This window comes from Crocodylus siamensis, chromosome 1 (genome assembly GCF_052110815.1).
Source record: "Crocodylus siamensis isolate JL-2025a chromosome 1, ASM5211081v1, whole genome shotgun sequence".
In the NCBI taxonomy this organism is placed as follows: domain Eukaryota; kingdom Metazoa; phylum Chordata; order Crocodylia; family Crocodylidae; genus Crocodylus; species Crocodylus siamensis.
The window spans coordinates 49,448,326-49,519,784 of record NC_143395.1 but is presented as its reverse complement, the minus strand read 5'-3'; the positions used below and the strand labels follow the sequence as shown (position 1 = coordinate 49,519,784).

Genomic DNA, 71,459 nt, shown 5'->3' with positions numbered 1-71,459 from the left:
AGAACTGTACTCCAAAATTTAAGCTTTTGATTAAAACAAAGAATGTGCCTCAGCCTTTAGGATTCAAAGAAAATCTTGAAATTGTAAACTGAGTATAAACAAGTTGTCTTTGAGTCTTCAAAGAGTCTGAAACAATAGCTCTAACTTAGGTACAGCAACCCATTCATTATAATAGGGCAACAAGCTTGAAAATTAAATATGATAATTTAAATATCAGTATTGTTACTAATTCCACTGCTGATCACTTCTGATGAAACATCCAGTTACTTTGCCAGTGTTAACTCTATTCCATGCAGCTGATTTGTGCCTTTTCCCTGATAGGTTATACTATACAAAATGTTGAAATGGAAAAGTGAACATACAAGAACTGCATGAAATACACTGTATTTACTATAAAAGTAAAATACAAGTGCTATCGTCTTATAATATATATTTTCACACGCCAAAATTTAAAATCTGCACTTATCTGAACAAAACTTGCACAGAATTTATACCAGAGTTATATAACCCAGGAATTTTGTTATAGAATTTATGTTCAGCAGGACATAGTACAAGGACATGTGAGTACATGACTTTTTGGAGGGTACAGGGGGCGGGAGGCAGGGTAGCGGAAGTTACGTAGTAAAAGGTTTTGATAAAATATGGTCAGATTTTTAGGGATGCACTGATAGACATTTTGGGGACCAATGTTTCCTTAAAAACCAGCTATCAGTATGTTGGCTGATACTGATCTGATTTCCGATACAGCGTGGAGAGCTGCATGCAGCTGGTAAGTCTCTTGCGTTAGAAGGGGAAGAGGGAGGGAAGGGGCCTGAGGGGGACAGATCATCGTCCCCTGTGGTGAAGGAGGGATTGGGGCAGGGGCTGGGGTAGGCTCAGCCCAGCTGGACTGGGGTGGGATGCGGAACAGAGCCACAGGTCACTGGTGGGGGGTACGGGAAGGGGAGGGGCAGCTCCCACAACTGTGAGCATCCTGGGAGGGCACCTGGGGGGTGGGGGCCATGTGACCCCCAGATCTGTGAGGAGCGGGGCTGGGGAGCTGCAGCTGCACCAGGCTCAGGGTGGTGGCTACAAAGGGGGCTGCAACCACCCCAAATTTTGCCAGAGCACCCTGCCAGCACTACCACTACACATCTGGCACAGCCCTGGCTCTTCCCAGCTCAACCCCTGCCTCCCACACACATGCTGTGAAGAGCTGGGGCTGCACCAGACATGCGGCTGCAGCGCTGGGAGGGGGCTATAGCAAAATCTGGGGTGGTCGCAGCCCCTCTGCAGCCTCCGCCAAGAAGAGCCCAGTGCAGCCCCGACTCCAGCCCACAGCTGCAGCCCTCCTGCTGCACCCCACACAGATCCAGGGGACACACGCCCTACCTCACCCTCCCAGGATACAAGCAGCAGCATGAGCTGCCCCTATCCTCCCCATCCAATGAGCCGTGGCTCCATCCTGTGCCTCACACCACCACAGCTGGGCAGCACCTGCCCCAGTCTCTCCCTCACTGCAGGGGGTGTTGATCTGCCACCCCCCATAGCCCTTCCCTCCCCTCCCCTTCCACCACAACGAACTTACCAGCTGCACACAGCTCTTCATGCTGCCGGGCTCTGCTCTTCACTGTACTGTGTGCTGTACTGTGCGCACGCACAGGTATTTATCGGCTAAATTATTGGCTGATGTTTTACAAGGCCAATTTCTGATACAGTCAATTTTCTTTATATCAATACCGATCTGATATCGGACCGGTGTATCGGTGCACCTCTACAGATTTTATGTCTGTTACTATTATTCATGTCCATTTTTTCAGAAGTCTTCAAAACATATATAAAATGACATACATTTTACACACATACACCTGTACAAACACACGTTTTATATATAAAAAAAACACAGGTATAATCAAGACTATGTACACTTTTGACTCATCTTAGCAGAAGTACCTGAATTCCCAAGCAGAAGAAATGAGCTACAAGATCAATTACAGCCTTTGCTTCATCACTATTCATATAATCCAATTTTGCCACAGTCCATAAGCAGAAAGACAGAAGTGAATATTTGATTTTTTTTTTTTTTTTTTTAACATTAAAATAGACAGGATTACTATTTAGGGGGTGGTTTTTGGAATCATGGTATTGCAGGAGTGTAGAAAGAATGATAAAGAAAAGGGAGGCAAGGGACAGTATTACCTGAAACTGTCTTTAGTCATTATAAAAAAGAAATAAGAGTCAGCCACTTAGCTTTCTTTTATAGTTCAAATTTATAATTGTTTTAATCATTATTTTCTGGATTTGTTGTTAGCTGCTGCTACAAAACGAAAGCTGAGTGGAGATTTTAGTTCATTCTATGTCCTACAGAAATAATTCAAGTGCTAATTGTGACAAAATAATTCAAGTGCTATATACAATTCTGTTGAGACATATAATTCAAGTGCTAATTGTAATTCTCATGGTCGTGATTTACTCAGAGTAAGTTGATAAATGTTTAAGTAACTTTTAAAGATGTTGATATAAAATGAAATTATAACTATGGCCACCAAAGACCACGAAGCACTATCACTTTTTCTGATATCATCTCAGCACTAGAACTAAGACTATCACTGTGTCCCAGAAACTAGAACAATGGATTGTAACTAGTATCCCTATTACTAACTCTGTGTTACTTCAGTTTTAAAAGTAGCTGATTACATAAATAATATACCTAACTAGTAAACTAGTAAAAGTAAAGCATATCACTATCTGATTGGGGGAAAATGTACACAAAGAAAAGCCTAAGAAGGATTCAGACTGTACCTCCCTCTATCACAAGCATGAAGTCCCCTTTTGTAAATATTGTTACCTTCAAGAGAAATGAAGGGAGTTTTAATGCCTGAGACCTAATCCATAAAACAGAGAAGGGGTAAACCCCCAACTCATTTTATTCTACATTAACAAAAAGGGATGGCACTAAGTATTACTGTATTTTTAACTGGAATCTTAAAAAATTGTAAGATTTACCTGTTGAACAAGGCATCTGGAAATTGGGATCATTGCTATCCAAAACAGGCAAACAGAACTGGGCACTTGCAGATCCTAGCATAGGATCCTTATCGCTGAGCATGTTCTTCAGCGAATCCTCTAAGACATTTTGACTTGTACTAAAATCCTCACAGACTTCATTCTCCAGGTTGGATCCTAGAAATAGGGCATCATCTAAGTGTTCAGTAGGAATTAAATGGTTAAATGTATCAACTATATCCATGAAGACTCCTGTGTATCTTTCAGCCCTATAGAAAGACAAGAAAAATACGATAAGAAAATAAACTACAAACTGTAAATCACCCAAGAAACCAACGAGTTGTTCTGGTTCTTGAGGTTTTTTAAAGAATGCTTAAGATTTGCCAGAATTCTAACAATAAATATCTACTTACAACTTAGAACAAATTCCTGTAAACCTAACAGCTGAGTTTTCAAAAATTATTTTCTCTATCAGCTTGTATACATAAGCTTATTATTATAGGCTAATCTTTCACCAGCAAAACGGATATACATATATTATATGAACAAATAATAAACTGAAACATTTCCAAAAACGCTGTTTGCATCTCAATCAGATAAGGGGTAAACCAAGGATAATCAAATATGGGTCAAACATCTTGAGAGCAGTCTTCGCTTCAGCTTGAAAAATAAAGTGGCTGACTACTGTCAATTACCACTAACGTTAATACGCTAACATAAATGAAGTCAAAAGAGCTAGCAAGACTGGGCACAAAAATGGAAATAATACTTGGCAAGATCTGAAAATCTACATGGAATAGTGTGATACAAGGCTTACCTAATAACATACTTCACCTAGCATTGTGCTTAGTAAATTTATTGTATTTCTATAAACAAATGCATGTGCTGTGTCCAAAATGATGGCCACAAGTCAGTCAATGAAAAGTCTATCACTGACTTAAAATTTTACCATTTTTAGTTGAAGTTGCTCTGCTCTATAATATAACTTTACTAGTAAACTTTACTAGCACATGAATTCTGTGGCAAGGCCTGCCCTACTCTCTGTTGCAAACCTTGGTTAAAAAAACTGAAAATTATCTTGTGGATTCAAAAATGGAGGGGCAAGTACTGCCTTTATTTGAATATAAGACAAGGTTCCCGTCCCCACCCCCACCCCAACATGGCAGGAAAAAGCCCCTCATCTTGCATAGCATAAATATATGTCTATTGTTAAGCTGCTGCCAAAAGAAGTATATCCTCAGCAACGGAAAGCTGGCTGCAAGACAACAGGCATCTGGAGACTAGGAGCTACTACTGCTTATAGTACACCTTCCAAAACACAAAAAAAGCCAACAGGGCAGAGCCTAACTGGAGCAGCAGGAGGCTGTTGGGCAGCAGGTCTAAGTTGCTGTGGCAACCAGTTATTAGGCCATAAGGAGGAAACCCTGAGGGTAATTAGGGACCCACGTGACCAGAAAGGGGGCTGGGCTAGAAGAATATAAACCCAGGGCTTGAGCAAGCTAGGCAGTCTAGCCCTGTAAATTGCTGCATGAAGAGCTCCAGGCCAGGAGGAGTGCAGAGCTGCTCTAAGGCATGCCAGCTGAATACTGGTGTCTTGCAGAGAAACACAGCTGTTTGGTAAGGGGAAGCCTTGTGGCAAACTTGGAGCTTTTGATATAATTTGCTATATCTAGAGCAGGTTAAGTTGCTACAGCTGGTGCGCTCCTTCCCTTTGTTACATTTTACAACTGGTGGTTTGGAACTGGCTGAAAGGAGAGTGAGCAGAGGTCACGGCAAGGTGCTTGAGAGGCACCTGGGGGTTTAACCTAAAGTGGGGTGCCTGAGGGGCACACTGGTGGTTTAATCTACAGTTATATTGTCATGAGCATGCCAATGTTTAGAGCCCTGTTAGGGGTCTGGGTCTGGCGTATGCCATATGCCTAAGCCCAGCGGGGGAGTTCTAAAGCCCAGAGAGGAAGAAAGACAGACTGAAGCCTAGCTTGGGAAAGCAGCTAGGCAAGAATCAGGAGGCTTAGTGCCCAGGAAGGGTGGAGTGAGGGCCACGGGATCCTGTGCATGGAAAGGACAAGATGCAATGCCAGGGCAGCCCAGGAGCCAAAGCAGGCTTAACAAGTGTATTTCCCAGGACAGGGCAAAGGACAAAGCCAGATTAAGGCTTCTGGGTTCCAGCCCTGAACTGCAAGTCAAGTACAGCAGGCCTATGTTAAAGGGAACCAGTAAGAGAACAGGAGCTGAGGCTGGGAGGGCAGAGACCATGACTAAGGTATAGAGTCCTGAGGCAATCTACTATTGGGTTGGGGCCAAATGCCCACCAAAGCCATTACTCGATACACCATGCCCATACCTTGCAGATGTTAAGGCAGAGGTTCCCAACCACCAAGCTGCAGCCCGATACCAGGACACAAAGGGTTGGCTGCAGGCTTGTGGCTTCTGCTGCTGGCAGTCATGTGCACAGTTGAAACTGGGCAGGGAGGCAGCCAGCTCGGTGAGCTCTGTCCTGCTCGCACTGCTATGGCCACACCTGGCAAGGTGCTGCCTGCACACCAAGTGCTGGGGCCAGTGCTGGGCCAGGCAGGAGTCCCCAGCCTTGCCCACAGCTGGGAGCTGGGTGGATGCAGGCAGGGAAATGCCCAGGGTGGAGGGCAGGGAAGTGACTCTGCTGCTTGCACCTAGGGAAGTCAGCAGAACCCCTTCCTCCCAGGCAGCCTCAGCTGGGAACCCCCAGGCCACCACCCATGAGCCCCCTCCCCTGCAGGGTACCCTGGTGCCCATGGCTTCGGTGCCCCAACCCAATCTGATCCTAGCAACACCCCCCTGATGTAAAATTGCCATTTAAATGTGGGAATTGTATTTAAATATACAAATTAAATGGCTTCTATACCCAGTCCATCAAAATTCTTTGACGGAGTTTACCAGTCCACAGTATTAAAGTTGAGAACTTTTGGTGTAAGGGCAGTAGAGCCACATAATTAGCTGTTAAAGCTGAGAGCAGAAACAGCTGAGCTCAGGAACCTGAAATCAGGTTTGGGAAGCCCTGAGGCAGCCTCTCTGTCTTTCTACCCCTCCCACCCCCACCCCAGCAACATCAAGGGGTGGCAGGTGAGTGAAGGGGAGATTACCCAAGAGAGCTAGGTTGGCAAAGGCTAAGGGGGCTCCAGGGTCATCAAGGCTACTCCTGGAGTGGAACTCAGTTACAGCCTGGAAAACTATCACATTTATAACTTTTCCATAAGCATAAACTAAGTATAGGGGATCATCTTATAAATCAGGGTCATCTTGTATTTGAGTAAATATGGAATTTAACTAAATGAACAACAGGAAGTGTTAGTTTTATGGACTTTATGGCCTCCAGACATATGGGGCACACCAGCAAAAGCAAATAACTAGACTGTAAAAGCTGGTAGGGATAGGGAGATGGTCTTTCCCTCTCACTCCATCACACTACAGGCAGGATCAAATATTACCTTTTTCCTTGCACAGAAAGGAGGAAGAGAACTGAAATTGTGGGAGTATAAGCTTCAGTTCCTTCCGAGACCCCCAATCTAGAAGTCCCTGACAGCAACCAGTTCCCTCAATCCAACACCCACTTGACCTTAGAACAGCAGGCAAGTACTGGATGGTTCTGTTATAATGTTCAACAGTGCAATACAAAAAACCCTAGTTGCATTTAAGGGACAACCACCCTACAAATTCAGATTTTTTTTTTTTTTTTTTAACATGCTCATGACATTTTTTGTGTCTATCCCACATACAGCAAACTCAAATGAATGCATGTCCTTAATACAAACGTTTGTTTATGTTAAGTTCACACCTGTCATAATTTCTACCCTGTTCTGTGCATCTTGGGAAAACTTGGGCATCTGATATTCCATGGTGTTTTAGCAGAAAAGGTATGCATATAAAGCACTCAGCACACCATGCTGACCAGATTGCTACAAGGGAAGCCAAACCAGGTGCAACCAGAAAACTAGGATATTTGCCATAGAGCCAAAAATGTATGCAATTACTTAAATTTCTCAGCATGAGAACTGCACCATTGTAATCTGTTAATAATGCACCATGTCTATAAACAAGCATGCTGACTAGATCTTATAACGCCTCTACTCCTGTTCCTCACTACAGGCTCCAAGATGGGTGTAAGAAATTAACTTGAGATGTACCATCCTAAAACATTTTTCAAAATGTGAGCTTTTCAAATGAATATCTTGTTGTTAGAAATGGAATATTGTTAGAAATGCACAGACTCTCCCCCAGCGCCTGATAAGGAAGAAACACTGCCAAGGACTCTTCTCCTTGCCCAGCCTTGCCACAGCTCTTCTTATACTAAATCACAGACTCTCCCCCAGCTTCTCCTAGCCTTTCTCATGCAGATTACAGAAGCTGGAATTCAACTGACTGTGTCCTTGAAAGGGGGGGGGTTTAAACTCTTGGTGACTTATAGTATTCTCTGAGCATGCTTGATTAGCTGATGCATATTTACTTCTCCGCCCTGCATACTTTAGTTAATTATAATGTACATGCGATGGATGTAGTGATGTAACCACATATATGTTTGTATGAAACGGAAATGAGCTGTAAGAGTTCCTGTTTCTGCACACGTGCCCAGGAGGAAAAAGATAAATACAGCCTGCAAAAATTCCTTGGTGGATTCAGAGTAATCTGAGTCTTTGACTCTGCTCTGACCCTATTTGCAAATACATCAGATGGCACAAAAGGTGTATGTGTGTCTGTGATTTCAGTGGCCTCCAAGAAGTGGACCGCAATTTTTTGCAACATTGTAATGTTGTATTTTTACCAGTATTGCAATGGTACAGAGCAACAAATGCACGATACAACTGTGGTAAACCCTACCCTAAGCAAATAAGTACAGTGACACTGGCCAACCTCAAACATTATTCACATGCAATTAATTGTATGTGCATCTATATGCTCTTCCACAACTGCTAAGATCACTTAAGTGTCATGAGTGTTTACTTGACTATACTAAAATTGGTTTTAAAAAAAAAAAGTATTTGTACAGTCCGTATACAAGTCCGTATATTGCTAACACTGGTAAAGAGGAGGCTGCAGGGTAGAAGCAGCTGACTACCCCCCCCCCCCCCACTGTAGCACTGGAAGGCTGACAACTTCAAGACTTTATACCTGGAAAATTTTATATCAAATATATAACTTTTCCTGATATAGAACAGGGACTGTAAACAGCCCAGTTTGTAAACAGTGCACTGGAAGCAAGAGGGGGGAAGACATGAGCCAGGCACCAGATCTTACTCTGGGAAGGTAAGTGAGCCCCAGGGCTGCCTGTGTGTTTGGCTTGCTGAGTTTGTTTGTGCATGTGCTCTAAGCAGCTGGAAGTACTACTAGCAGAGTATTTGCTGCCTGCCTCTGACAAAAGCCCTAACAGAGGGGCAGAGCAAGCCCCAGCAGGATACAAGAAGAGACTCCAAGTGACCAAGGAGCCATCAAATGGGGGGGGGGGGGGGGCAGGCTGCAAGTCAGTTTGCCACCCCACTCCTCTGCATGGCAGCCTTTAACATAAGCTCTTTCTTTTAATTAAGAATAGCTCACCTACATATTTTTAGTGTAAATAGCTAAAACTCAACAATCAAAAACAATACTTAAGCCCCTTGCTTAACTAAACTCCCAAGTGAGGGGAACTTCACTAAGGAGTTTCCCTGGAAACTATCTTCTGCCTTTCTTCACTGTAAGCTTGGTGAGTGGAAGCAGGGTAAGGGGACACTTCTGGGACCAAAGAGCAATAAACAAGCCAATTTACAGGGGAGTTTGCTACAGAAGGTCTGCTTAGAAAGGGGCAGGAAGAGAGGTGGTGGATTGGCTTCCAGAGAAATGGCTGGAGGATGTTGTAATGCCAGAGCCACTGCCAGCTCTTCCTTTGCAGTGAGACTTCCACACAGGTCCTGGTTTGGCACTGTAGAGACAGGAACCCTTCAAGCTTCAATCAGTGACAGCCAGGCGGGGGACTGACTGCCTGCAATGTGAGCACTGCCTCCTGATGGCTTCCCTTGCAGAGCATGCAAGAGAGTTGCAGGAGAAGGTAGCAGGGCTCCAGAGCATCCTCTGCCACAAGGACTGCATCAATTTGATGCCAGAGCAGACCTCTAGGACTGCAGAAAAGGGACTGCAAGAGGCAGCTCTAGAAAAAGAGGATGTGGCTCCCAGGAAGGTGGAATTTGAAAGCTTGTGACCTCTGGCAACAAGCGAGTCTTCATCTCCACCTGTAGTGGTTTGCCTGAAAAATAGATAAGGAGCCCTAGCAGCAGAGGAGGAGCATGTTCCATTGGTGGAAGAGGGCAGGCCAGGCCAGCATCCCTAAGGTTGAGAGGATCAAGACCACTGCCACAAAGAGGAAGCAATGGGTGGTGGTAGTTGGAAACTCCCATGTGCAAAGGACAGAGGCATCCATCTGCTGGCCTGACCTGTTGTCTCAGGAAATCTATTGCTTGCCTGGATCTGAGACTCTGCTCTCCCTCTGACTATCACCCTATGCTGCTTATCCAGGTGGGTACCAGTGATGCTGCCAGGAATAACCCCTGAGCAGGTCAAAAGAAGCTACAGGACGCTGGGCATGAGGTTGAAGGAAACAGGACCTCAGGTGATGGTCTCTTTGATCCCTGCGATGAATGGGGAAAGGTCTAGATGGGAGCAGATGCATCCTGCAGATCAATGCATGGCTGCACTGATGGGGTTGCCAGCTGGGCTTCGGCTGCTTTGACCATGAGACATTCTGAAAAGGACTGCTAGGAAAAGACAGGCTCACTTACCTAGTGAAAACCACTTTAAACTAGGTTCACTAGGGGATTAAGAACAAAGCCCTGAGGTAAGGGAGAAGTAAGTGACCTGGAGGAAGCAGGAGAAGGCAGCAGAGGAGGCCTTCTCACTTCTTCCTGAGAAAGTAAGGCAATCGGCTAATTATCTCAGGTGTTTGTACATGAATATGTGGAGCTTGGGAAACTAGCAGAAGGAATTGGAAGTCCTTGCACAGTCACAGAACTATGACATGATTACAATCACAGACTTGGTGGGATAATTTACATGACTGAAGCATTGTCATGGATGGGTATAAACTGTTCAAGAAGGACAGGCAGGGGAGAAAAGGAGGCAGCTTGTGACCAGAGCATTATAAGGTTGTGGTGGATGTCTGCTATAGACCACCAGACCAGGAGGAGAGATGGATGAGACTTTCTTCAAATAGCTAGCAGAAGTTTCCCAAATGCAAGCCCTAGTTCTTATGGGGCACTTCAATCACCCTCACATTTGCTGGGAGAGGAATACAGTAATGCAGAAGCAATCCAGGAAGCTTTGGGAGAATGTTGGGGACCACTTCCTGGTGCAAATATTGGAGAGGCCTACTAGGGGACAGGCTCTCTTTGACCTGCTGCTCACAAATGGGGGTAAAAACTGGTGGGGAATGCAGTAGTGGGTAGCAACTTGGAAAGCGGCAACCATGAGGCTATCAAGTTTTAAGATCCTGAGGAAAGGAAGGAGCAGCAGAGCAAGGACCCTGGACTTCAGAAAACCAGAGTTGGTCTCACTTGGGGAACTTGTAGGCAGGATCACTTGGGAGGCCAGTAAAGAAGTCCAGGAAAGCCGACAGGCTTTCTTTTTTTTTTTTTTTTTTTTTTTTAAGTTCATTCCTGCATCCTCAGTATGTATATCTCAATGTACAGGCAGACTAGCAAGTATACCAGAAGACCAGTGTGGCTTGGCAAGGAACTCTTCAGCGAGCTAAAACACAAAGGAAACTTACAAGAAGTGGAAATTAAGACAAACAACTAGGGAGGGAGTGTAAAAATATTGCTCAGCCATGCACAGATGAAATCGGGAAGGTCAAAGGGTAACTGGAATTGCAGCTAGCAAGATAGGTGAAGGGCAACAACAAGGGTTTCTACAAGTACGTCAACAAGAAGATCAGGGAAAGCACAGGACCCTTACTAAATGGGGAAACAATCTAGTGACAGATGACACAGAGGAAGCTGAAGTACTCAATGCCTTTTACATCTCAGCCTTCACAAGCAGGGTCAGCTCCCACACTAGTGTACCTGGCACCCAGTAGTCTAAGAGGAGGAGTTGCGGGGGGGAGGAGGTATGTAGTCAACGGTGGTAAGAGAACAGGTCTGGGACTATTTAGAAAAGCTGGGTGTGTACAAGTCCATTGGGCTGGATGTGATGCACCAGAGGATGCTGAGGGAGTTGGCTGAAGTGATTGCAGGGCTGCTGGGCATCATCTTTGAAAACTTACAGTAACTGGGAGAAGACTCAGATGATTGGAAGCGGGGAAATACAGGGCACCTATAGACATGCAGCAAGGCTGTTCTGATGTGATTGATAGTTTGTTGGAGCATGGTAGTTACCACACTTTTAATTAAAGTGCCTCCACTACCATTTTTAAGAGATTGGGTGACTCTGGCATTGATGCCTACACAGTCAGATGGATTGCAAATTAGATGAAGGGTCGCACTCAGTGCGGTGGTGGATGGGTCATATTCAACCTGGGGACAAGTGGGCAGCGGAGCCCCCAGGGCTTGGTCCTTGGGCCCGTGCTGTTCAACCTCTTTATAAGTGATTTGGATGACGGGATAAAAAGCCCCCTGTTTTAAATTTGCTGATGATACCAAAATTTGGGGTGAGGTGAGCACACTAGTAGGGAAGGAAAGACTGCAGCAAGACTTGGATAGGTTACAGGGGTGGGCTAACAAACGGGATGCACTTCAACACTGACAAGTGCAGGGTGCTGCATTTGGGCAGTAATAACCAGCAGCACACTTATAAGATGGGGAAACTCCCTTCTTGAGAGCATGGAAGTGGAGAGATCTTGGAGTCATTATTGACTCCAAGATGAACATGGGCTGACACTGTGAGGTCACGGTTGGGAGGGTTAACCGAACCTTGTCGTACATCCACAGGTGCATTTCTAGCAGGGCCAAGGAGGTGATCCTCCCCCTCTATGCAACACTGGTCAGGCCACAGCTGGAGTACAATGTCCAGTTCTGTGCGCCCCACCTCAGGAGGGATGTGGACAACATGGAGAGGGTCCAGAGGAGGGCCACCCGAATGATCCAGGGACTGCAGGGCAGACCCTACAATGCGAGACTGTGAGACCTGAACCTGTTCAGCCTTCACAAGAGAAGGCTGAGGGGGGACCTGGTGACCATCTATAAACTCACTAGGGGGGGGATGAGAAGAGTTTGGGAGAGCCCTTGTTTCCCCTAGTGCCCCCTGGCATAACAAGGAATAATGGTCACAAGTTGTTGGAGAGTAGGTTTAGATTAGACATCCGTAAGAACTACTTCACAGTTAGGGTGGCTAGGATCTGGAACCAACTTCCAAGGGAAGCGGTCCTGGCTCCTACCCTGTGGGTCTTTAAGAGGAGGCTTGATGCCTACCTAGCTGGGATCATTTGAGCCCAGTTTTTTTTTTTTCCCCCTCTTGCCCTGGCAGGGGGTCGGACTTGAAGATCTACAAGGTCCCTTCTGACCCTACTTCTGTGTTTGTTTGTTTCCCACCCCCCCCCAGTGTGGGAATGCCAATACACATGATTCTCTGGAAGCTTTAATTGGAGCAGCTCTTGCGGCTGCTCTAATTAAAATGCCCCTACCCCCACTCCTACCATGCATGCACGCACACTCACACTCACACTCCCAGAGCATGTGTATAATGCCCATGGTGTCTATCTTTAAGAAAGGGGAGGAGGATCCAGGAAATTACAAACTGGTCAGGCTTACCTCAGTCCCTGGAAAATTCATGGAGCAGGTCCTCAAGGAATGCATTTCTAAACACTTGAAGGAAAAGAAGGTGATTTGGGAACAGGCAGCATGGAAGCACGAAGGGTAAGCCCATGCTTGACCAGCCTGATTGCCTTCTATGACAAGAAGTTTCTTCCCCTCTGTTCAGCACTAGTGAGGCCACAGCTGGAATACTGTGTCCAGTTTTGCTTACCCCCCACCCCCAACCACAGAAAGGATGTGGACAAACTGGAGAGAGTCCAGCAGAGGGCAATGAAGGAGGTGAGGCACATGACTTTTGAGGAATGGCTGAAGGAAGTGGGCTTTATTTATTCTACAAAAGAGAAGACTATGGGGAGATTTAATAGCAGCCTTCAACTACTTGAAGGGTGGTTCCAAAAAGGATGGAGCTACACTGTTCTGTGGTGACAGATGACAAAACAAGAGGCAATGGTGTCAAGCTGCAACAAGGGAAGCTTAGGTTAGATATTAGGAAAAACCTTTTTACTAGAAGGTAGTAAAGCACTGGAACAGGTTACCCAGAGAGGTGGCAGAATCTCCATCCTTGGAGGTTCTTAAGCCCCAGCAAGACAAAGCCATGGCTAGGATGATATAGTTGTGGCTGGCCTTGCTATGAGTAGGAAGGTGGACTAGATTAGTGCTTTTCAACTGGTGTGCCGTGGCATGCGAGCTCCCTGGTGTGCTGCAAGAATTTTGGAATAAGTTCTCCAGTTGCCTAGCACTAACAAATAAGTAGCGTTGATGATGTTTACAGAAGACTCATGCATGTGTTGACTGGGGGGGGGGGGTATAGTTTCCGAGCCTCTGAACAGGTGTGCCATGGAACTTTGCTGTGGCAATGAGCTCCTAAGTATGGAGATGGGGAATGCCTTAATAGGTGTCACAGAGAACTTTTATTACTGTAAGTGTGCCTTGGGATGGAAAGGGTTGGAAAGCACTGGACTAGACCTCCTAGGTCCCTTTCAATCCTAACGTTTTATGATTCTATAAACACTAATGTATCTTAGCTACTTTTTGTAATGGTAGAAATCTTGTTTTAAAAGTCTACAGTGTAAATGAGGTCTAAGATGACAGCCACTCATTGGTACAAAAATTCAAGCTTGATTAGCTGCCAATCATTTATGTGAGGCTGTGCGCACACCCCCCCCAACTAGTTAGAAATGGAAAATTTGACTCTTTTGTAATGAAACCTTAGACTTTTGGAATATAATTCTATAGTAGAGCACTTACTTTACACCAATTCTACAGATACAACTTAGCTGTAGAACACTTAAACCAGCAAAAACAAATGTCCTCAAAATAAAGAGTACCGACAGAGGCATACTATGAAATTATAATTTAATACTGACCTACTTTTATGCTCAAGTGACAGAATTTTTAATTTTTTTATGGTTACTTTGTGTGGCACACTAAGGTCAGAAAAATGCCTCTGCTATTACAGCATGCTGATCAAATACCATACCCAAATACTTATTCTAATAAGTGCTCTACAAATTCTACGTTGTCCCCTGGACAGGTATTCACAGAAACATCTTCTGCATACCAAACTACCAAATCATACAGCACCCAAGGCATGTGGGAGTCAGTTTTGCTTTTAACACATCTTCTATGAAATAATATCCAATACAATGATGAAATTACACAGAGAAATGCACAAGCTTTCCTGTTTTAAAGGAGACAGAAAAACAAAACTAGTTTATTATCCTGAGTTATGTTTTTAATATTAAATCTAGGGTTATGCTTCTGAAAATGCATGCTGTCGGACCAACATGACACATCCTCTGTAAAATCTATTTTAGGTATTTATTTATCACTTGCTTTACTCTCAGAGGCTCTTTCCTATTACAGGGAGCCTAAAACCTGCTTAGGTTCTTATTATCTCAGCCTTGACAAGTTTTGGAGATAAAATTCAGTTTTTTTTCAGCCACTAAATAAGCACAACTGACAAACAGGGTAGAAAGCTGCCAATCCCACAGAACACCTGATTTAAAAAATTGCTACCATACAACTGTGTGGCTGAAGGTGACTTTGCCCTCTCTCCCATTGCAATGCTATGCTATCACTAAGGGCAAAAAAAACCCTTCACTTTTCAGGGCTGCCCACAACAATTACCATTTGGTGTCTGAATTTCTATCTCCAGCTTCAAACTAACCTGGGAGGAAGGGAAAAGAGAAACATTAATACTGGGAGTGAAAACTATCACATACACATTGAATCTATTCATCTACAAGAGAAGGCAAAGACTACAACAGCCAACCTCATATCATATTAGCCCTTTCATTTACATATACTGGATTCTTTTTGGCTAAACTTGTAATATTTATTTATGTTTAGTTCTCTTACTTTGGACATAAGCTTTCATTGGTTTCTAAACTGTATTTGCTCAACTGTTGTTTTTCTTTTGAGTCTATTTTTCTGATATTAAACAATTTCCCTTTTATAACTGTACACGACTTAATATGTTAACTCACATCTAAAACAGACCAAAGTCACTTTACCTTACACTATATTTCAAAAATATGTTGGCCAGTTTAACATACCAACATTTTTAAGCCAACCTGAATTTGACTTAAAACAAGACGACTTGTGGGGGTTTTTATACAGGTCTTGAACTAGGGCTATGCATAATGGAACCTAGCAGATTGTAACCAGAAGGAAAAACCAAAATGTGTACATTCCTATGTAAGATGGATTTAAAAACATCACCAGATTTCTAAACATGGGTAAAGGTACTAGTTGAATCGGTCAAGACTTCTACACCTGAGGAAACCTAATGTACAGCTTGGCCTGTTCCTTTTATATACTTTCCAAAACACATCCATGGCTAGTCCTTATGTAAACATGCAAATTCTAGAGACTACATTATTGTAGTAAGGCCCAGGCTGGCAAGTGGACTCTATGTCCATGGACATCACTGCAGAACCAGAACCCAAGTCCCAGACAAAAAGACCTACTTTCACATTTTTCATGGAAACCACAAGACAGTCTTTCCCACAATCACCACAAAAAAAAATGGCATTTTTAATGATTTTACCCCCCCACCCCAAATAAAAGCTTATCAGAATACAAGTAAGTGCAACACTCCCTGCAGCCACAGAGTATGTGATTTGAGACTGCTAAGAGGCTGAGCTAGTAACACAGATTCAGTAAAGGCTACAGTCAGGGAAGTAAAAGGGTTTTGGTGTCATCTTTTAAGAAGCTAGATGCAATGCTACAATCTAAAGATAAGCAACTGGCCTCTTAGCTAATCAGCAGGGACAGGCAGGGCCACCAGGGCCTCTCAGCCAGTCAGCAGCAAGAGGAGGCCCCACTGCAAATAGACTGCAAAATCAGCTCTGCATGAAAGTGGAGCACAGAAATCCTTTCACCTTACTGCAATTTAGGTAGATCCTTACCCATACATTATAGGGGTGCACCGATAAGAGATTTTTGGGGCTGATACCAATAGCTGATTTTTAAGAAGGCACGCTGGCCAATGCAAATCTGATTTCCAATAGCAGCTCTTCAGCTTGAAGAGCTGTGTCCAGCTGATAAGTCTGGTGTGGTAGAATGGGAGAGGAGGTACGGGGGGTAGGCTGCAGGTCAAGAACCCTGTGGTGAGGGAGGGAGCGAGGCTGGGGCAGGGGGTGGCCAGCCAGGGCACAGAGGGCCACAGGACAGAGCCACAAGTGGCTCATCTGGGGGAGGGGGGGGGGGGTGCCCCTGAGATCTGCGCAGCATGGGACAGGCTGCACATGTGGGCTGGGACCAAGGCAAGCATGGGATGGGGATGCAGGAAGGGAGGGTTGGGGCAGCTCTCACCACTGCACACAGTGTGTCCAGTGCACATCTGGCAGCTCCCACTGCTCATCTGGGAAGGCATGTGCCCCTGGATATGCATGGGTCAGGGTAAGCTGGGGCCAGGGCTGCACTGGGCTCTCCCTGGCTAGGCAGATCCAGGGGCACACTCCCCGCATCTCCCATGCCCTCCTAGACGAGTGGCAAAGGCTGCCAGGCAAGCACCACACAAGCCACATGCAGCAGTGGAAACTGACCCAGCTCCCTTCCTGCACCCCTGTCCCATGCCTGTCCTGGCTCTAGCCTGCAGGGGGCACCTCCCCCGCCCCAATGAGCCGCTTGTGACTATGTCTTGCACCCACCCCAACTCAGCTGGGCAGCCCCTGCCCCAGCCCCAGCCCACACCTCCCTCACCATGGGAGGCTTGATCTTCCTCCCCCACACCAGACTTACCAGCTGCCTGCTCTGCTCCTCACTGCCCACATGCTGCACTGCAGCTACATGCATGCATGGGCATTTATCATACAAATTAATCGGCCGTATTGGGCCAATTTCCAATACAGAACATTTTCTTTGCACCAGTGCCAATTCAATATCAGACCAATGTATTGGTGTATCTCTAATACATTATGTGATGCAACATCTTCAACAAGAGGTTTGTCAGCTATCAGACAAGGCAGTGACCACAGCTTTAAAAAAAAAACAAAAAACCTCTTCTAGAAACAACAGCCATAGAAAATGACTTAGATTCAATGTGTAGGCTCAACAGCAATGACAGTTTATCAAATGACATCCTATCTTACTGCATTAAGATTGGGGCAAATTTTTGTGCAGCTATAGCCTACCCCATAGCTCCTGCTCCCAGAGACACTGCTCACCCTGCCTCAAGTACAGCCCCAGCCCAGACTCCCCACTGGGAAATGGTCAGCACAGCTCCTGGGCTCAAGCCCACAGCAAGCAGACTGCCCTCATGCCACACACAAATCCAGGGGACACATGCCCCACCCCCCAACTCCCCCAGGGGTGCACACAGAAGCAGGGACCTGCCTCCCTTCTCCACTCCTGCACCTACTAGACAAACCACCTCATGGACCCTGGCTGAGCAATGCCTGCACCTGCCCTACTCCCTTCCTCACCCTGGGGGCCTTGATCTGCCCCACTGCTCTCCAAGCTGCCTGCATGCTATAGCTGCACACATGCACACAGCATTTATTGATGACCATTAGAAAAAAGCTGATTGCTGAAATGTCAATTTTCCTTTCATCGGTGGCCATCCAATATGGACCAATATATTGATGCATCTCTACTTGCTCCATACTTTCAAACAATATTTATCAGAAAAAAGCTTAACTTAGCTTTACTCCTCAGGCTGGAACAGCCAGACTCAACCACAGAGCTCTTGATAGGTAAAGGCATTGGTGACATAATATACACCACAAAATTTAACTTTAGAGTTGAGATAATCAGAAGACAAGCTTGGCACTGATTTTCTTCTTTCATTCCAAATTTTCAAAAGAAAGATTTTGTCCTTTCTTCTACTTTAAAAATTATCACGCTTGTGTTTTAATGACATATATTCTTGTTTATTTGTATTGCAGTACAGAAACCTAAATTGAGACCAGGGCCTTAATGCACTGCACCAACATGAAGCAAGAGTCTGCCCACAAAGTTTACAATCTAAACAGAAACAATGGTGAAACAAACACATAGAAAAAATTAGTGACTTGCTCAAGGTTGGGTAACATCTAGAACACCTGGTAACAGTACCAAGGCTTCAAAATTCCCAGCTCTCTGACCCTTCTGCCTCAAGTCCTATAATTCAATTTACCCTATCAGTGAATAAAACAGAGAATAAAGTATTTGGTGGGACAACTAACCTTAAACTAAAGTTTAATTTAAAATCCATGTACCAAAAATTATTTCAAAGATGCAAAAGGAATCTTGACAGAATACTTTAAAAAACATTCTAAACTTTCCCTATAACTGTAAATGAATTATCTATCACAGAACCACCAAAAACCTGCATAAAACTCTTGCCTCTTAAAAAAAATAGCTGAAGTATCAGTAGTGATATAAGTTAGATCCAAGGTACACTGGCAAACCCTATGTAGCAAAAGTTTAGCCAGCACCCATCTACATTCTCAGTACCCAATTAGTCACTCACTTTTAATAACAGCAGTTACAAAATTACATTTTACAAAATAAAAACAACTAGATGCAAGTCAAAAAGAAAGGAAAATTTAAATCAAATATATTCAGTCATTCTTGGTTCATACTAACTATGTTTTTATTATCCTGCTCTTACAGTTTCTTAACACAAAGTTATTTACAGATAAGTCTAAAAACATCTACTAATTACAAAGCTTTGAAATTTCAACATTCCAAATAATGAAATCTAATTACAGTAAGCAGAATTCTTTTCTATGACCTTACAGTACATTCAGCTTTCCATCATCACACATGGACACCAGAGACCTTGGCACTGACAACCAGAGTACTTCAACAAAAACCCCAAAAAACAGAACAACAAACAATCAGCATAAGATATTTCAGGGCACCTTCCTAACAAACTCACCCACCAAAACCAGGTAAGCAGTCAAAAAGGAGACCACAATGCCTTAAAGTACAAATAAGCTTTTAAGAATTATATATAGTTATTTCACTAGCTCTTTTTCTCTTTTAACGAACTAGCTCACGGGTGGGCAAGATGCAGCCCGCCAGGCCATTCTATTCAGCCCGCGGGGTCCCTAAAAAATTTAGAAGATTAATATTTATCGGCCCCTGGCTGCCTGTCATGCAGTCCCTGATGGCTTGCCAAAACTCAGTAAGCGGCCATCCTCCTGAAATAACTGCCTGCCCCTAGACTAGCCTCTGCTAATTATACAATTTTCTACTCAACAAAACACTGCTCTATCCCTTTTTCCTCAGCAAAAAAAGTGGGAAGGCAGGTACAATTACACTCAAGCCAAAGACTCAACAAGAATCAGTATTTCTATTACAAACAACCCCCGCTTAGGGCTCTTAATTGGTTCCAGAAAACCCAAGTGCTAGGCAAAACCGTGCTAAGTGAAATCCATTTGTCCACAGGAATGAATGTACCGTTGCCTCTTGCCACCACTTCTCACCACTCCTGCCTCTCCCCATTAGCCTGCTGGCCACTCCAGTCCCACATGCCAGGCCAGGTCTGCATTCCTGTTCCCCTGACCTGAGTCCCCACCGGCCCTGGCCCCAAGCACCAATGCAGGCCCTGAACTGATGCCCATCCCCCCACATTCACTTTTCACCACTGTTGCCTCCACCTGCCCACATGCCAGCCTGGGCACCAGCACTCCTGCTGCCCCGCTTCAGGCATAGGCCCCTGCTGGCCCTGGCCCTGGGCCTCACATTCCTGCTGCCCCGACCTTGCACCGGCGCAGGCCCCACACTCCTTGCCATCTCCACTGCTTCGGCTGCTGAACTCAGGCAGTGAAGCATCGCACAGGAGCAGGGTGGATGTTTGCAGCCAGCCAGGAGCAGGGGGGGGTTTGCAGCATCCCTACTCCATGTACAGCCTGCTGTAAACCCCACCCCACCCCACCCCCAGCCAGCCGCAAAACTGCCCCCTATCCCTCCCATAGGACAGTCCACTGTCCCAACAATCTGTATTCGCCAGCCGTGCCTGGCTTCTCCCCACCCCCACGTGCTCACGCCCGCCCTCCACTCACTACCACTTGATGCCACAGCCACCACTGCTTCTCCCCACCGAAACTTGCCAATTTCACTGAGCGCTATAGCAAAACTGGCTGAACACTCAGTGAAACCAGGTATCAATTGTAAATGAGCACTATAGCAAAACAGCGCTAATCGAAACCGCGCTAAGTGTGGGCTGCCTGTATGCAGTATAAATTACTTTCCAGTATGTTATCCTGCAAAACTACTTCAAGAGAATCTATTCCATTTCCTTTTTGGAATGAAAAAAAATACATCAATAAACATGTCTCAATCTCACAGAAATTCACAATAGTAATGACTTTATAAATCTTATCTATCACTCAATTCATATGCCTCCACTTATGCTCTTGGGAGATCATTTTTAATGTATAATAAAGCTAAATACTCATAAATCTTAGAGAGACATCACTTAGCATTTCTTTACATTATCATCATCATGACCGGTCATGCCCCACAACAAACTTAAACAGCTATTCTTTTTTTTTCCCCGCCATCAAACCCTTAAATATAATGTATTATAAAGCACTTTCAAGTAGCTTGTGCTAAGTGGAAGTAATTTATTAATTTCTTCCAGTATCCCCTAGTGTCTCAAACCTTCAAAGCCTATACTAAAGATGTTAATCTTTAAATTCCCTTCAACTTGCTAAAAATCATTCTGTTAAGTTGCCATGAAACACACTTATGGTAAGATTCTTTAGAAGTACTGCATCCTCAGGCACTGAAGCCCAAAAAGTGACTAGGTGACTCCTACTGCATAATTCTCTTTGCACCACATATGAAAGGCAAGGGTTTTTTGTGGTACCTTTTATTGGACCAAATGTAAAGTTGGGAGAAATAAGATTTTGGGCACAAAGCACCTTTCTTCAGGCCAGACAGACAAGGATATCATCCCCAAATCGCCAATTTTTTGATGTGTTGGCCAAACTTTCATTTAATATTACTGTCCTGAATACAAGCCTACACCTTTTCCCCTCTGCATTTTCCCTGCCACTTTTGATAACATTGTTTTTCAAAATTTTCCCTCATAAATATAAAGATAGTATTTTCCAAGAGGTACAAACGCAAATTGAGTTCTCTGATTCCACATTTATTGCCCATATTCCATTCCTTGTTGAGATCTGCCACACCTTGATACTGTATTATTTTCAAGTTATTATTGCTTATTTATTATTCCAGTTCATACAATTTCAACTAAAAAGGGTCAAAATAATTCCATGAATCCCCTCTTTATTAATAGCCCTTCAAATGGAAACCAGGTAGTAAATGTAAATAGTAAACCTATTAAAGTTAAGACATAAAGAAAGTGATGGATATATTTTTTTTAGACAGTCTTTCACACAACTTGACAGTAGCAAAATAATCTTCATTAAACTAAGTGTGATTTGCCCAGTTTAGTAAATGCTTTTACTGTGTTAGAGCTAGCAATCCCAAGCAATGACTAATCTTGTTATTGTTACACGTGTTACCGTTGACAATTCTTGCTACCACCTGAAATCAGTAAACTAAGCAATATACTTGAGTTGATACAGGGAAAGCCATCAAGCTTCTTTTAAACTGAAATGCCAATCATTGCTAAGGAATCAAGGCATTTCCCCCTTCAATATCTAAAGCTGTTTTCCCTCCTGGGGAAGAAAAGAGCAAAAACATCTCTATTAATTAGTTGATTATGTCTAAAAATACTTTTTTCCTTATAGGCAAATATAGTCTGACATCTAGCCATTTAGCTGTTTGATCATTATGCCAAAAATATAAATGGGATCACTTCAAGTGTTTTCTAAAAGTGTTCGCCTCTCTTCAATCACGTAATAGAAAGAGGTAGCTAGCTGTATTAGTCTGAAGTCAGGCAGAAGGCAGGACAGGATGCCACCTTAAAACAGTGATTCTCAACCAGGGTGGTGGCTACAAGATCCTTTTAAGGCAGGTGTGGTCAAAATCCGGCCCACGAAGCCATTCTGTCAGACCCATGGGGCCCTCCCAAAAATTTGAAAATTAAAATGTATCTGTTCTTGGTTCCTGTAAAAAATGACAGGAACCAGAGGCAGTAGGATCCAGGGGAATCCTCAACAGGCTCCTGCAACAGCAGGGCCCAACTGGGCCCACACTCCCAGCTGGAAGCCCCAGCAGTGGCTTCTGACCTGGGACCAGGTGGCTGCCCCAGTGCAGGAAGCTCAGTGGGGAGGGACAGAGAAGGAGCTGGTGTGGAACACGGGGAAAAGCAGCCGCCCCTCCCCCACCCTGTGGCCAGCGCTCCCTGCCCTGCAGCTGCTTGCAGCCTACACGGGGCTGTCCCAAGCAGCCCCACATGGGCTGCAAGCAGCTGCAGTGCAGGGCACCGGCCATGGGGCCGCTTTTCCTCCATACTCAGCACCAGCTTGTAACCTGGCCCCATGCCGGCTCACCCGTTGGGGCTGTACTGCATTGGCAGCAGCTAAGACCCCACTGCTTGCCGCGCTGGAAAGGGTTTGCTGCTGCCCACCCAGAGCTCACACCGCAGTAGGTTGCCGTGAGGCTGCCTCCGCTGCCCCTGTGCTGCCCAGCACACCAGCTCCGGGCAAGCAGCAAACACTCCCCAGTGTTGTAAGCAGGAGAGCCACAGCTGCTGCCGCCGTGTACAGCCCCAACAGGCAAGCCCAGAGTCAGCGCAGAAGCAGGTTACAAAGTGGTGCTGAATGTGGGGGAAAAAAAATCGGCCCCTCCGCTGCACCATGGCTGGTGCTCTATGCTGCAGTCACTCACAGACCGCGTGGGGCTGCCTATGCCTGCTCAAGACAGCCCTGCGCAGACTACTAGCAGCTGCAGCAGGGAGTGCTGGCCACAGGGCAGGTGAGGGGTTGCTTTTCCCTGTGCTCCACACCAGCTCCTTTCCTGCCAGTGAGCAGGGGGTGGGGGCTGTGCCCTGCTCCCCTCCTGTACCACAGGGCTGGGGGGGGAACTGGGGGTGAGTGGGAGCACAGGGCCCACACCAGTGTCCCAGGGACAGCGCCAGCAGGGCCCAGAGCAGGGTGGCGGGGGTACAGGGTTCTGACCAGCAGGGGGTCTGTGGAGCCAGGCCAGCTCCCCCCTCTCCCTGCTGTTGCAACCCAGCCGGGCTCCACAGACTCCTGCCAGACTCTGGACCCCACCAGTACTGGCCCTGGGACTTTGGTCCCACCATGGTGACCAGGGGGTGGGGCACCTGTCAAGGGGAGGGGCTGCCCATGCAATCCTCAACAGCTTGCCAAATCTGGGTAAGCGGCCCTCCACACAAAATAATTGCCCACCCCTCTTTTAAGGTATCCCAAGTCACAAGATAAACCCACAGATTTCAAATAGGAATCAATCTGTAGGTCAAAAACATCCTGGCCTTTTGTGGTCTTTCTGGGTTCCTTGCAACAGAAGAACAGCTCAGTATTTTTTCCATAGTCAAAAACTGAGTAAATACCAAGAGTTGATATTTTCTGAGCAGGTGCCTTTAGTCTAAAAAGGTTGAGAGTCACTGTTTCAGAGACAAAGTGGTTCAGAAAAGCACAAGCATCTTACCAAGTAGACTAAGGCCTACAAAAGCTGACTACCTTCTGAATGACTTTGTCTCTAAAAGTACCACCCTGCCCTACTGGCCACCAAACAGTTCCGGTAAACTCACCAAATTCAATAAACACAACTTTTTATTAAACCAGCTTAAACCAAAAGCCACTGGGATAAATGGGAAGTTACCCATTAATTTCCCTTCCTTAATTGGCCCGTTGAATAGTTCTTAAGTCAAAGTTAACTGATTACAGTGTCACTGTAACACAGCACACACTTTTAAAAGGCGCTGAAAAAAGTGATTGAACCCATCGCTTATCTATAATGAAAAGGTAAAAAAGGAGGCATGAAATTCAACTGACTATGATCCAAGCTGTGGATGTTCAACCCCCAACCCATGGCCAGATCCAGTCCATGGAGCTCCCCAGATTTGATGGCAGGGGACAGGTAAGGTCCCCCAGCCCTGAATTTCTCAGTGCATGAGACAGGGCACCCAAAGGCAGGGCCAGGCATACCCTGCACCTTCCCTGCCTCAAGGGGTCCCACTGTGCATGTGACCCTGCTGTTTATGGGCCCGATCCTGGCATGGGGGGGTTGGGAGGAGACACTGCCAGGATCCTGGGACCTAACCGCAGAGGCTGGAGAAGACAGTGTTAATCCCTTCAAAGAGGCCCAGCCCTGGGAGGCAGGGTGGGGTGAGGGAGCACTGCCTGGCACATGGGCACCACTGCTGGAGGCCCCACGAGGTGCCTGTCCCGTCCCTCCTCCCCCCAGCTCCAAAAAGGGGGGGGGGGAGGGGCGGTGGCCCGCAAGGGGAGGAGCAGCCAGGCCTACTGCAGACAGGCTGAGGCCAGGTGGGCCACCGCTCATCCTTCCTGACAGCCCAGGCCCGGCCTGCTGGGCGCCGCGCCCGGCCTTTCCCGCCCCCCGCCTGCCTGCACCCCAGGCAGGGGCCGGGACCGGGGTGCGCGGAGGCAGCTGCCAAGCGAGGCCCGTCGCGGGCGCTGCGGCGAGGCCAGGCCCTAGGCGCAGGCGGCGGCGGCGCGGCCCAGGCCGCCGCTGGGGAAGGGGCGGGGCCGGCGCCGAGGCAGGCCCAGTCCCAGGCGCGGCCAGGCCCCGCCACCCCCCCTCCCCTACGCGGCCGTCCAGCTCCCCCAGCCCCCACTCACCGCCCCTCGCCCGCACTCACCCGGCTCCGCCGCCCGGCGCTGCCCCGGGCCCGAGGCGCAGGGACGAGGCGGCGGCGGCGCGTGCAGGTCGCTGCCGACGCGCTGGCCCCCCTGCCCCTCCCCCTCGTCGGCCCCAGGGGTCGGTCCCGCCCCGCCCGACGCTCGCTCCCTGCGGCCGCGCGTCCCCGCAGCGTGAGGCCCGCGGAGCCGCGCGGCGAGCACGTGACCGCGCTGTTTACGGGGGGGGAGTGGGGGAGGGAGAGAAGACAGGCACTGGGCGCGTGCGCGGTAGGCGCCAGGCGCGCAGCAAGCGGGGTTGCCCGTTGGGGAGGAGCCTCAAACGGGGCGGGGCCAAGGAGAGTTCCCCCACCTACCTAGTAGCGTTTCCCTGGAGCTGGGGGAGATGTTTCCGGTTCTGGTCGGCCTCTGACGCGGAAGCAGGCCTCACCAGATTTCCAGTCCGCCCCGGCTCCAGGAGCAGACCCGCTGCAAGAGGGAGAAAGAGGCTTCAATTTTTATTTTTTTTTAAAGCTTGATGACAGAAATCCTAGAAACAAATGATGAGTGTGCAAAGGGAGGTGGCTCTCCCCGAGGTCAAGCAGGAAACGCTTGTCAGCGTCAGCAAACCGTGTCACCGGAGATGGAAACCCGTCCTCATGGGGTGCTGGTTGTAGCCGTGTTGGTCTAAGGACACAGGCAGGCCGAGTTTGTTCTCTCTTATTAGACCAACTAAATAGTTGGAAAAAACGTTTCATGGATTTCGTGGACCTGAGAGCTGGAGGGGACCACGCAAGATCAGCAATCCAGACCCCGCGGTTCTTTGCAAGCTTTCAGGCACAAACGCCCTTTCTCAGGCATTGAGAGACTACTGCTGTTGTGAGATCTCCCCAGTGGAAAAAAGGCTGAAAGTGTGACAAGTCTGTGAAAATGGACCTGTAGGACCAGCTCCTTTGAAATGGACCTGTAGGACCTGTAGCACAATGCTCCCTTGCTGGCCCAGCATGATACAAACTGCTCAGCATTTGGTTGCAAGATAAAGTGTCCAAATTCAAGTGTGACACGTGCCTGGACCAAGTGAGGAATTGGGGGGTGTCACAGAGGTAGCCCCTGTGGCTTGTCAGTCATCAGCAGAGATCCTGGTTTTCTCTACTTAAAAAAACACAAATTCGCTGATAAATATCATGCACAAAATCCACATTTTTCCACTATTAAAATGCAATGCCATCATATATGCACATATATACCCACATCTTGGTGAAAGAAGTGGTGAGTGATGATTTTTCCATACTAAAAAATGCTCCCACCAAAATCAAATACCAAAATTGATAGGTGTCTAGAATTTACTTTGTTATAATGGATTGAGGCACTGGTAGGTTTCCGAATTGCTTTAAAATTATATTATATATTTATATACACACAATTATATATCTTACAATTTTAAGGCAATTTGGAAATCTACCAGTGCTTCAGTCCATTATAATAAACCCTAAATACCTATCAGTTTTGGTATTTGATTTTGGTGGGAGCATTTTTTAGCATGGAAAAATCATCACTCCCCACTTCTTTCACCAGGATGTGGGTCCAGCTGTGGCTGTCTCCCACCCCACACTGCTTTGTGGCACTAAGCAGCCTTCACTTGCCAGTGCCTTGCCCATGCCATTGCTTCTCATTCCTGACCACCAGTCTCCTTAGCCCTGCTGGTGCCCCTCACTTCCCACCCTCAGCCCCTTGCTTCCCCCCACAGCATCTGGCCCTGCTCTATGCACATATCTGAGTGGCACAGGCCCCCAAGAGCTGCCCCCTGGGGGAGCACACTGTAGCAGGGAGCCAGTCTATCGCATCCCCCCCAGACAAGCCCTCCACAGCTCCATCCTACTCCCCAGCCAGACGTGTAGCCACCCATTCCCACCCTGGCCCCTGCCCCCAGGTCCCATGCACCACCCCAGCTAGGCAACTCCCTCCCTCACTATAGGGACCTCAATCCCCCCCCTTCCCCAGACTTGCCTACAGGGACCTGCTCTCCACACTGCCTGGCTGCCCCAAGCATGTGTGTGCATGGACATGTGGCGTCCCCTGCCTGATCACCCTCCTCTCACTCCCCCTCCAGCCCCTTGCCAAATGGATCTCTTCCCCTTGCTGGCTGACAGCCTGCTGTTTCCCATGTTTTTCTTCTTTAAAGAAAATCTGAGTTTCTCCTTAAAATGAGAAAATCCATGTTTTCCTGCATTTTTCTGTGGCACATGGAAAACCCAGATCCTTGATCATCACCTTGGCCATGCCTAGCAGGAAACTGGCCAGGCAGATGCTGTTCAGTATAGGATACAGAAAATGCATACAGTCTCAGAGAAGTCCAAAGTCAGTGCACCAAAGAGGGTGCTGAGGGCACCAAAGTGTGGCGACAGCGGACGGCAGCCCGAGAAGGATATGAAAGAACCTCCCCTACCTCTTCCTCACAAAAAGAGCACACTGTTGCTGCTGCAGCTACCACTGGGTCAAAACGGTAGACAGAGGTGCTTGTGGCCAGGGCCCCATGCACAGGCATGCTACACTTTGACAGTCCACATGTGCAGTGCTCTCCCAGACAGGATCTCCAGGCAGATCCCACCATTGTTCGCACTGGGAACAGGGACAGACAGCAGAGTGGCATGCCCACCAGTCATTGCTGTCTACAGCCAGAGAAACAGGCAGTGATAGATGGGACCTAACTTCTTGTGTGCAGAGGTGGTCTTCTAGGGCAACAGGTGCATCTTCGGGGAGAGCAAACTTTCACTTCAACCAAGAGACATGAAGCAAAATGAACAGTGGCGGCAGCAGGAGGAGCCCAACCTGGGGCAAATCCCACTCCCCCACACAACATGCCCCATTACCAAAGAATGTGTGTATCCAGAATTGGGCTCCTCAGTCACCCGAGGACCCATCAAGCCTGATGGATGTCATCCTCAACTCCGAAGGACTGCTGATGATCTCTGAAACTAGCGTTTTCACTCTCTTACATCCCCCACTGCCCTAGAGTAAAGAGGAACTGTGGGGGAGCACAGGTGCACTCTCTCAGCTGCTTAGCAAGCATGAATGCCTTGTGCCCCTAGAGGCTGAGTGGGCCACGGTGAGCTCCTGCAGGCAGCAGCAGCACTGTTAGCAGTAGGAGCATGGTGGTGGTAAGTGGGGAGCGCTGACCAGCAGTTGGTGACCACCCACAGATGCTGCAGGCAGCGTCGGCAATGGCCAGCAGCAGTTGCAGGCTGCCCACAGACACCACCAGTGATAGAAGGGGGAGGGGTGCTGAGTGGCAATGGCCCGGAGGTGCCGCCGGCAGTGTCAGTGGTGCCCTTTCGCAGGGGGTGTACCACCACACTCAAGGGGTGCACATGCACCTGTGTGAACCTCCTATGCATCGCCAATGTTAGCAAGCCCTTCAGAGACAGCAAAGCAGGCAAGCAAAAAAGCAGGTGTAGGAGAGCCTTCTTTATCAGTTCTCATTTTTTGCTCAAGGATGAACTCTCTCTTAACTCTCCAGTCTCTTGAAGAGTGAATTCTGGAGACAACCTCTCACCCCTGTAATCTACTCTTAGTCCTTTATTGGTACTAGTCAGTGCTTCAGGTATGAGTGTCACCCTTGTGTTCTGTCCCTCAAACTTAGTTTCCTGGTATGTATGCGATACATGTTGGCCCCAGATGCAGTCAGTTGTGCCTTTGAAAAAAAACACTCCTGGGATGTCAAGATGTCGTTCAGCCCCAAATCCTTCTCTGCCTTCAGCTACTTAACCACACAGAACCAGCTAAGATTTGGCAGGGGCCACCTCCTTGATCTATAGCACCTCAGCTTTATGTGCCTCACCTGGGTCTTGCCAGCTCAAGAGGGGATCTCATCAGCTCAAAAGATCACCCCTGTTAAATGCTCAGAAAAGATAGATTCCCCCCCCCTTTTTTTTTTTAAATAATAGATCTCGCCTTTCAAAATGTAAATCATTGCCAGGAGGGATGTGGCTCAAGTGCCCTGACCAGGTCTGTGACAGCCTTTCAGATGCTAATTCTCAGGATTAGCTCTCCTCAGCCAATAAGGCTTTGAGTTTCTGAGGTGCACAAGAAATACATTACTTAGGGAGCAGCACCTGGCCTTATTATAACATACAAGAGACTTGATATCAAATACCACAGTGTGTAAAAATATAATGATGATACAGCTGAAGGCAGCTTAGTGCCGTCTATCTGTAAAGGCCACACATGCCATATCACTAAAACTCAAGAAAACACGCATAATATCCCACGGACCTCTCAAAACATTGTAGGGTCATGACAGTATTGCCCATCTCTTCTTTAAGTGCAGTCTTTTTCTTTGTGTTCACATGCTCCAACTAGGAAATTTCAGCCCCTTTCCCTAACCAGCTTTCTTTATAAAAAATATTGTCAATCATGGTGGAGCTGTAATGGACAGTGACATACTGGCATATAACGGAGGCTGCACAATCAAGTGCAGATTTTTTTCTGTGCTTCAAGTCCTATAACTTCCCTTCCCACCTGCCCCCTTTCCCCCCAAACCTTTTGATATTCTTTTTAAGTTTTGATACCAAAACCAGTTGGGTAAATAAACTCACCGATGCTAGATATATTATCCTTTCCCTGGTTGATATTTACCATCTTATGCAGAAAAGAATTGTATTAGTACTCTGGACAGTGATACCACACTGGGAGTTTGTGTTCAGCAAGTGTATCATGAACATATTCCTTCGTCCCGACAGTCTTTTGGATCTGCTTTCCCCAGATACGGTCCCTGTATCCTGAACACGTGATCAATATTCTTTGTTTTTAAGTGCAAGGCGTTCGATTTTGTTACATTAAAAAAGAGCCCCGTTTAATTCATCTATACAAAACCTGGATTGCTTAAGAGAGGTGGTACTCTCACCTTCCCTGGAAATCTTCAAGAGGAGGCTGGATAGGCACCTGGCTGGGGTCTTATGACCCCTGCCACCCCCAGTGCTCCTTCCTGCCTACGGCAGGGGGTTGGACTAGATGATCTGTCTAGGTTTCAGATTCACTGATTCTATGATTTGATGAGTCTATGATTCACTATCTATAAATTCCTTCAACTAAAAAACACAGTTAAAAAAAGATAAAAGCCTACATCTTAAAATCTGAGTTAAATAATAAAGATGCAGTCTTACATGCATCATAGTGGTTGCATCCATCCTTCTAAACGCGTCTTTATTTGAGGTTTTGTTTTTCTTCCTTCTCAAAATTGAGAATCAGAAAATTGGTGTAAATCTCTCAGACTTCCCACAATTTTTGCTCAAGATTAGCACCCTTTTTAATATTGGCTTCTTCTTTCTCCCAGTACTCCAGCATTTTTTCTTCTCACCAACATGTTAAGTTACCAAAAAATATTTAAAAATGTATGTGTACATACAGATATAAATAAAGCAATAGTTCAAGGCATTCCATGGACATTAAATTTAAAGCATCTTGGTTACAAACACCAGGCCCTGCAGATTTAAAAGTACTTAACAGTTGCCATTTAACATTCTTCCTACTTATTACTGGAACAGGAATTATTTATACAAGACGTGTTCCAACTTTTTAGGGGGAAAAAGACCCTGTTTACTAAGCACCTAAGTAACAAGACCAAGCCAGTAAAATGCAGTTAAAATTCACTGCATCCCACTACTGTCCTATCTGGCCAAATTTACAATTCAGCCAATTATTTAAACACCTAAACATCCTAACAGTCACAAACATGACTACATGGAGGGGATTGATCTGTATAGAATGCACAAACTCTACTTCTTCACATTCCCTTTTCCTCCAGCAATTACATCTTCCCACCACATTTAGATCAAGCTCACACCGTCTTCTCTCTGCTGCCACAGAATCATTGTCATCAATCATGAAGAATCATGCATCCCAGCAAGGGCTGAAAATGAGTGTAAATAACTACTGCAAAGCAATCAATTTAATAGAACAGTTGTAAGGAAAGGAAAACCCGTTTTATTCTGGTTATGAATAGGAAATGTGAAGGAACAATAAGTATATATATGATGGATAAAAATTAATATTGGTAATATAGTGTATTGGACCAACTGCATGGTTAGGATAAGCAGACACAGCAGCTAAATAGCAGATATAATAAGTCTGTGTAAAACTCCATATGTAAACAAAAACAGGCTAAGAGAAATTATCTGGTAGCCTACAAGCAGGAATGATGCAGTAAAAACCTGACAACAGAGGATCAAAATTGTTCAGGCCTATCATTATCACCTCTAAGGTGCAGGGGTTACCTAGTATCAAGTAGCCATGAAGTCATTGTCTATTTTCCCTAGTACTTAGTATCTAATAAACTAATGAATTTCTGTCCCCAGGCTCATCTTGGAAGGAGAGATTTCCTCTGAGCACAAAACCCTACTGTGCCTGCAGTGTCTGCCTGAGCTCCAGCCAAGGAGCAGGAGGGGCCAGCTCTGCTGTGGAGCAGAGAGCCCTGCACAGCACAGAGAGCATGCCAGGATGCTGGGGGACTCAGGTTTTTCTTAAACTAGTGAAAGGGCTGGGATAGACATTGCATAAACCGGTTTGACCTTAATCAGTTAAGTCTAATAAACCTGGTTGAATGTAGTTTTTCAAATTGGTTTATATGCATTGAACATCTGTTCTGTTACAGATTTAAACCAGTTTCTGATCACATAAACCAGTTTGTGTGTAATGTCTGTTCTTAGCTCTAGGGAGGTAGACAGTAACTCCTCAGGTTGGCTTGCTGATGACTGAGACTGCTCACTGCCTGCAGTTTCAGTTAATATTCAATACTTAAGGTTTTCTTGAAGGTTTTGCATTTGCTCATGTTTCCCACCCTGTAATAAACTGTTTTAGCTGAACTTGCTTGCAAGGGGGGAAGTTTGTTAAGTTTAGAAAACCCAGGTAAATTTTATTTCCCCATGTTTCTGGGTGGGGGCTCTAGTTAAACCCCTACATTTGACCCTCACTCTTGTTACTGCCATCTAGTGCCTGACAGAAGGGTTACACTAATGTAGGAGTGTCAAATATGGCCTGCAGGCTAGATCCTCCTCATGGAGCCCTATCATCCAGCCCGCAATGCTGCTCCTGGGTCCCAGACTGAATTTCCATTTTGCAGAGCAGCCTGCATGCTACCTGTGCTGCACACAGGACCAGTCTGACTAACACTGCATGCAGCTTGCAGGTGTGATGGGACCCTGAGTTGGCTAAGACTGTGAGAGCGCAAACTCCCCGAAAGGTGAGATTCCCAATTAAAGGGCAGTTAAATTTCAGAGATAAAAAGGCAACTTTAATAATATGAGAAAACATTACAAATAGAATTGAGGCAGACAGAACATAAAGTAAACATTCAAAACACACTATCTGCTAAGACAGACAAGGTTCTTTGGGTAAATTATATATATTTTTTATTAGACCAACTATTTAGTTGGAGAAAATTGTTCTTTGCAAGCTTTCATGCACAAACACCCTTCTTCAGGAATAGGGCATCTCCTGATGTTTGCACCTCTCCTGGGTGGAATAGAAGCATAAGCCAATATGGAAAATACAGGTCTGCAAAAATGCAAATGCATGATAGGGGAGATCAGAGGGGATGGGAGACAGTAGGTGCATGACAGGTAGGATGAGGGTAAAAAGTGGGGGAAATGTTGACCTGGTGATAGAATGTAGGTGATAAAATGCAGAGGTTACCTGGGGTTATTGGATGGCAAGTTGTAACATTTTTCACTCTTACCCCTGACCACGGTTTACTTTACAGCCCACAGCTGGTTCCAGTAGCAGAAAGGAATCCTCACTATCTCTGCAGCAAATTCCCATCTTTGTCACCAGAGGTTTCAGCTTCTCTTTTACTTCTTCCCCACTACTCCACCCTTTCCAACTGCAGTCCATGTGCAGAGGTCTACCCCACTCAGAGAGGCAACCAGACAACTTCACAGATTTCAGGGCCAGCTGCCACTTTCACAGGCTTATTGTGATGCATCCCCCTTCCCCACACCTCTGATTGGCAGAAAGGCCCTGGTGTGCACCCCACCCCCCTTGGTGGGGAGGGCTGTCCACCCCTTGCTGCTGATTGGTGGATACAGCCCCACCCCTTGCTGCTGACTGGCTGAGAGGCCTATCCACCATGTGGCCCTGCCCCTCACCACTGATAGGTTTTTTTTTCCTGCAAATTTTGTAGAGATCACCTGATTTCATGACTTCCGCAAAATACATGCGGTCCTGATTTGAATAGGTCTCTCCCCATGTGACAGACTCTCTCCATCTCCACTATCTCAGCTTCACGTCAGCAGGCTTCTGAGAGCTCGAGCAGGCTGCGGGTTCATCCTGTCTCTCCTGCTTACATCTCCTTCACCCCTCCCCGCCCCTTCTAGGAAGCCACAATTCTTAAGAAAGGGAAGCTTTCAGCAAAATCCAGATGGCAGAGTAGTTAGCCAGGCCACACCCAGCCCCTCAGGAATGCACCCATTAACCCCTTCCCCACCAGAAAAAAATAGCCTCCTCCCCTCTCCCCCCCTTTGTAACAGGGAATATTAAAACAAGTAGTACATCCAAATAATCATCTCAGTAGGGCTGGATGCCAAGTGCTGCAGGTAGCATGTGGGTAGCATGTGGGACTGGTCTAACTAATGCTATTAGCACTCAGACTGCACACAGGGCTGATCTGGGATGCATGCTGCATGCAGCATATGGAGCTAGTTTAGCACTAATGCTACATGTGTCACCCATATCAGCTCAGTCCTGTGCACTGCATTTGGTACGTGCAGCCAGTCTGTGAGTCTAGTCTAGCTCAGACTGGCCCCATACCAGTCACCCAGCCCATGGGGCTTGATGAGTTTGATAGACTTGCATGAATACAAAATTATTCCAAGGTCACTGAATGTCAGCATTAATTCTGAGCTGTAAAAAATTGGCAGTGGAGTGTTTAGTAGAGTCAGAGTGTGTGAGGAGAGATTGGAATACAAGTCACTCCCTGTATGGCCTGCCTGATAAGCCCTTTTACATGGGTTCAGATGGAAGTCTGAGACTCACAATTGCTAAAAAAGCTAAAAATCCCTAAGCCTGCTGGTGAAGTAGGGTGGTATCTAAAAAGAGCCGGGGTTGCATAGGCAAGTGAAAGACGACCAGGGGAGGAGTGGCAGCAATGACTTCTTGCCATGCAAAGGAACTGCAGGGACTCCTGGCAGCATGAACAAGCAGTGGTGACCCCTCCCACACTGCATGGGCTAGGTTGTAGCCCCCCTAGTTTAGAAAGTTGGTGTTAAACCCCTAAATTTGAACCTGGCCCTTGTTACCTCTATCTACTGCCTGGCAGAAGGGTGTTACACAGACTGTCCACCAAAGCCTGGAATGAAACTGTGGGGAAATGTCCCTACCTCCTCTTGTGCTGATCCATCTACAGCAGGGGTTAGCAACATCTTAAGAGCAGCATGTTAAATTAAGAGAGATCTGAGTCTGAAGGCAGGCCACTCTAACACCACCAGTTTCTCTGTTGCTGACATCTTGGCTTTGCAAGTTGCAGCTCTGTAGGCTGATGACTGCTGTCAGAGAGAACTACAACCTGCTACTGCTATTAGTTACAACCGTTATTAATACCAAAACTCTCCCATCTGTATTAAATTGCAAGTGTTAGTATACTAAAGTCATTCCACTGTGGAATTAGAAATGGAAAAATTGTACTCATTTCTATATGCATCCTGGTTCCCTTTTGTGAAAGCCATATATCATTTCTGGAATAGCATTACTGCTTCATTAAAGAAATGTAGTTGCATCATAATGGAAAACTTCCCTGTCTCTTTCTTGATTTTTCCATAGCCCTTTTTCTTAGGATTGCTATTTAGTACTCTCACCCTTCCCTGCCTTCTGCCTCATATTGACAAGGATTGTGAAAACTTGATGATTTGACACTTCTGCTACCTATCTGGTTCATCCTTGAGGTATCCAATTTTCTTCAGGTACATTCTGAAAGTGTTCTACTTCGCATCAGAAACTGATGCTGGTAATTTGAGCTGCTGGCACTCCCCTTATCTCCCCTTGTCTGGCAATAACCTTTTAACCACAACTGCCTCATGAAGATCTTCCCCACTGATAAGTAATATGTCACTGTTATGGAGATAGCCAGAGTGGCTGTTGGCATATTCTCTTTTTAGTGAATGTAAACAATTTTTTATCAATATTAATATTATGAAGACAACCACCAAAAAGAAAAGAACCCCCCTGGTTGCTTCGTCTATTTTTATCATGTTTGAATTAACAAAATTAAATCAAGTTATATCATCAAATTTTAAAGTATGTTACCTTAAAAACTGATATCTTTTAAAGCATTACTCTGAATTGCTCCATTAAACTCCCCCATAAAATCATTTCAACATTTGGTTTATTACAAATTTTTAAATAAAAATTAGTTAAGTATCTTATTACAGAAGAAACATTAGTCAGGATTAGTAAAACGCTTCTATGAGCACTATAAATTTGTGCACAAAGCCATACTTCTGTCCCAAACACTTTTAAGAGAAATTTAACAATGACAGATAGTATATTTTAGTGAAATGAGTATTCTAGTAGAGCTACAAAGGCCCTCCAGAGGTTATCTAGCCCAACTCCCTGCCTGAGGCAGGATCATCCCTATTCAAACCATCCTAGAGAATCCACAGTCTAACCTCTACATAAGACTACTATTAAGCCTGACACAACACAGACCTAATACCCTAACCTGCCACAGGTAAAGCAGGGGAACCATGGCAGCCAAGGTCCTTTTTTATGACATGCTGTCAATATGTTTGAGATCCCAGCTCAAGGGCCATGCCCCATTCCCCCACCCCTGCAAAGAAGAAAGCAAAGACCCCACCGTCCATGGGGTAAAAATCCTTCCTGACCCCAAATATGGCCATCAGTCTGACCCTGAACAGAGGGGTAAAGACCCTCTATCCAGGAATCTTTGGCTTCAGTCCCAGCAGGAATACTAGCACACCCCAGGCAAAGTCCCTAACCTTGGCTACAGCCACTACCCAATGCCTGAGGGAGGCTTAAAAACACCTTGACAGCCATAGCAATTTAGGGAGGTGGAGGCAAGGGCAAACAGCAAAGTCTAGAAGCATGTGAAACACTCATAGTCCAACAAAGACATAGCTATGTCTAGATCACTCCAGACCAGTGTCTATCTATCCTCTTCATTAATCCCTTTGGGGTGGGTAAGTCCACAACTTCCTTAGCAAGCTATGCCACTGTCTCAATATTCTAATTTAACGACCTGCTGTTCAATATTTGTTTTATCATTCTTCCATGTGTGAGTCTTTAGTTTTATTTAGTGAATGCTGTTTACAATTCTGTTCTGAGTACAGAATAATCAATTTCCTCAAAGGCTTTTCTGAGGGTGTACTCATATATGATCGATGCAATTCAGAAGCACCCAGAACTAAAATACTGGGATTAATGTCAAAAGTGTCCACTGGTTACAAGTGTCCAATTCTAGAAACTGTTTTTTTAACAACTTAGCATGAAATTCTCATCAACAAGCTTAGGAAATAAAAACTAGGCAAAAGTACTGTAAGGTGGATACATAACTGGTTGGATCAATATACTTAATGAGTAGTTAGGAGGAGGTATCAAATGAGATTGCCTAACTATCTATCCTAGGTCCAATATTGTTCAAACATCTTCATTAAGGATTTGGATGATGGAACCAAGCACATGCCCAGCAAATTTATAGATGACATCAATGTGGGTGAAATGCGAAACATTTGGAAGGTAGGATTAGGATTCATAATGACCTGGATAGAGTAGAAAAATGATCTGCAACCAATAAGATGAGATTCAACAATGAACAGCACAAAGTCATACACTTGGGGTGGAATAATTGCACAAACAAATACAGACTAAGGAATGCCTGAGCTAAGCTGCAGTAGTGTAGAGAAAGACCAGGGGTTACAGCAGACTACAGGCTGACTGAGCTAGCAGTGTGCTCTTGTTGCAAAAAAAGCTAACAGCATCAGTTGCAGATCAAGGGAAGTGATTCTTTGCTCTACTCAGCATGGGTAAGGACTCGCCAGGAGTGTTGAGTCCAGTTTTAGCTCCACACTTCAAGGATGTGGATAGTTTGGACAAAGCCCAGCACAAAGCTCTCATTAAGTCCCTTCTAGCCTTACTTTTCGAATCCTGTATTTTGAAATTCAATGGTTAATTGAAATAGAATGCTATTTTAAGCTTAACTTGAACTGAAGAAACTAAACCTTTCCTGAAACTGATCTTTCTAGTTTGTCACGTAGTAAAGTTGGGTGGGGAGGGGAGTTACACCATTGCAAAACATTCAGAAAGATCAGTGCAGAATACTTTTAACACCATACATTCCTATTTGAAATCTCTAGGTTTATCATGTGAATCATGTTAGCGCTTAGGTGTACAAACATCACATGACACCCTTGACAGGATCTTAAGGCACTCAAGGGTGCTATGGTTTATTACAAAGAGGCTCCATCCACACATGGTGCAGATATGTGATTCCCCAGGGACAACCAGCAACAGTGCACCACGTGCTGCTGCTAGTTGTCCCTGGGGAACACCTGTAACATCAGCCCACTGGCACATGACCAGTTATCCCAGGGGCAGTAGAGCCAGCAGCCTTATCTGGGGTCCTGGGGCTGCAGCAGCAGCAATTCTGCTTCATGGAGCCTGACCAGCAGCTGCAGCATGGCTCCAGGTGGCTCAGGTCTGCTTTTGAGCAGCATGCACTGCCTATGCATGCACCGCTCCGCCTTTTCTCCAGGAGTTTTTCTGACCCTTGGATATTTAAGGGTCAAACCCTCCCAAGAACCTTCCATGATGCTCCCTTGAAGCATGGAGAATAACAATGTGCAGTATGTGGTGCTGCAAATGTGCTCATCTGGATGCAGCCAGACAGGCCAAGCCAGTCAAAAGCGTTGTCACAAAATTCTGTATACAGTATTTCTTTAATGTGTATGTTTATCTTGCTTACCATGTCACAAGAGAGGGGACATTTGGACCAAGAAAGAAAGCGGGTTCTCTTTAAGTTAGGCTCCTGGGTACATATATAAGATTGTAGATTAAGCACACCATTAAGTATTGAGCCACTGGAAGTGCTTCAGCATACTCAGTAAGTGCATTTCAGTCTTTATTTAGATGTTTAAGCTCTCGCACTAGATTTTACAAGCTGGTGAACACTGGCAAAATTATTTCTCCCACAGAACTATAACCACACATTCCCAAGACAGTATAAATATATGGTTGAACTAACATTAATACACATCACCATTTTATCAATTACATAATAAAACAAAATTATCAAGTATCCAAATATTAAGTTACGCAGCTCAAAAGGCATACAAAATATTACAGAGATCTGCCCAGTTCATTGCAGAAACTCAAGGAAAAAACAAAAATAAATCACACTTTCAACAAAGCAATAGTTGTTAAACAACTTTCAATAGGTACAGTAAAAGAAATTACAAGATCTTCAGAAATTTTATGATTAAGAATTGTTTTAGCAACAATAACAAAGCATTTCTACATTTTAAAAAAATATTTACTAAAGTAAAGGGCATATTCTATACTTCCTGCACAAGACAAAGGCAACATTTTACTAGAAATATTAAATAGCCCCTCCCAACCTTTTCAGGCCCTCTGCTAAGTTGCACATCAAGTGCCAACATTAATTTAACTGTAAGGCTTTTTGTCTGGAGACGTTAAAGACTTGTGTGCTTCTGTACAATGTAAGGGATTATTCTCTACATGAGAAACCAGAAGATTAATGATATTTGTAAAATGCAGAGGTTTAGATAACAGAAAGGTATACAGACACTGAAAATCACTGTAAGTCTTAGTAAAATCAAAGAGTGTGCAAATCCTGATAGTCTAGTGCGATTGTGGGAGACAAACATACAGTGAGCAGGCAGAATACCATAGAGGCCCTATTCTCAATATTGAAATGATTGCAAGAAAAAGGATGAAGTAAGGTCCGGACAGGTGGTAGTTCTTGAATCACAAGGACTACACTAGTTTAAAGAAACAAACCTATATATTGTTCTGGGCGTTTTGGCACCTAATCTATGTCATAGTGACAGATTTTAGTATTGGAAAATACACAAGTAAGACTCGGTTGCATGATTCAAGGACAGTTCAATTGGTAAGTAATGAACAAGTAGACTTTCTGGGTACAACAAAAATGTTTACATGCTCTCCAACAGATGGATATTAATCTAAACATAAGTTGCATTTTTGCCAACCATTTGGTCTATTAGTACTCCTAAGGAAGCCTCCTTAAGCTACCAGACATCCTTCTGCATGTAATCTGCCCAATTCTAGTCTCCATCCTCTATCTCCAAAGTAGCAGTACAGGCAGCCTGGCTTTACTGAATACAACAGGTGTTTCGGTGACCATTAGAGTCTTTAAAACGCAGACGCATTTTGGGACGATATTTCTCCAAATACAGAAGTTGCTTGCTGTTAAACGCTCCACGTCTCTTCCTAAGTGACAGGAACAGAAAATGTTTTAGGGTTTTTTGGCCTTTTTCAGACTTACGACTCATGAATATAGGCTTTGTGTGGCTACTTATAAACAAGGGCCTTATTTATGATAGGAATCTAATTCATCTTATTCCCAGGACTGAGGCCAGATTTAGCTAAACTTTGTATCAGTACAAAATTGTAGAGACAAGGTTTTCAATGTCACTACCATGAAACTTGACAGTGTAGCTTTGCAATATTAAGTGTAACATTCTAGATAGTCAATCATGCAACAAAACACTTAGAAGCCTAATCACCAGATGGGCAGTGCCTGGAATGACCATGGACCAGTTCCAATCCAGTGTCTGGGGCTGGCACAGCAAGCACTATTCAGCTCCGGGGGGGATTGGTAGCAGGGGAAGCCCAGCTCAGTAGGGAAGGCAAAGGTAAAGGGCAAAGGGGGCATCACTTATCAGGGGAGGGGGGCCTTAATCCAGTCCCATAGGGTGAAGGGGGCATGACTCAGCCCCATGGAGAAAAGGGGGCATGGCCCAGATCAAGGGGAGTGCAGCCTGGTGGACAGATCACATGGGCCTTGGAAATTTGGCAAAGGGAGAGGATGGCTGTATTAATGGCCACTGCTCCCCTTCCACTAAATTTCCTGACCCTGGGGAAGCCAAGTGGACCAGATGCAATGGCTCAGTCAGCCATATTTGGCCATGAGCTAAAGGCTGAGCACCCCGGTCTAAGATTCTTGGATAATACCCACATAAATACAGATTGTATGACCAAGGAACAACTCTGTCTTTTGATTTAAACAAATACAGACACCAATTCTATACTTACTGTCTTATGAACTGCACTGCATCTTCGTATTTCATTCCACACTCAATCAATGCAAGAGCAACTAACACTGGAGCTCTGGTAGAAAAGGAGAAGTCTTTAATACTGAACATACAAGAAGTCAAATTTGTCCCAAGATAGCTACAACTGTAAATAACGTTCAACGGGGCAAAATCATTCAAGATAATGCAGTAATGCTGAGGTTTTCAAGACATTAAGCTTCTGCAAAATCATCTTGAAATGTACCAACTTTTACATGGATTTAACATTTGTTTCAATTATGTCACTATAGCCAACTGGTTTCAAAAACTATTCTACACAGCTGTTGACTTCTAGGCCCATAATTCCATGAAGAGAATTAATTCAAAAGAACTTTCACAGTTGCTGCTCCCAGTGACACTTTTGGTTACAAGAGTTTCCTTACCACCATCTTAATTGTAGTATTGATAATTTTATTAGGAAAAAACCCCCCAAATGTTTTACCCTAGCTAGTAGGCTTAGGACTTGTTTACATGTGGAGTTACTCAGTCATAATTATTCACTTTCAGTTCACACCCTCTCTCAATTTGGTACAACTTGGGCATGTAGGACTTTGTTTTATGCACAACCTGTAAGTTCCAAGAGAAATATTAATACTGAGCAACTTTAAAAACCTAAGCGACCCTAGTTCTAAAGAGTTATTTGATGGATTTTAGAACTTCACTTACCTCCCAAGACCAGCCACGCAGTGCACAGCAATACAACAACCAGGTTCTTCACGGAATTTCACTTTCAGAAGGTTTAGCCAATCATCAACGATCTGGTTGGATGGTGGAGCACCATCATCAAAAGGCCAATCCTAGCATTCAAAATAAACAAATAACTTCATATAAAGTAACACAGATTCCACACGTGTTTGGTGCACCAAATACAATGAGAAAAATAAAGTGGTTTCTCCTCAGTTGCTGTTCTTCCCTCCATTTAACATTTTAGAAAGCCTAGAATTACTGAACTTAGACCTGAGGGGATTAATTTGAAAGATATAATTTACTTTGAGTAGTCTAGCTAGTTTTGAGCAGAAATCTCCCTGTCAAACAAAAGTACCTTTATTCTCCTTTTACTTCTATTAGTTCTGGGGATTCAATAATTATTAACCTGGAGCTTCAGAAACCTTCAGATGCAGGTTTCATTCTGCAGCAATGTGCAACATATATCTTTTTTATGGACAGTCACATTTCAGTGGCCAGAACACTAGGTTCAGGGCTTACCTGAATACAAACTTCTATTAAAGAGGTTAAGTATCATACATACAATGACAGAAAGGCTGGAAGTAAAAGCCGCAGTTTTAGAAATTTAGTTTAGAGATGTAGTGTAAGCTCATTTTTAAAAGTTAACATGAATCTAATGTTAATTAACGTTAACTAAACTCTGTCAGTCCTTGTAGTAATGCCTCATTTTAACCACGAACGTATGAAACTAGGTTTTCAGATGTACCCAGCAGAGGCTGTACAGGGGCTCATGAAACATACCCGTCACCCTTATTTATCAACTTAAAATACATCCATCTCACCTCCAGTGGCTGTACTGGCCAGGAGCTTCTTTTGGACTCCACACTAGGGGATTTCACCAGGCAAAACTGGGCTGTATAGGTGCCAAAAGACACTGCCGAGCGCAGCTGTGCTCAGTCTTTGTCATTGCTACATGGTTTCAAGCTGTGGCAAAAAGTGATGTTGTGGCTGTTTCTTGACGGTTTTTATGTAGAGAACAGTCTCTTCTACAGTCAATATCTGGCTCAAAGCCTTTTCTCATCTACTAATGTGGACAGAACCCCTTGGCATGAAGTCGTGCAATACTGGAAGAATGAGTATAGGACAGGGCTCTGGGAAATCTGTAGCACTTCAACAGACATAACACTGCTCAGATCTACTTAATACTTTTACTTGGTGCTAGGGGGCATTTTCCATCAGTGAACCACTCAGGAAGTGAATCAGCATGAGCAAAGGTGGAGAATTCATGTAAGCATGGTCCTTAAGAGTTTCATGAGCTCGCTTCATACAAGTGGTGTGGTATGGCTCCCCAAATCCTACCTATCATTTATGCGGAAGAATCATTTCTGTTCCAGTAAGAGGGAACTTCTACTGCCACAAGATTTGTCTCAAAATCACTAGGCCAAGTTTAGCCCCTAGAAAAAGTAATATTCCCATTAATAAGAAGCTTTCCCTATCAAAGTAGAAACGCAGGGTTTCAGAGCAAAGAGGTTAGATAACCCTTGAATTTCCAATAAGAAAACAAGTTTTCAGAGGTAAGGATACTCAACATAAAGGTTACCTGTTCACAGTACAAGTAAAACTGTAATGATAAGAACTGTAAGCACCTGCACAGGTAAAACAACTTTGGTGGTGGGAAAATCTAGAAGAATTTTCTTACTGAAGACTGCAGATGGATGTAAAATCTGTTACAAGGATGCTCAGGATACAAGTATTGTATGCAAGAAAACTGGGTTTCAAGATAATAAACTAAGAACTGGAAAGTGATATTTAAATTGCTTAGGTTCCATCTTTTTTCCAAAATAACATTCATTTAGAAACGTCTTGGACAAATGCATTAGAAATTCAGACAAATTGAGACCTTACCAAAGACATTATGAGCTACTAAATGCTATATGATGCTATAAAGAACTTCTAAGCAAATTTTTCAGATCACTCACCAAAACTTGAATGCCTTCTTTTTCCACTGGAGCTGTGTCGTAAGTGGCTTCACATACTCTCACCACTGTGGTAACTCCATACTTCTTAAGTTCCTGAGGAGGAAAAAAACATTTTTTTCTACATTCTGCTAACTTTTACCACTTGGCTTTCCCAGCAGGACACGTCTAAGTACTTCCTACACTTCAGCTTACTAATAAGGTTTCAAAGTTTCAATAAGATTCCCTCCAACCCAGACAATAGTCTTCCACCTAGTAAGCAATGTTTTTATGAATGCACCTGCTGTGCTGATTTCAAGCATGCACCAAAATAACATCAAAAGCCCTCACTGCTTCACCTCTAAAAAAGTTTCTTCAAATTTAGTGCTCTCTTTCTGGCACTGCTGAAGTCCGAGTACACCGCTGGTCCTGCAAATTCTTTCAATGACCAGATTTAAATTACAGACCAAGAGGTGCCCCTAAAGATAACCTATTCACAGGAATCTACACTCCTCTCAAAGTCAGCCTTCAAAGAACAAATTTTAGACAAACAGTAAAAATCAATTTATTGTCAATTTAGCAGCTAATACGCTTATCCTGTAGTACAGTGGTCTCCAACCTTTTTGGATAGATAACTTTTTGAATTAAAAAGCAACCCAAGATCTACCCTACACCACCCTGACCCTCAAGGTTAGTCTGTGGGCAGGGATGGAGGGGGCAGATTGAAACAGAGGGAGAAAAAATTATTTGGGGGCTAGATCCCCTTCCCTCCCACCAACAGGTAAGTCTGTGGGGGAAGAGGCAGAGGGAAGGGAAAGGGCTGGGGGGGGGCAAACTGAGGCCTCAGCAGTAAGGGAGGGAGCAGGGAACAGGCAGGAGCAGGGACTGGGGGGGAGAGGGTCTGGCTGGGCCCAGCAGTAGGTCAAGTAGAGGCTCGGAAGGCACATTGTCCCTCTGGCCTCCACTTGACCCCCACTTCCCCCAACCCCAGCTCCTACTTGTGCCCTGCTCTCTCCCTCACCGCTGGGGCCTCAATCTGCCCTCCCCCACAGTGGTGAGCGAGGGAATGAGCAGGGACAGGCCCTGCATAGGCAGGGCAGGTGCAGGACAGAGCCATGAACATCTTGTATGGAGGCTGGGGGGGGGTGGGGGAGGGCACATGCCAGGCTTTTCCCAGCACAGTTCTTTGGCTGCGTGGCAGTGATGCTGGCAGCTGCAGCACTGGGAGCAGGTGGGGAGGGGGGTGCTACAGCAAATTTTCAGGTGCCTGCAGCTCTGCTCCCAGCACTGCTGCTGCCTGGCTCAAGATCTGTGCAGCCGAAGAGCTGCACCAGGAAGAGCCAGGCACTGCCCCGGGTCCAGCCCGCTCCGCCCCACATGTACATCTGGAGGCATGCGCCCCCCATGCCCTGCCAGGCTGCATGCCCCGCCCCACCCCCCGCCAGACAAGTCGCTTGCGGCTCTGTCCTGCATGTGCCCTAGCTGTGCAGGGTCTTCCCCTGCCTCATTCCCTCTTTCACTGGTGCGCATGCACCCCTCCCCATTCTTGCTTCAGCCACTGGAATCCTGCAACTAGGCTGCCTTGCAGCCCTACTGCTACCTTGCACTGGGGGGCAGGAGCTAAGCCCTGTTAGCCACCCACTTCCACCATCTATACAGACCACGTCCCCTGCCACTGGGTGAATGAGGCCCTGGCTGGGTCAGGGGAGGATCAAAGCCTGGGTGATACTAAAACATTGTTGTGTTTATTTATTCCGTGTGGCACATTAGGAGCTATGCTAAATTGCATCATTGCCATTATGATTCTGTAAGTATTTTTACTTTTAAAAATACCCTAAGCATTTTGGAACGGACAAGTCGCATACATTACTAGCCTGTGAAATTATGTAATATGGTATAATTTCCCAATTTACGACTGGCCACATCTTACATTTGTGTTCTACAAATAAGGCAAGCTTAGCATTTAGCACAACAAGGCTCTTATCAGGACAGGGATCTTGAGCACCACTCACTACAAAAATAAAACTCAAGAAAAATCCTAACTAGCCCCCCATAATAGTCAGTGTCTGGAATGGAAGAGGAAGGGATGCCTTAGCTTTAGATGAGGGGTGTCAAAGATAAGGCACACAGGTCACATTTGGACCTTGCTGTCCCCACATCTTTTGAGTTAACCCACATCATGTGACATACCCCAGCCCATTCCAAGGCATAAAGCCCAGGACTCAGGATCTGTTCCATGGCCTATTCTGTCCCTATGTACAACATAGTCCTGGACCAGCCAAGAGCGAGTGCCACATGCATTGGATCTGGCATGTGGGAGGCAGGTCTGTGAGCCCAGTCCAGCAACTTATCCAACCTTTTAATTGGTAAAGGGTGTCATTATTTTTATTCAGAACTGGTTCTTGTGATTTTGTGAGGCAAGAGCATAAGAGCTTTATCTACTTATTATGGCACAGGTTAGGCAGGGTGGCACTCTCTCCCTATTAGAATACATGAATAGGCACTCTTGGGATCTGGGATTTATATTCTTTAGCCAAAAGCTTCCTGTGCAAAGGATCAAAACAAAACTGTCTACATCAGGGGTTAGCAACCTACTGCCTGTGGCAACCCAGGCAATTGGCGGCATTCTGCAGCTACAGAAGCAGTGGTGTCCCCAGGGTCCCACTGGCTGCCTCATTCTGTCCTAAGCATCCACTAATTACCAGAAGAATTGTAGAGATCTGCAGCCTGTGGCAGGAGCTGGGTTGCAAGCAGTGGCCTGTGACAGCAACAGGTTGCTGACCCTTAGTGTATGCTGGGCCTGAGTAACACCAGTTCAGCTCAGGCAGCACAAAATACATCACAAGCTAGATTTACTTCAGCACACTATGTGCTACCATGACTAGACTGCTACCAGCATGCAAGCTGGCTAGTTTAAACATCACTCTACCACACTGCAGTAAGCTTGCCTTATTTGCATATCCAGTACCTACCACACAAGTCTGACTCAATCCACAGTAATTATTATTAGTCTTTTGAAGCAAGGCACCAGTGACACGCACTGTATAGTGTGTGGCAAAAGTTTCTAACCCCTTGATGCCTGGTACTGGGCCACGAAAGTTTGGCTGCTGGTGTACAGGAAGGTTGGCTGCTGGACTGCAAGTCCAGAAGTGACCAGCATACTGCGGACCGGCAGCCAACCTTTTGTTTATTTTTTTATACTGAGAATAAAAAAGGGTTGGCTGCTTCTCCGCTGGTCACTTCAGGACTTCAGTTTGCCAGTCCGCAGTCACTTCCACTCCATGGTCTAAAAGGGTTGGGAACCACTGGTGTGTAGTCATTCTTTTGGATGTTTTGTTCCCTCTACAAGAGCACAAAGGAAAGCTTCTATGGGAAACCCAAATGTTTCAAAAGTAGATCTCAGGCCACATTTACAAGGCAATTAAAAAAATGCAACCAAAACAGATTTAGACACCTCAAAGTTAATTTTGTTTTAAAATGGCTCCACTACCAAATGTGAACTTGTGCCAAGCCAGATTTCAGCCAACATGGACGTAGTTGGAGTCCCAGATATGTCTGTGTATGTCACACAAATTCTAAAACTACTGTGGCTCCGTTGCTACAGCTGATGGCCAAACTAGCTTTATTTAGACAACTTCTGCATACCCAACAAATACTTGCAGTCACATCTAATTAGTACCAGATAGTTTTTATATATCGCACTTTCCTCTCCCCATCTCTATGGATTAATGGCAGTGAAAATCAGCTGCTTAAGACATGACAAAATTAAAAAACTGAGTGATCATTCATTAACAAAAACCTAATAAATGCAAGTTAACTGTGATCCTGTCAACGTTCTGTCTTGTTTTAATTAGATTACATATCCTCTACTTTCTGCCCTGTACCTGTTGATCAGTAATAGTACCGTTATGATCATGCTTATGGTTCATTAAAAAATAAATATACTGATGCAATTTGATAGAGGAATGATTTTCATGAGCACAGTAATTCTGTACAACATGCCTCACTGCTTGCAAGAATCACTATGACTCAAAGTCTGAGTCAACATGAAGAGCACTTAAGAACTGAATCCCATTAGTAAATACATTATTAAAACACATACTGTTCTAGGTTTTAAAAGCATTGTATTAAATTTAAAAACAAAAAAAAAAAGCATTCCATCCAGACCTTACCTCTATAAATTTGTTTAAGGTTGCATTGGTTGGATTGTGTGTGATAAGGAATCTCATGTTCTTGTAGGTGATTTCCACAGGAGCTGGGCGGTTCATTCGGGCCATATTAATTTAGTTAAAAAACATGCAACAAGATTATGAAAGGATTAAAAAATTCTAATACAGAAATGATGTAGAGAAACTGAAGTCTACTTCACTATACTCCACTTGAAATTCTCAGTGCTTGGAAGTATGAAGTTGGGAGCAATGGGAAATGAAATGAACCTCCTAACAAGAAGCAGCAATTCTTCAATCCAGTAATACTGAGGCAAAAGAAAGGCAGTGCACTGAGGTTTACCCCATCCAGGTCTGAACTCCTTTGTAAAATGCGCTGCCAATTTCAATTCAACACTTCTTATCCTGGTTAACCACTCTTAGGGGGGCTTCTTGGTGGAGTAGTAATGAATTTCTACAGTTCACTTGTCTGCATAGAGGTCGTGCTGTGCCTGGCAGTAGTCTCCACTGCCCTTCAGAAACTCCATAAATGTGTGACCAAGAACACCACAGAACTGCTGTAAAGAAGGGAGAGAAAAAAAAATGTTACTTCAGCTACTGTTCCCAAGTATATGTAGAACTTAGCTCAAAATATTAACACTTACTAAAAAGTAAAACGTAAATGCATATAGAATAGATTTCATAGACGTTACGGCTGGAAGGGACCTCAAAGATCATCAAATCCAGCCCTTGCCCCAGGGGCAGGAAGTCAGCTAGGGCAAAAGGATCCCAGTAAGATGAGCATCCAAGCATTTCCTGAATGAGTCCAGAGTAGATGCCTGTACCACTTCTGGAGGGAGTCTATTCCAGATCTTGGGGGCTTGGACAGTAAAGAAATTTCTTTTTATGTCCAGTCTAAAACGGTCTTGGAGGAGTTTATGACTGTTGGCCCTTGTTTTTCCTTGGGGTGCTCTGGTGAACAGACGTTCTCCTACTTATACATCCCTTATGTATAGTTACAAATCTAGTATAATTTCAGGCAGTGGTCACCAACTGGTCAGCCCCTGACAGTTGATCTCAATGTGGGGGGGCTAGCCTCCCCAGACTGAGATCAACTGTCAGAGGCTCTGCAATTGGCAATGGCTGGGACGCAGGAGCAGTAGGATGCATGTGGCTGGGATGAACTGTGCCCCTTGTTGCCAGGGCCAGGCAAGTAGGAAAATACCCCCCCACCGCATCTCCTGCCACTGGGCAAGTGAGGCTCCGGCCAGGCCAGGGGTGGGTTGGAGCCCAGGCAGCTTGTCCAGGCATGTGGGGAGGTTCCCGCCACTGCACGCACACCAGCAGTGGCAGCCCCCACTTCCCCCCTGCATGAGCCACCCAGGCTCTGACCCTCTCCGGGCCTGGCCAGGGCCCCACTCACCCCCTAGCCACGGGAGCCTCAATCTGCTCCAACCCCCCAGTAGGGGTAGGGGTGTGGTAGATCCTAGACTGTCCTTTACTTCAAAGTGATCTTCACCTTAAAAAGGCTGGAGATCACAGATTTAAGGTATCATATTAGGATTTTGTTTTCTGCCTATTCAGGCTTTAGTATTTTATTTCCAGGTATCAGTGCTTACTTTTACTCAGAAATGCTATTTTTGTTTTAGCAACACAATGTTTTAAGAGTTGCAAAACCAAAATGTTTCTAACAGAACTTTTATTCAGCAGTTGTAATTTTTTTAAATGTAGCATTTTTCTAGAACTTTTTAGAATGTCAATCAGTCTTGATTTACTAGAAGAGCATCAGAAAACAATCACTTAGGCTATGTTTCTTGAGATTAGTGCAAATTATATTTATTTCATCTCCAATATCTGCAGCATGTTTTAACATAACTTTCATTCTCTAAGTGGAATTCACACCTCTGCCTTGCCCTTTAAACACAGATACTATGACACTTGTTTTCCATATAAGGATCATTTCATGCTCAGAGGGTGTTTTCCTAACCACTCTAAGTCCATCCTGTTCTGAATGGGTATTTGGAATTCAGGAATACTAAAAACACCAACTAGCAGTAATGTCTTCATGAAATGGAATAAATTGCTAAAAGGAAAAAAGCCTCTTGAATTTAATTTACTCTAACCTCTTAATTTAAAAAGTAGAACCAATTATTTCTACTTTAAAGATGCGAACAGAGTTAACTAAACTCATCTGCTCAGGAGAGGACTAGAAGTGAAACAAGAATTTCACACACTATATGTACACTGTCAGCATTGTGGGGAATCTTGCACACCACATGCCTGGCTCTAACAAATATTATTAGTCTAGCCACCCACACATTCTTTACTGCCAAGTTATTTTTAATAAAAAGCTTTCTAATTTTAAAGCATGTTGATTTTTTAGTAGCGACAATATGCAACAGGTCTACTGCTTAGGAGATACTCTGGCTTATGTTAATATTCTAGTTCCCATTTAAATTGTTTTGTTGATTCCCCATTTTGTAATTATTCAGTTTCTTTTACTGTAAGCCACCTAACCCTTATTGGGATGGTCATCATATAAAACAAACAAAAGTTATTCCTGCTCACTAGATCTGCTTTATGTTGCAAAAATGAAGGTACTGGATTATATGGGCATTGCTGGTAAGTCTATCACAAGCTGCTTTGAGGAAATTCTAAGCATTTACATGCAGATACAGATACTTAAGTGATAAGAATAATCATTAATCATTATAAACTTGATTTATTGTGATACCTCATGCTACAAGGAGCCACTTTGTGCTCAAAATTAACACTGTAAGTAACATTCAGAATTCCTTGTTCTACTTTTAGGGAACTATAATCAGGGAAGTGGGTAAACATATGCATGCAGTGCTAGTCACCTACTATCCAAAGGACTAAAAACTTGTCCTCTGCAAGGAGACATGGGAAGGGGTCTGCATCAAAGTCCAGGGAGTCTATCAATCTCCACACAGTTGGGCGAGGTAAAAACAGGGATTTTAGTGTTGCCTTAGATGGTTCTCAAGAGTTTCAAATTACAGATTTACTGTTAATATAAAAATGTGAGGTTCCACCCAACTTGAACATAGAAGCTTTATTTCTTGGCCTCCACCCATTTCTCTGATGCAACAATGGTCACTGTGACTATGTGGCTGGTCCTTTTAAACAGTAAGAGAACTAGTAAGTGTTATCACTGTTAAAAAAAAAAAAAAAGGCCCTGTTTTTAGCACCCCTCTTTAGATTTGAGACTATAGCATATGTGAAGAGACAGCAGGGATAAGTTTCACTCCATCTACACCACATTTCCACAAAATGAGTGTTTTCTCCCAGGAATGCCAATCTCTGCTTCTGAAGCAACTCACCAACCTTTCTAAAGCATAAACTGACATGATTAGAAGGTTCGTTCTTGTGAATAGGATACTGAACAAGTGTGACACAAGTTAGTGTTTTGTCAGTATCACTATTCATTTGCCAGTCAGATACTGAACCCTTATTTGCTAAAACCACTATTTCATTTCCATTAGCACAGAGGCCTCAGGAGAAAGTATAAAGGTTAGCGGTGTTTGCCCAAAAAGATAACAAGCAAATAGTGCAGATTGGTAGCTTTGTCTGATCAAAAATGAAGTGACCCCCATCAACATTTTAACCTCCTTGGACATTCTAACTATAACCTCAGCATAGTTATTTCTCAAGCAAATCTTTAAAAAGCTTGAATGGAAAAAAAAATAAATCAATGAGCAACAACAAGATACCCGCAGACTGAATTGTATTAAGTATAATGTAAGCAGAGCTGTCCAACTTCTGGGCAGTTGGTGGGGAGCACCCATTGTGAGGGACCATATCGCATGAAGCAGAAGCAGCTCACCCCACCATGCATGCAACAGCAGCACCCTGGCCCCCACCCACTACAGGAGCTACTGCAAGAAAACAGCAAGAAGAAGGTGGGCTCACCCAAAGAACTCAGATGCTGCAGCAGGAACAGCAGCAGGGTGGGAGCAACGACAACCATACAGAGAGCTTTAAGTCCCCAAAGCTGATCCTTCAAGGTCTATCTATATCAGGAGCGTGTAAAATACAGCCTTGGGGCCAGATCTGGCCCACCAGGGCATTCTATTTGGCCCATGGAGCCCCTAAAAATTTAGAAAATTAATATTTAATTGCTCCTGGCTGCCTGTCAAAGATGACAGGAGCCAGGGGCAGCAGTACCCAGGGGAAGCTGGCAGTACCCAGGGGAAGCTGGCAGCAGGACCTAGCAGCAAAGCCCACCCAGCCCCAGCCCCACAACCAGAAGCCCCTCCCGAGCAATGGCTTCTGGCCTGGAACTGTAGAGCTGTTCCTGCTTCCCTGCACTGGAGAGGAAAATGCAGCCCTCAACATCTTATCAAAACTCAGTAAGCAGCCCTTCACCTGAAATAAACTGCCTGCCCCTGATCTATATGCAGCCCATGGCCTGCCACTTGGGACTGCCCTAATCTAAATCAAAACTACAGGATTCTTATCCGGTTACTTGGATTAGTTTCTATAACTCCTATGTCCCTGGATTAGCTACTTTGTTTTTCCTCTCTCCCATCCACCTCTCCCAACAGTGCTCCCTTCTTTTGCCTACCTTCTGTATACTAATCACAGCCATCTATTCAGAAGCTCTATTTCTTGCAGTCCCTTCATCTCATGAAGTAAGCAGCTACTTAAGAAAGCTTATAATATCTGATTTAGTCCATCTATAACAGGCTTGTCCAACATACGGCCCGGAGGCCGCCATGCAGCCCTCCAAGCTGTTTTCTGAGGCCCGAGTTGCTGCAACGGGAAACATAAGTAAACACTGTACTTTCATTTCAGGGGGAGTGATGTGATACCACTTCCTGTGAGGTCTTTGAATATGGCTCGCCAGCCCACTGAGTGATAAAAAATTCATGATCTGGCCCCACATAAAAAAGGTTGGACACCCCTGATCTATAAGGTGTAAATCCATCCTGCCTTCTGCAAACTACCTCTTCCCATTCAATACTAACAGATAACCAACAAGTTAAGTGGGAACACACCACAAAGGACTTTGAGAATAAGCAGTTTGTTTGCTATTACTGAAAAGGATGATCCAGGGAAGCAATGCAAATAAAGGACTGACTTTATCTGAAGTACAAGAGAAACAACAAATTGCAAAAGCCTGAGCAATATTCTTGAACTGGATGCAGAGAGATGGAATTTGACTGCAACCTCTTTTTTGCTAGGCTCAGGGATCCAGATTTTCCATTTCCCATGGAAAAGGGAATAAACTAGGAATTTTGCCACAGATTCGTATGATTAAATTCACATGATTTAGCTATATATCCCTCAAGTCAAACTGCATCTCTGAGATGTCAGAGGCAAGCCAAACAGATCTACCTCTGTACTCCAGACCTAGACTCACATGCAGGGAGATAAACTGTGTTTGCAGGTGATGAAAAATGGGCTGAGAGCAGTTTTGTGGGAGTCCCACAGATAGTTAGAAGAGGGTGTTGAAGATTTTCCTAAGGACATGCTGAGCACAATTAAGCATGTGGAAGAGAATAAGAAATCATGAGTAGGCTCAACTGTGTCAAAGCCATCCTGCTAGGCAAGGAAGATGAGAATGAAGTTCTAGTTCCAAGACTTAGTAGCTAAGCACACTGCTAATGAGTTTGGGAACAGGTATGTGACATAAAAATAGTGGAAGCTAAACCAGAGGAGTTTTAGGATGGAAACAGAGGAAAGGAACTCCAAGCCGCATATTCTGACAATTGCTTCAAATGATCAGAGAAACTAAAGGTTGAAAGAACCAGTACATTGGAAAGGCAAGTGGATCAAGATTTTTTTTTTAAATAAGATTGAGACTAAGGATGCTGGTAATGCAAATAAGAGTTAGAATACAGCAAGATGCATCTCAAGCAGGTCCAAGGAGGCGATACTCCGCGATACTCCCCCTCTATACGGCACTGGTCAGGCCGCAGTTGGAGTACTGCGTCCAGTTCTGGGCGCCGCACTTCAAGAGGGATGTGGACAACATGAAAAGGGTCCAGGGGAGGGCCACTCGCATGATCAGGGGGCAGCAGGGCAGGCCTTATGAGGAGAGGCTATGGGACCTGAACCTGTTCAGCCTCCACAAGAGAAGGCTGAGGGGGGATCTAGTGGACTATTACAAACTAGTCAGGGGGGACCAGCAGGCACTGGGGAAGTCCCTGTTCCCCCAAGTACTGCCAGGAGTGACCAGGAATAACAGTCACAAGCTGGCAGAGGGGAAATTTAGCCTAGATATCAGGAGGCGCTACTTCACTGTCAGGGCGGCTAGGATCTGGAACCAACTTCCAAGAGAAGTGGTTCTGGCTCCTACCCTGGGGGTGTTTAAGAGGAGGCTAGATGTACACCTTGCTGGGGTCATTTGACCCCAGTACTCTTTCCTGCCATGGCAGGGGGTTGGACTAGATGATCTACTCAGGTCCCTTCTGACCCTAGAAACTATGAAACTATTACCCCATGGAGACTAGGAAACGGGCCTGGATCATTGGTGAAGAAGGAACTTCTGTACCTGGGGCAGATGAAAAGAATTTTAGAAAGGGAAAGAAAGGTCAGGTTCTATGCTTCATTTGGAAAATACTGGCAAAGTCCTGTGCAGAAAGAGTAGTGGAGGCAGAACTGTACAGTACTAGTTTCCATCTAGCTAGAGACCTCATCTACCACAATTACCTAGATTTCAAGGCAGGTCCTATTGTAGGCAACCAAAAGCCAGGTCCCATATGGAATTGGGGAAGGGTGCAGAGAGGAACAAGAAGCTCTAATTGTAATGATTATAACAACCATGCAATCAGCACACTGGCTGAAAAAGGACTTATGGAAGTCGTCACTTGATTTCTGTCTCAGGCTGGACAGGCCACTTGGGGCTTTGGCAGCAAATAACTAGAAACAAGTACCCCTTGGGGGTCTTCCTAAATAGCCAACCAGCAACTACAGCAATGAGAATTGTTTTAGTTCTGTGAAGAGCACTGTTAGGATACAACTAGCCATAGATGCGTTCCACATTTCAGGCAAGGGAATGTTTGAGGGCAGAGCTCACACTTTGGCAGAGAATACAGTTTAGAAGGAATAAGGTGCACCAACCATCTGAAGGAAAACATATCTGAGCCTGAGAATAGAATAGCATCCACTATCCCAGCAAGGAGACTGTGATGGTTCTGGAATCCAAAAGTTTCTATTCTATAACATGGGGATTTCAAGGGCTGACACATGGACTTCCTATTTTCCTTAAAATGTATTTTGCTTCAGGAGAAAACAGACTAGTTGAAAGACTGGTTCCAGTTAAAATTTCAAAACCACCTCTAGTTGATCTCTTAGATTAGGCCTTACAACCACCTTATGTCTGCAAAATGCATTGCGGGGGGGAGGGCAGGGAGGTGCATCAACTATAAAAGCACTGAATTCATGGATTGTCTTAACAGAGATCATTAACTAATGGCAAGTTTGGATTGGAAGGAGCGTATGACAGTGAGTAAAGAGGAAGTCTGAAAGAATAATTTCAAGATTCTATGTATGCAAAGTAGGCTCCTTAACTTCCACGGAAAGAGATAACCTCTTCAGAATCTAGATATCATAGGGTGCAAAAAACTAAACATGACTCTCAACAAATATATGATATGCAAAGATCACCTTAAGGAATACCTTGCAGCATATGGAATACAAGCTCAAAGAATTGCTTCCAATGCAGCTACAGTAATGTTTTTAATATATAAGTCTCCACTGGGTCAAAATTGCAGGCCTGCCAATACAATAAAATAACCCCCTCCCTGCCATTTTGAGACATCTTCCTTGTGGACAACTTGATACTTTACAAAATGATTTATTGTACTGATAGGAAACAGAAGTATTTATCCAGCCAGCATCCAGGCAATCTGATTTAGCACATGCAGGTCTGGAAACAGAATGGAGGCTGGTCAAAATCCAGGTAAAATCTCTTCCCAAGACTTATTTCACCTAGTATGGATTACCATGATTTAATGTGGCTTTATTAAAACTGATCTTGCACATAACCCTGGGCATTAGGGGATTCTAAAGAAAAACCCTAACATGAGGAAGACATTTTGCAATGAACCTAGATTCTCACCTGTCCTGGAACAAGACATTTCTTGTTGTCTTTGATGGCAAGTAGATGTATTATGAGCCATACTTTTAACAGCTTGTTGAAAACTGGGTAACTTCTGGAAGCATGGGAAAACACCTCTCTGCTTGTTTACTTGAGAAACTATAGACATGGGTTTGTTAAGATCTGAACCATGGCATTTCACAGAATGTTATCATGCCACACAATCTGACCCAATGTCTCATAGTTCCAAAGACATTTGCATTTTCTCTCTGAGTTGTAAGACAAGTACTTTTGAGAATATAGTCTTTAATCTGGAAATGATACCCAAAAATCATAGGGAGAGAGGCTAGAAAAAAAGAGTATGCATTTTTGAACAGTCAGGCACTGTAATGAGAATCAACCATTATTCTAGTTCTGACCTGCTACCAAAGTAGAGTAAAAAAGTTAAGGAGTGGCAGGATAAAAATCACAGACTCCATCTTACTAACCCAGACAACAAGACTGAATTCACAGACAGCTGGACAGGCTGCCCTACCTGTCCCCCTCCCAATCTGCCATGTACTTCACACAGAGCCTGACTGTGCCACAACGTGTCACAGGTTCACCACCCTTGGCTTAGACTACAGAGATGATCATGCCTAGAAAAAAGAACATCTGGAACAGAGGTTCTCAAGCTTTTTCTTACTGTGTACCTCCCTCTCAGATTTACCAGCTGCCTGTATACCCCTAGCAGCACATGCATTATATTTTAACCCCTTAATGCCAATTACAAAAATTAAATCCACTATTACACAATTTTACCTGTGTACCCCCAGGGGTAGGTATACCACAGTCTGGGAACCCCTGAGCTAGATGAACAAGAAACTTCCTAGAGTTTGTAACACCATACTGCATACTAAAAATATTTCATGAAGAAAAGTGTGTCTTTGTGGTTAGGAACGGGCCCGCAAAAAACCTCAGCCTGCACTAACTCATATGTGCAAGGAAGTTTAATTCAGGACTGGAAATGCAGTTATGTCCCTGCACATTTGTTTCAGTAATGCATCATCATGCAGTGTCCACAAAAAGTTAAATTTAAGGTACTCCTTTCCCTTAGTTGTCCAGGACATCTTGGCTGTATCAGATTTTTTCAGAGCAAGGACTGTTTTGTACAACTGAGCATACTGTTGACACTTCAATAGCAAGCCACTTGAATAGCTTAGTCAACCATTTTTCATCTATTTCAAAGTGAAAACCTGGGAAGCTAGTTATGGCATTGCATAGACACCAAGATATAAATGTTAATGTGCATGTATATAGATATATCTATATATATAGATCCCTCCCCCCCACAATACAGAAATCTTACTTGTTGAAACAGATCTAGATATTTAAATAAGAAAACGTGAACAAAGTTATAAAGAGCATGAAGACTTTTGTTACAGCAGTTTGGGCCATGTATATAATAGTAAATAAAATATGGCACTGGTCATATAAAGCAGGATAAGCCAATTTAATTTTCAGTAATAACCAGATGTTTCCATGAAGTCACAGCAACTTGTTGGAAGAGACAGACAGACTCCAGGTTGAGTTATGGTCCCCAGGTCAGAAAGTAGAACCTGGATTCCCTATTTTCTTCTGTTCATACCAGATCTACTGAAGGCAGTGGGAGTGTTACACAGCAACCAGAGGAAAATTCAGACTTTACCTAATAAGCGTTATTTATTTAAGACCTCATTGGTACACTCAGCACAAGTGAGAACGTACAATCTCCTTGTGGACCATCACTACCTCAAATCTCTTTCACCCATCTTACGCATTTCCTTCCCTACAGCAACTCTCCATCCCCACTCCTCCTAGAGGGCCCCCGGCACCAACGCGTCTGCTGCCCCCTTCCTTAAAGGGGTGGCTACAGGACGGGTGGCTACAGGAGCACCCAACCTCCACATCCCAGTGTCACCTTCCAGCTGACAACCCAATGAGAGGAAAGGAGGTAGGAGCCCTGCTCTGAGTCACTCCCTCCCCTTGCTCCTCTGCAGGGAGACATATTGGAAGGTTCTGCCTAGCAGCCAGGAGGGCTGGAAACTCTACGGGGGGGGGGGGCGGGAATTAAAAAAAAAAAAAAAAAAAGAGAGAATGGCCAATTTGCCAGGAACCTGCCCCACTCCCAGAGACGGCGACCCAGACAGGCGCTGGCCTTTCCCACGCCGCCACTGAGCAAACAAAACTCGTGCCCTTCTTCCTTCAGGTGCTCTCTGTCCCCCAGCGGCCAGGACCTCCCCGGGGCCCATGTACGGCAGCAGATCCCAGCGGGCCAGCTCGAGCCACCCCGTCCGTCGGGCGCCCCGTGCCAGGGCCGGAGCCGCCAGGTCGCCATTTGAGGAGCCTCCTCCTCCCTCAAGCTGAAGCAGGCACCGACCCCTTCCCCCCGCCTCCCGGGCCCCGCCGGGAGCCGCGACACCCTCCCGTGCCCCCGGGGCGATCCGTCCCCAGCCCGGACAAGCCGAGGCTTGCTGCGGCCGGCGGCGACCCGGCGCGGAGCCATTTTGTCCGCGCAGCGCCGCGGAGAACCGGGACCGTGCTCACAAAGCGCCTTTGTGCCGCCGCCCCCCGCAACAAAGAGCCAACATGGAGGCGGCGGCGGCACTCACAGGACGACGGTTACTCATTGAAGACTGTAGCCTGATCATGCAGCCGGGGTGCGGGCGCCACCGCCGGGGGCAGGAGGAGCGGAGCCGGGCGGCGGCGGACGAGGCGCGGCTGGAGCGGGCGGGCGGGGCGCGGCGCGACGGGGCGGCGGCGGCGGCGCTGGAGCATGCAGCTGCGGCGGAGGCTGGGGCGGCTCTGCGGCGCGCGCGGCGGGTGGGGGCGGGGGCGGGCTCAGCTGCAGCACGACGGACCCGCCGGCACCGCCTCCTCCCCCCGCGCGCGCCCCGCTCACGCCGCTCGTGACGGGCGCGGCGCCGGACCAATGGGAGCCGGCGCTCGGGCGGAGGAGGGCGGGGTCGGAAAGGCGTCACGAGGCGGAGGCAGCAGGCGAGAAGCGGTTCGTGGATGGGCGGGCGAGTTTCCGCGCCAGGCTCGGCCGCCCTCAGCCGGCACCGACCGGCCGCCGCCGCCGCTGGGGAAAGTGCCACGAAGGCCGCAGCGGCCTCGCTCGACCCCGGGGGCGGCCCGTGCTCTGCGCCGCTGGTTGGACGCGGTCCGGGACAGCCCCTCTGCTGCGAGCTCCCGGCCCTGTGGGGCTGCCTGCGGCGCAGCAGGGCTAGATTTGTGCCCTGGCGTCCCCTCAGGCAGCCCCGCGCCCGGCTCCCCCTGTCTGCTCCCGGGTGACCCGGCCGTGGGCTTAGTCCCTCCTGGGAAAACTAGAACCCCTCCTTGGTGTGGAGACCAGTAAGGGCTTTTTCACTGCTTCCTCGGGACAAATACAAACGTAACTGGGATGGAAACAAGCACCATAGGTTTACAATGGGGAATACCATACTGAGCACCCTGGACGGTGCCTGCCGGCCCCTGAATGAGTCCAGTGAGTGCTGGGCACTGCCCAGGGAAATAGTCTGGAGGAGGGACAAGAAAGTGGTGCTGCAGTGTTCAGGAGGTCCTCCAGACTAGAGCCTCCTTCCTGGTTAGCTAGATCTGGAGCTTAGCCAAGGCCCAGGCGAGGTTGACCAGGAGGTCCAGGGACTTGAGGAGTGCAGCCAGCACCGCAGCAGGAGATCCTGGAGGAGGCAGTGAAGGAGCTGCAACCTGGCACACTCCAGCTAGGCCTTGCATCAGGGTCTCCCTCTGCTCACAGAAGGGATAGGTGTTCGGGCCGTCTGTAAAGCGCGCCAGTAGTGACAGCTCCGTGGAGGAGCTGCCAGCTGAGGTCCCAGGTGCTTGGTGGGAGCAAGGTGGAATACAGGTTTGTCCACCTAGCCAAGATGGCTAGGTAGATGAACTACTTTGGTGCCTGGCAAGATGGACTGTGCAAGATGGACCTCTGGTCTGACTCGGGAAATGGCAGTTTTTATGCTCTCTAGAAGGGCAATGGCTGTTGAATAAGATTTAGTGGCTTCACAGTCCCTTAGCTGGCTTCTGGGCGGTGGCAGAAATAGAAATGCTGACAGAAGAATGGAGGGTACTGCTGCCACAGAGGCCTTTTGAAGTATGCACACACATACTTCCTGCCACCCAAAGTTTTGTAGGGCTTTTGCTGGGTAGAGTTCTGGGAAGGATTAAAGAGGTAGTTTACCTGCATTAATCCATGCTAATCTAACAATGACAGCTTTTGTTTACTGTTTTTATTGCACATGGGACTGATCCAGGGCTTTAATGATGAAGTTACTGCCTTTGTCAGAAGGCTGCAACATCTTTTCAGTATTTTATACTGTAGGTGAGGGTCACAGGCAGCTGCTTTGAAATCCCTGCTTCTTCAACATGTGGCTGAAACGCACTCAAATATAGCATCATAGAGAAGTAGGGCTGGAAGGGATCTCCAGAGGTCATTTAGTGACCCTCCCCTGCCTGAGACAGGATCATCCCTATCCAAACCATCCCATACAAACCATTATCAAAACTCTACATAAGACTGCCACGAGTCAGGGCAAGACAGGTATTCTAGACACACGAGTAGCATAGATTGATAGATTGGGGAGAAAGTGGCAAATGAGTGATTATAACTAGTCACTGGAGCAGGAGAATTAGTTTTATGGGGGTGGCAACACAAAGAATTAGAGCTAAAAAGTATATCTGAAAAAGTGTGAAGCACTGATAATACAGATATCAGCAAGGGTAATAAGGAGACTGTTACAGTAATTAGAGCAACGAGGAAGATCTAGACAAGGTTTTTGGGTATATCTTAGATACATGGAGTAAAAGAGCCAAAAAAATGGACACAGCTTATAGGGGGAGTCTTCCTCCTGGCACAGAAAGGGTATGGCCATTCAAGGGATTTTTGACAGAACAGGTTTTTATGGGGGAGGGGGGGAATGATACCATTTCTGGCCAGGAAGATCTTTCTTAGGCCAGCTTGAACAGCTGTACACTTTTCCTGACACTGGGATACTCCCAATACTCAGTCAGAGAACACTAGCCTGGCTCCCTGCAAGCCTGGCCCAGAGCAAGCTGTAAGGGAGCCCTGTGGGAGACCCTGGTGCTGCTGCTTGAATACGGACTGTTCAGGCAGCAGCATCAGTGTCTCTTGTCTCCCAGCTGAACAAACTTAGGTCACCTTGAGTGTCCCCAGGATGGGTCAAGCAGCAGAGGAACTGCCCCCCATCTCACTGGTTAGCTGATTGGTATGACGGCTGCACACAACATGGAGGGCCGATCCAGGGTGCGAGATGCATGTGATGCCCCACTAGACCAGGCATGTACATTGGATCTGGAGCCAGTCAGGACTGGGCCTGCAGACCAGCTCCATGCAATAGAGCCAGCACACAGGACTGGTCCAGAGTAGGCATCCCATGCAGCATAAGTCCCATGCCAGCTCCAAGAGAAGGACCTGGGCCAAGGCTGGTATATGTAGCACACAGTGCATGGGGCTGATCTAAGTCATGCACAGCATGTGGTACCCATACAAGACTGGCCCTACACACTGGCTCTGATGAGGCCCTCGCAGACTGGCCCTGCACCCCTCATCCAGCCCATGGGGCCAAATGAGTTTGACACCCCTAACATAAACCAATGTAAGTGGGAACACTCTGAGTATATTGCTCTGATATCACTGTCAGCCTGATGTAATTTCACCAAAGTTCATAGAGTTTCTCTGAACTGATGCTAGTATAAACAAAGTACAAAATCTGAGCCATATTGTACAGATATTGCCTCTCTTCTCTTTCTGGAATTAACTTGTAACTTACAATGTGGCTGAGGATGTCTCTGATGTAGTCATATTTTTTTCAACAAGTTTTTGGAATACTAGGGAAATTCTAAAACACTGTATAGTGCTAGTGTTGTGCTAATATTTTAAAAAGCTAAAGATGAACCGTGTTATTGCAAGCAGGTTAAGTTGACATCTATCCCAAGCAAAATAATGGAAGGGCTGATCTGGAATGAAAGTGCGTAATAATTAAGGGAGAGGAATGCAAGCTAGGATAGTTTGCTAGAAAACACATCTTGTCAAATAAACCTGATTTCATTCTTTAAAGAAATTTCAAATAAGTTGGATAAAAGTAATTTCATTCATGTAATATACTTACAAGCCAGTTGACTAGGTATCAAATGACTTTCCTTCTAAAAAAATAGCCCTATCAATACGGACCTACTGACTTCAAGGCAGAAGTGGGGTGCACTGTGGCTCCTTTAATCTTGCACATTCCCTGTTGTGCCCCTCCCCCCACTGCTGATTGGTGAAGGGGTCCTGCTTGTAGCTTGCTTCTGGTCAGCAAGGAAGCAAAAACAGGTTTTAAATATGGCACTGTTTTTGCCTCCCGCTGCTGATTGGCTGCAGGGTCCTGGTGGTCCTGCTGCTTGCTGCTGACCACTGGGAAGGCAAAACCATGCCATGTTTAAAATCACGGTTTTCGCTTCCCTGCCAATAAGAAGCGACCAATCAGTGGGGGGTGCACAGGGGAACCTGCAAGATTAAAGGAGCCACCACACACCCCACTTCTGCCATGAATTTGGTAGGCCCTACCTATCAGTTATCAAAGAAATGCACCTTAGGTGAGAGCTGGCCAACCGACAGAGCACAAAATGCTGGGGAACTATTACTGAATAATATTATTTGGGCTTCTGCTGGAATGAATAGTAGGCCTGATGTTATTCAACATTTTTATCAATAATCTAGAAGTAAATATCTTAGAAACTACAACATGTGTGCATGATAGAAATACTGGCATCACGGTAAATAACAGTGAGGGTAGAGCAGTCATGAGTGATCTGAATCAATTTATCATTTGGTCTCCCTCAAAAAATCATGCTTTAATACAGCCAAATGTAAAAATATACCTTTTGGAACAGGGATTGCAGGCCATCCATATAGAGTTAGCTACTGCATCCCAGAAGACACTGACTGTAAAGGATCTAGAGGTCATAGTGTACAAATTAGGAAACATGCAGTACCTCGGTGCTCGGGAAGATCTTGGTGAGAATCATCAAGGAGCACATCTGTGGAGGGCCAGCAGGGGAGATCATGCTCAAGGGCAATCAGCATGGGTTCATCAAAGGCAGGTCCTGCCTGACCAACCTGATTGCCGTTTATGACCATGTAAGTAAATCCTTGGATGATGGTGTCACCATGGACGTAGTCTTTCTAGACTTTAAGAAGGCCTTTGACACTGTCTCTCACCCCATCCTCATCAGTAAATTAAGCGACTTTGCATTGATGCCTACACAGTTGGATGGGTAAAAAATTGGCTGGTGGGGCGCACCCAGAGAGTAGTGGTGGATGGGTTGTATTCAACCTAGTGGTATGTGAGCAGTGTAGTACCCCAGGGCTCGGTCCTTGGGCCCACACTGTTTAACATCTTCATCAGCGACTTTGATGAGGGGGTGGAAAGCACGCTGTCCAAGTTTGCTGATGACACTAAGATGTGGGGCTAGGTGGACACACTTGAAGGGGGAGAGGGACTGCAAATAGATTTAGACAGACTACAAAAGTGGGCAGACTAGAATAGGATGGAGTTCAGCGTAGACAAATGCAGGGTGCTGCATCTTGGAAGAAGGAATCCACAGCATACATACAGGCTGGGGAGTTCCCTCCTTGAAAGCACAAAGGTGGAAAGGGATCTTGACTCCAAGATGAACATGAGCCACCAATGCCAGACCGCAGCTAGCAAGGACAGCCATACCTTGTCATGCATCCAAAGGTGCATCTCAAGCCAGTCCAGAGAGCTGATACTCCCACTCTATGCGACACTGGTCAGGCTGCAGTTGGAGTACTGTGTCCAGTACTGGGCACCACACTTCAAAAGGGATGTAGTCAGCCTGGAGAGGGTTCAGAGGAGGGCCACCTGCTTTGTGAGAGGGCAGCAGAACAGGCCCTACGAAGAGAGACTGAGGGACCTGAACCTGTTCAGCCTCAGCAAGAGAAGGCTGAGGGGGGACCTGGTGGCTGCCTACAAATTCATCAGGGGAGATCAACAGCAAATAGGTAGAGCACTTTTATCCCCAGCACCACCTGGGGTGACAAGGAACAATGGTAATAAGCTGATGGAGAATAGGTTTAGGTTAGAGATCAGAAGGCAATATTTTACAGTTAGGGTGGCCAAAATCTGGAACCAACTTCCCAGGGAAGTGGTCCTCGCCCCTACCTTGGGCAAATTCAAGAGGAGGTTGGATGATCACCTGTCTGGGGTCTTGTGAACCCAGCATTCATTCTTGCCTGTGGCAGGGGGTCAGGCTAGATGATCTGTTCAGATCCCTCCTGACCCTAGCTACTATGAAACTGCAAAAAGGGCTGCTTAAATTTTTTGATGTATAAATGAGAATAGAGATTCAGGGTCCAGAAGTGATTTTACCTCTATTGTAGTATCGGCAGTAGCAGAAGTCCCTCAATACGAGATGACAGTCTTCTAGTAGATAGGGAAGTCATCAGTGAGTCCATGGATGGCAGTGGAGGCTGATCTGAGATCCGCACGTTCGGCTGCAAGGTGTGGCAAGTAGTTTTAGGAAGAAGGAATAGATCCTGGTGATGTCCGGGCCCCAGCTTTTTCCTTTTGTCTCTCTTGTTTATCCACCTCCATAGTGAAGCAAGTTTGCTCAAAATGATCAATGCCTTGTACATCACAGTGCCATTGGGGATGATGCGGTATTGAGTCTCCCAAGTGTTTATGCTAATATCACATTTCTTCAGAACCTCTATATATAGCAAAGGTCAGTAATGGTTTTGGGCAAAGTGCCCAAAACACCCGCAAGCTCAACTTGTAAGATGGTATGCCAGGGCCAGATGGTGGGGCGTTCGTGAGGGGCCCGATTCTTGTTGTGGCAGTGCAGCCTCAGCCCCTTCCCTGCCACCCACCCCAAGGCACATATGCCAAGTAAAATACCTTCATGTCCCATACTCTAGCACCCATGCTGTGGGTTGTCTGCCCCTGGTATATAGCATTAATAAAACTGTTACTAGAATACTGCATACAATTCTACTATCCACATTATAAAAAGCATGTTGAAACACTGAAAAGTGTAAAAGAACCTGCAAAAAATGAAGGACTGGAAAAAAAGCCTTGTAGTGAGAGAATTAAACAGCATAATCTGTTTATCAGACAGAAGATTGATATGTAACTTGACTTCATGCGGAGAAAATACCTGGCATTAAGGATTCTTTAATCTAGCAGAGAAAGGCATAGAACAAAACACTAATTACTGGAAGCTGAAGTCAGACAAATTCAAATTAGAAATCAGACACATTTTTAACCATGAAGATGATTAATCATAGAATCAGCCAAAAGCAAGTAAATTTACTAAATGTTGACATTTCCAAATAGAAACTAGATGCCTTTCTCAAAGATGTGCTTAACCAAGCACAAGTTACTGGGCTCAGTATAAGGAATTTAAGTAAAACCTAATGAACTATGACATGCAGGAAGTCAAAGTAGAAAAGCTTACTGGTTTAAGGTTAGGTTCCTAATGTTTCTGGTCTTATTTCTTATGCTTTCTGAATTTTACATTTCACTTGGAAGTTTTGCTTTTAGCATTCATATGCACAAATCATTAACAGCTGTAAAACCTAACCCTTCATTGTAGCATCACGCTAATAGCTTCTTTCCTTGAAAAGTCTCCTTTTATGACTACCCAATTTTTCAATATTAAATTGGCTTCTGTTGTAATGTGTGCTAGCTTCATTCCTATCCCTTGATTCATCATTTTATCCCATTATCAGCCAGCAAGCTGTTTCTTGTTGTTGACTGTATGTTCTTATACAAAATTTGTTCTTTAAACTGTATCCTTGTGTTCAGTTTGTAAAAACATTTCTCCTGATTTCTTTAAAATGAGTTCTGTCAGATTAAAAACAATGGCTCATTTCTCTCCATGTCTGAATTCTGCTCAATGGAGGAGGATCAAGGCTATCAGGGAGCAAGATTTGTTTCTCTGGTTCTGTGCCAGCATAGCTCCAGTATGAGTTAGAGTAGGCTGTGGTTGGCATATAGTCCGTAAGGAACTTCACACTGACAGAAGATTGACAGAGTACATCTCTGCTGTGTCCTTCACCCTTTTACCTCTGACAGATTCTCTTTATGGGGCAGAGGTCCCTGGGAAGAGAGCTGGCTCTGCCAGTTTAATACCAAAAAGGAGTTTTTTCTATTTAAAAAATGTTATGCTTACATGTTATCTGTCGAATCCTTCTCTTAGTGCTGCCTGCGTAATAAAGGAGTCCAGAGTAAAATGATGAATTCAGCCTTACATTCAGGGTCAAGACATACATTTTCTCAACCTATGGTGATATAAGACATTTCATTAACAGAACCCGAAGACTTTAAAACTGAAGATTTTTATTCCAGTAGTTTCACTGTGTCTAGGTATTTAGAAAAACCAAGGCCCAAATCCCCCTCATTATTTGTTGGCAGAGACTTCCTCATCCATGCCGCATTCCTGTTGATTTCACTGTATGGTAGTGTCTATGCATAGTGTTCTGCTTATGTTAGAATACTACAGAACTCTGAAAGGAAGAGGGTTTCTCATGATTAAATAAATAATACCACCTCAGCCATATGCCTTATAGCCATATGTGTATGGTGTAGTAAAGTTGTCATTCAGTGGCTTTATTTATATGGCTGGCACTTAGGCAGCAGATAATCCAGGTAGATATCAACCTAAGCAGAAGTAATCTTTATATAAAAATAAACATAAGCAGTTTCTCTGTGGCACACATAGGTTTTCTGTTACCATGTGTTTTTTTGTATACTCACAGGGTGTGTCTACACTTGTACCCAACTGTGCAGTTGTCACTGCGCAGTCATTTAGTACTTGCTTTAGTAAATAGTATTATAGTTATCCTGGCTTTAGCAAGTACTAAATGACTGCAGAGTAACTGCTGTTACTGCATAGTCCTGATGGCGCATGGGTCATTTCCAACCCTACTGTGCCGTAGCTCATTGCTCCTGAGCAGTAGTGCTGGTGTCATAGTTTGTGCCCGCCCACGCTATGTCACCATAGTGACTTGTCGCTATGGCAGCGTAGCATCTCATGTAGACACACCCACAAATTCATTTCACAAGGAGTCTGGACTTGCATATAGTCATTCTTAGGAAATCCTGGGTTTCATTTACGTACATGTTCAGTTTTTACCTCACATTTTTTGCATATATACTTCCTTTTTCACATCCTTATAACAAGGTATTTAGCAGAATTGCGTATTTGTTGGAATCTGGCATGGCCACAGTGTGAGCACTTCTGCTCTGGCCTGTGAATTTGCAATCTTTGGGCTGCTGACAATGTGGCTTAGCACCCACACCACCCCAGCTCCAGAGTATTCTACTGATTTTACACTTAGGTTTTCATTACATATGGAACTATAGCTGTGTACTAATATAATTATACTATTATAGTTATCCTGGTATAAATTACTTGTAGATGATATTATTCTTTTCCACTCTTTGCTGCCTTGCACTGAACTCTTGAGCTGTAGTTGATACTTTAATACAGCTGGAACAGAAGACCAGTCAGGGCTGTCCTCTTGACTGTCACCAGCTAGAAAACCCAGTCCACTCAGCCAGGCAAGTACTTCTAATGTTATCCCTTCTGCTGTGAATAAGAAAGTCTCCTGGGAGAGCAGTACTGTCTATTTTCTGATTGCTATCCAGCGTCAATCCATGAGATGAAGGGAGTATAGATATGATTTCCATCTGTTCTGGCTAAGGAAATCTAGGATCAGAGCCCTGCAGACTTTCACAGACATCAGTGCTAGGGACAGACATTACACATAAACTGGTTTAAGTGATCAGATACTGGTTTAAACTTGTAAAAGAACAGAACAGATGTTCAGTGCACATAAACCAGTTTGAAAAGGGCTGAAACCAGTTTGAGATAAACCTGGCTGAATGTAGTAAACTTAACTGATTTGACTCAAACCGGTTATGAAATGTCTGTCCCAGCAGCAGAGCTGGCCCCTCCCCTTTCCTATCTGGCTGGAGCTCTGGCAGAGATCTCAAGTGTCTGCCTGGCTTTCCCCAGCTATCCCGCCCCCCTCCCCACCCCCCCCACCCTCATCACTCCCTGCTAAGCAGGGATTACCTACTCCCTTTGCCTTACACAGACACATCTCAGCATTAGCTAGCAGACCAGATGCTAGCTATGGTTCACACTGTGGGAGACCACAGTGGTCTGACAAAGGTAGACAGAACTGTGTCTACTTGGGTCATTTTGGAACTAATCATCAGGTAGCTGATAATGTCCCTTTGTTCCTTCCTTGTAAAAATTGTTTAAGAAGAGCTTGAACTAATGGAGAGAACCTTTTGTTTTCTTAATGATAGACACTGAGGGATAATAAGCACTGTGTTATCAACTGCCTGGTGGGTTGCTCAGGAGTTGGGGGAGCGGGGACCCCTCCCTCCTAATCAGAGTATCCTACTGGGTGCTATTGTCCCATTTTATGTGCTCAGATAATGGGCCTAAGCAATTTTGTGTATCCCAGATCTGCATGGATTATTAGTCGCTCGGAACATAAATTCACGAAGACCTTGGTGACATAGTTCCCAGGCTTTGGTCCTTATCCTTATTCTGTCCTTTTGTGAGACCTGTTTGGTGCTTTAGTATGTTGTGGGAGTGGGGTGGCTGTATGCAGCTATCAATTATCTACTGCTTAGGTCAGAATCTTATCATTGTTCCGCCTAATTTTTTTTCCCCCAGTCCTAAAAAAATGGTGCTGCCATTTTTTTCATGTAGCAAGAATTCCACTTGATCAGTCAAGTTAGTTGGTATGACAAACTTCTCAGTTTCACCTCTGTAACTCACCAAGTTTACAACACATAACCACTTTTTAGAATATTGTTTTAAAATGGAGAGAAAAGTACTATTACAGTGATATACAATGTAGAGCACTCCTCTTGCCGTGTGTGCCCCTCTAGCTTCCAAGTCTCAGATCTCACAAATAAAAACAGAGGCACATCAGAAATAATAAAAAGGCCATAGCAAGCTGTATTTAAAATGGATATTTCATTTTTTTCCCCACATCTTATAGAAAAACATTTCTCTTTCTTTCACAGTCCTCTATTCTATCCAGGAGACTGGGTAGGTGAATAGTCTGGATGCAATGAAAATGAAAAAGAACCATGGGTGGTATGGCAGCTGAGATGCACCTAAGAAGCAAAGAATTTAATGAGATCCAGCAGACAGAGTGATGGAAGATTCCACAAACAGAGGAAGACTGAAGTGGACCAGGAGCGTATGCTCATGGAATATCTCTTTATTGTGGCTCTAACAAGCTCCAAGCATCCTTAAGTACCTGTGCAAAGTCCTGTTGTAGCACACATGAGTCTACAAGTTCTTTTTCTTCTGGTTCTGAAAATCTTTGGGGTTACTGTGGCAAAGTGGGGCTCCCTGACTAGCCACAGTGATAGTTTCCCCACTTGCTTCTAGGCACCTCACCCACCTGTCTCTCCTGCCATGGCTTGATGGAATATAACTGAGGTGTTAATTAGGCAGGAGGCTGCCCATTCTTGCCCCGATGCCAGAGGGCACTATCTGCAGCTCCTTTTCTCCCCAACACTGCAGCCCAAGCCTCACAGATGGCATCTCAGGCAATCAACTCAATCATCCCCTTCGCCCATTAGCTGTGGCCCCTCCCATGGGACCTTTAACTTCCCTTTAAGTCCTGGCCCTGTCTCAGGCCAGTTGGGACCCTGAGCTTCTTTGTTCTAAGTGGGTGTCCCTCACAGTGGGCTGCTGGGCTTCTGACCCCAACATTGACCAGTTGGGTCCCTCAGATCAGATCCAAGCCTCCTGCCTGCACTCAGGGATCGAGGTCCCCCATTTCCAGCTCAGGTGCTTCATGAAGCATGCCTGGCACTGTGGGGTCACTCACCCCAGCAGGCTCAGGCACTTCCTGAAACTTACCTAGCCTTGCCTGGATCAGATGGTTCATGTAACCCACCCAAAGGTGAGCGCTGGGTTAAGGCACCCCTGCCCACCTTTCACCAGGGTGGTAATGGACCTGGCATTTCCTGGGGGCTCCCACAGCACTGAGAGCCCCACCAGACCACCCACTCCCAGCAGGGTGCAGTTTTAGGTCATGCTTAGGACCAGGAGCCTCCAAACCATCCCCTACAGGTACTGCCTTTACTTCCAGGATGTTGCATACAGCCTTACAGCCAGGCAATGTTTCTTCCTGGCCTGCCAGCAGCCAACTGTTCTGTTTATATAGGCAGCCAGAGATCTCAAATGGCCGCTGCAATCAAGCACCTGCTGGCTGCTTGGGTCAACCCTTGAAGTGGCAGGCACCAACAGTGCCCTGCCACAGTTATATGGGCAATGGGTGAATTCAGGATTGGTTGGAGTGTTAAATAGTGTCCCCACACACTGTACAATTGGTGCTAAACATGATGCTGCTGGAAGGAAAAGGAGGGGCATCATAAGCAGCTTTGTTGTTGTTTTATTTTCTCTGCTGCACCCAAATTTAGTTTAGGGTTACAGCTGTAAGGGTTGACTAGGGCATAAGGAGTCTGTCTGAGTGGATCCACTAGGTCAGAGTTTGCCAGAGAAGAAACCAAGGTCAAAGCTGGATATCAGTCATAGGCCAGGATAGCAAGCTGTAAGCAGAGATAATGTTGTGGTCAGGGCAAACGGTTGATCCAGACTGGAAGGTCCAGAACACAAACAGGGCCATGCAGGAACAGGCAGGACAGTCCAAGTCAGAGGTTCAGAGCATGGACCCGACTTCAGGAGTTCTGAGCAGGCCAGACACAGCTTCCTGCTGTTTGATTCTTCGATTATATCCAGCTCGGGCCTGGGACTGGATCTGCCTTAGCTGTGCCATGGTTCTTCATAGCTGCGTTTGCATTGCACTACATTTGCATTCTAATGCACTTAAAAAATTACATTTTAATATTGGAACAGGCAGCCAAGTCACCTGTAATGTCTGAAACGTACTTGTCTTTTTTTTTAAATGAATAGCACTTATACTTGCTAAGGTGCTAGCAAAAAAAGCACCTAAAATATCCAGATGTTTTCAAATCTCTTTCATTAAAATCTCTTTTATTAAAAGAATCCACAAATTATGTGCAAACTAAAATTACAGGGGACTTGATGATCTAAAACCCAGAAATGGGGATTTTAACTAAAATAGATTAGCACAGGTAAAAAGCGTATACAGCTGTAAACCAGAATAATTTAGCCAATATAGAACAATAATTCATAAAGGTCTATTTACAGCCTAAAAGATCAGAGGAGCCCTTTTCTCAGAGCTTCCCTATTTAATCAGAAAACTTAACAACATACAAAATAGATACAGTATGTAATTAATACAGTGGTCCTAATGATGTGTAATCAAGAAGCAACAGATGCATTTCCAGTGAATTACTCATAAACATCATTCTTGCATCACCTCTGTACCTTGCCTTCCAGGTTTCCTCAACACTTTGGCATTATGGATCTTTCCTGTGTTTACGAGCCTGTGTCCACCAAGCCCTGAAGAGTGATGTCGTACAGCTGCCATATTTGCTTGCTCATTTAGGAGGCAAACTATATGCACATATGCTAAGAGTGGCCCCGTTCCCTGAAAACTAGTTATTTTTTCAAGAACATTCCTTATGCTCTCTTTAAGAAGTCTTTAGCACCATTAACCTGAGGCTTGACTTGATAACACCAAGCTAGTAAGCTCTACTGACTGATCACTGTCCAATGTATTATTCCTCTCTCTCCCCCTCCCCTCCCCCAACTCTTGCAACCAGCCACTCTTGAAAGGCAGTCAGAACTTGACCACAATTTTCCCTTTTGTTGGGAGCTTTTAGTCTATGAGCTCCCTTACATTGCTTGTTCAGTAAAAGCTACCTTTCTACCAACCAACTGTGTCTTTATACCCTGCTCAGCTGTGTCCCCTCATGTCTCACCAACTCCTGCGACCTAAAGCATGGGTCCAAGCACTTCCCCATCCCCAAGTCCACATGAGTTTTAATAAGGACAATTGCACAGTGCTGTACTTAGGACAGAACAATCCCATGTACCAGTACAGGCTGGGGGCTGACAGGCTAAGCAGCAGCTTTGCAGAAAAGGACCTGGGAGTTACAATGGACAGTAAGTTTCATAGTTTCTAGGGTCGGAAGGGACCTGAACAGATCATCTAGTCCGACCCCCTGCCATGGCAGGAAAGAGTACTGGGGTCAAACGACCCCGGCAAGGTGTTCATCTAACCTCCTCTTAAAAACCCCCAGGGTAGGAGCTTGCACCACATCCCTTGGAAGTTGGTTCCAGGCCCTACCCGCCCTGACTGTGAAATAGCGCCTCCTGATGTCTAACCTAAACCTACCCTCTGCCAGCTTGTGACCGTTA

At 45.3% G+C, this 71,459-nt stretch overlaps 3 protein-coding genes across 12 annotated transcripts in view; all 3 read right to left on the bottom strand.

The window, feature by feature from the left end:
- PHF3 (PHD finger protein 3) overlaps positions 1 to 25,049 on the bottom strand; it is a 98,975-nt gene extending 73,926 nt beyond the window's left edge. For 2 of the 9 annotated variants that reach the window (XM_090034518.1, XM_090034527.1), the window contains exons 1-2: positions 24,928 to 25,049; positions 2,986 to 3,254 (exon numbers count right to left, since the gene is read on the bottom strand). In XM_090034518.1, coding sequence (XP_089890644.1) covers positions 2,986 to 3,229 — 244 coding nt within the window. In that variant the 5' untranslated portion in view covers positions 3,230 to 3,254; positions 24,928 to 25,049. Of the gene's footprint in view, positions 1 to 2,985; positions 3,255 to 24,572; positions 24,588 to 24,927 lie in introns of those variants that run through there. The other 7 variants (XM_090034529.1, XM_090034536.1, XM_090034523.1 and 4 more) reach the window with 6 other exon arrangements.
- Positions 25,050 to 38,005: 12,956 nt separating this feature from the next.
- On the bottom strand, positions 38,006 to 47,176 carry PTP4A1 (protein tyrosine phosphatase 4A1). The gene is made up of 5 exons (XM_090034500.1): positions 47,036 to 47,176; positions 42,888 to 42,980; positions 40,909 to 41,039; positions 40,205 to 40,279; positions 38,006 to 39,379 (listed from the first exon to the last, which is right to left on the bottom strand). Exons 1-5 carry the CDS (start codon positions 47,138 to 47,140, stop codon positions 39,262 to 39,264), a joined length of 522 nt encoding a protein of 173 aa, XP_089890626.1. The 5' UTR covers positions 47,141 to 47,176; the 3' UTR covers positions 38,006 to 39,261.
- A 265-nt stretch (positions 47,177 to 47,441) lies between these two features.
- Positions 47,442 to 57,941, bottom strand: LOC149872795 (uncharacterized). Of its 2 annotated transcripts, none has more exons than XM_090034505.1 (2): positions 57,704 to 57,941; positions 47,442 to 47,583 (listed from the first exon to the last, which is right to left on the bottom strand). In XM_090034505.1, exons 1-2 carry the CDS (start codon positions 57,740 to 57,742, stop codon positions 47,491 to 47,493), a joined length of 132 nt encoding a protein of 43 aa, XP_089890631.1. In that variant the 5' UTR covers positions 57,743 to 57,941; the 3' UTR covers positions 47,442 to 47,490. The 2 variants fall into 2 exon arrangements, with proteins under 2 accessions (XP_089890631.1, XP_089890628.1); XM_090034502.1 differs by having other exon boundaries at positions 47,445 to 47,586; positions 57,704 to 57,929.
- Positions 57,942 to 71,459: the final 13,518 nt, after the last annotated feature.

What these genes read in the sequence shown, in the direction of transcription:
- PTP4A1 (XM_090034500.1), bottom strand. Translation starts at nt 47,140, where the DNA reads ATGGCCCGAATGAACCGCCCAGCTCCTGTGGAAATCACCTACAAGAAC. An exon ending in CCTTAAACAAATTTATAGAG is followed by an intron (nt 42,981 to 47,035) that starts GTAAGGTCTGGA and finishes TTTCCTCCTCAG; the next exon opens with GAACTTAAGAAGTATGGAGT. An exon ending in GCAGTGCAGTTCATAAGACA is followed by an intron (nt 39,380 to 40,204) that starts GTAAGTATAGAA and finishes CCTGTCACTTAG; the next exon opens with GAAGAGACGTGGAGCGTTTA.
- LOC149872795 (XM_090034502.1), bottom strand. Translation starts at nt 57,742, where the DNA reads ATGATCAGGCTACAGTCTTCAATGAGTAACCGTCGTCCT. An exon ending in CAATGAGTAACCGTCGTCCT is followed by an intron (nt 47,587 to 57,703) that starts GTGAGTGCCGCC and finishes CCTTCTTTACAG; the next exon opens with CAGTTCTGTGGTGTTCTTGG.